General features: G+C 39.2%; 2 protein-coding genes across 4 annotated transcripts; both read left to right on the forward strand.

Moving 5' to 3' along the window:
- Positions 1-6,624: 6,624 nt before the first annotated feature.
- On the forward strand, positions 6,625-39,718 carry ACSL3 (acyl-CoA synthetase long chain family member 3). 2 transcript variants are annotated; one of them, XR_008973156.1, is made up of 15 exons: positions 6,625-6,726; positions 11,319-11,740; positions 18,242-18,419; positions 22,583-22,692; positions 23,950-24,088; positions 26,363-26,513; positions 27,108-27,231; positions 27,513-27,584; positions 28,093-28,232; positions 28,941-29,113; positions 29,955-30,029; positions 30,994-31,185; positions 32,411-32,525; positions 36,699-36,892; positions 37,089-37,226. XR_008973156.1 is itself a non-coding variant. In XM_057417148.1 (15 exons), the coding sequence occupies exons 2-15, from the start codon at positions 11,390-11,392 to the stop codon at positions 39,533-39,535; spliced, it is 2,142 nt and encodes a 713-aa protein (XP_057273131.1). In that variant the 5' UTR covers positions 6,625-6,726; positions 11,319-11,389; the 3' UTR covers positions 39,536-39,718. The 2 variants fall into 2 exon arrangements, 1 of the variants encoding a protein (XP_057273131.1); XM_057417148.1 differs by lacking the exon at positions 36,699-36,892 and adding an exon at positions 39,372-39,718 and having other exon boundaries at positions 37,089-37,246.
- Positions 39,719-67,984: 28,266 nt separating this feature from the next.
- On the forward strand, positions 67,985-69,746 carry KCNE4 (potassium voltage-gated channel subfamily E regulatory subunit 4). 2 transcript variants are annotated; one of them, XM_057417088.1, is made up of 2 exons: positions 67,985-68,241; positions 68,613-69,746. In XM_057417088.1, exon 2 carries the CDS (start codon positions 68,690-68,692, stop codon positions 69,179-69,181), a length of 492 nt encoding a protein of 163 aa, XP_057273071.1. In that variant the 5' UTR covers positions 67,985-68,241; positions 68,613-68,689; the 3' UTR covers positions 69,182-69,746. The 2 variants fall into 2 exon arrangements, with proteins under 2 accessions (XP_057273071.1, XP_057273070.1); XM_057417087.1 differs by having other exon boundaries at positions 67,999-68,241; positions 68,676-69,746.
- The last annotated feature ends 1,875 nt before the right edge of the window (positions 69,747-71,621 follow it).

Here is a 71,621-nt window from a genome sequence, read left to right on the forward strand (position 1 = left end):
CACAACAACCCCCCCCCCCCCCCCCCCCCCCCCCCAAAAAAAAAAAAAAAACCCACAAAATAAACCATAAAAACACACTAAATCCAAGCAGTTAGAACCGGAATATGCATTTTTCTGTCAAAAGAGAAAGTGTATTGAAAAGGTCAACAGCTCAGCCTTTCAAATTAAGTTGCGAGACATCCCTCTTTATCACTTTGATCATGCTGGGGATGTCCTTATTCCTTTGAAATGTATTGTGAAATTTCTCTGGAAGGTGTGGTTCATCTGGATGATGTTTTTCTTTTGAGGAGCTTCTCTAAAGACTTGGAATAAATCCTTTTTCTTCTGAAGTCTGTGTCATCATGTTGTTCTCTCAGATTTGCTGTGTTGCCTGAGTTTATTCGTCTGCTGCTTTTTCTTAAAGAGGTTCTGGGTTAAGGTTATTCCTAATTAAAGCCCATCATAAAAAGAAATGTTGCAGAAAGAAGGCAGAGGCAATACAAATATATGGGTTTACCAGATTTTGAAGCTTGCCACCTGGTATTTAAAAAAAAAGTACATGATAATGGGTAATTTTTATGTCACACTACATGAACCCTAATTCATCTAAAAGTGAGTACATTTTTATATCTAGCTTCTGCTAGAGGAAAAAAAAAAACAACAGAAAAACTTCACTGATAAAAATCTCTGATGGCTGTTAATGTTACTTTGGTCTGGTCTGACAATTAGATGACTAGAATGCAGCACACAACCAGTTGAAATACATGACAACAGAGCATCTATTTCTGGTTTGTTTACTAAGAAACAAACAAACCAGACCTGTTCACTCCTTAGCATTTTGGATTTCCCAGAAGTTAGAGAACTGTATTACTAAAGCTGTATTTTGTAGCAGAAAATGGTACATAAAACTGTTCTGGTCATTCTCTTCCATTCAAATGCAAAGCAGAGTCTGCCCCAGTGGAAGTAGTTGTGAGTGTTGTCCTGTACAATTGGAAAATTATTGTAGGACTTTGGAGAGTAATAAACTGGCAGCCATAACTGGACTGTTACACAATTCTCCAGTAGCCAGAGATTGAGGGTAGTGATGAAGCATGTGGTTTATTTTTATGCAGGCTTTTTTTCATACTGTGTGTGCAGTGGTATTGGTGTTGTGCTTCAAGTGCTCTCTCGTGTTTAATTTGTATATATGGTTTAAATACCTAGCAGTTTTCTTGGGAAATTGGTGGTTTTGTGTCCCTTTGACAGTTAATTAACAGATATCAAAATTAATCTGAGGCCTTCTCCAGTAGTAAGGTACTTTATCCATTAATTTATTTGTTTCTCTGATACAAATATGAAAGCACTTAATTTAGTTTGGCATTAAATACATCTCCTAAATGCTCTAACAACTGCTTATGAAAAGGAATGGAACAATGTATTGACAATATCTAATAAATCAAAATGGCTGAAGCTAAGACACTTGTTTGCCTTGAAACGCTATTATGTAGTGGGAAAAAAAAAAGAGACAAAAGATGTAGCAGCACTGGATTGTGTTCCTGGCATAGCCATTGCTTTAAATTACTTCAGATATTTTTATCACAATGTTTTCTTCTCTGTATTAGTAATAACGGTGATGTAAACTTCTTGGAAAGTGCTTTGAGGTTTGCTGACAACAATTGTTACCTTAGAGCTGTGTTTTATTACTCTTATTAATAGAAGATGTATTAATCCGTCTTGTGTAAGTTAAAAAAGACCAAGTTATTTTCTTCACATAGGTTTTAAGGTATTTTGAGAATAGGAAACTTTCTAGGGTTCAGAATTGCAATGGGGTCTGAGTTTTCAGCTGGTTTTATTATCTTGGAAGGACATTTGTGTTGTATGTAAGGTAGCTTTAGGAATGCCTGTTGAAGTATTGCTCCTGCATTAGTGCAGAACCCATTTTGATTTAGTTTTACTTTTTATCTGCAGCAAAAGTTTAAATTTCAGTTTGTAGCCCATGCAGTCAGACTGTGGATTGAAAGTCCCATAGTTCTGAGTTTGGTTTTTTTTTTCTTGTTTGTTTGTTTGTTTGTTATAAAGAAAGCCGCCTACTTTTGTGACTGTCACTTTAGTTTTCAGGTCATCATAAATATTGCTCTGTGTGTTTCCCTAGAAAGTAGAGAATAGATTTACAAATGAAAGCCTCCTACTTTCCTGCAACATGCAGTGATATTTCATACAGGTGGGGCATGGAACAATGTAGAAGAGGTTGATGGCAAATCATTTAACCATTACCTTTTTAACTGGAGGTACCAAGGATCCATTTAAGAGAAAGCACAGATATTTACCCTCAAATGTCAACTGCTTCTCTGTATTTCAGTTCTGAGCTACCACATTTGTCTCCCTGTTCTCTGCCGCCACTAGGTGTGACTTTTTTTCCCCTCTCTTGGTGTAAATGGGCCTACTAAGAAGAAAAGAAAATGTTGATGTTTTGCTGACTTTTCTAGGTAATAAAGGTATTTCCTTTGTCTCAAGATTTAATTAATATAGTAGAAAGTCCTTAAGGTAAAGGACTACTTTGGTTCATGCAGTTCCTACTGTTATCGTATCTTGGTGTCTAACAAGTACATAATAATATTTGTCCTAATAGCAGGGCCTTCTGGCTGCCTCCTAAGCAAATGGGAATATCATTTTACAAACATAGTGTTGAAATGTAAAGGACATAAATTAAACCACTTTGTATTTATAGGAATATTTAATAGCCTGCATCCAAAGTTCAAAAGTATTTAGGCAGTAGCACTTGAAACCACAAAAAAAAAAAAGTAGTGAGCAGACCACAACTCTTCTGATCCCACAGTGTACTGGTGATGACCAAGTCACAAGGTGTTTTGTATATTGGTCTGTGCTGATCTTGGTTGTCTGGCAGCCAAGTGGAGGTTTGATTTACAGCATGACTGCCAGGCTCCTAGCCTTTACTCCTCCAACTGTGTATTTCTTCTTGTCCATGGCATTAACTCCTGTCTATTCATGGTTATCCAAGTTTGAGATAGCAGAAAAATAACTTATTTTGTAATGCTAATTTTCTGTTGATTTAGCTGTCTGCAGTGACTCCCCTGGGCTCAAGCAAATGCCAAAGTTGATACAAAGGAAAACCCACCCTTCTGTCCTGAGGAGAGGGTTTAAACTGGATCAGCAAGCTAATCTGACTCATTCCTAGCCACACAGGCACTTGTGTTGGTACAATGGAGGGAAAGAGCTGGATTACGTTTTGGAAATGAACAGTCTGTTTTTATTAGCAGCCAAGTGTTAAATCTGCTTGAGCCGTACTGAAACCATACCCCCCGGCTGTGCACTTCATTCAATGGCTGCCCCAGTGGTCTGTTCAACACTTGCCTTGGAAATTGGTTTGGTCCAGGTGATGGTGTCTTTCCTGGTGGTCTATGCATGCCCTCATGTATTTTCTGAGAAACACAGTTGTGCACAGAAAGTGCCTGATTTGCCATCGGGATGGAAGTTCTGTTTGGATTTGCTTATGCTGAAGCCTTGTGGGGGACAAATCCTGTGAGCAGGAGTGGATTGCTGAGGTGGCTCCAGCAGTCTGCCTGCATGTGTTTGTGACCTCCGTCAGAGTAACTGGAAGTGATATCAAAAGCTTAATAAAATTAAATGCATAGTAGCTTCTCTAAGAACAGATGTTTATTAATAGTTCAGATAATAAGCATTTTTATATGCTCTGATAAGCGCTCTGTCAAGCACCAGTGAACTCTTTAACAGAGGAGCTCCAAGAAGGAAGTACTGCCACAGGATGGATAAGCTGACCTACAGCAAAACTAAGCACTGATGGGCGGGACATGGTGAGCACCAACTCATTGACTGCCAACTCAAGAAACCCTCTGACCCAAAGAGAAGTAGAGATTGAGTATGCAGACTAAATAACATAAGTGAGAGAGTTGCTTAACAAACTGGAAACTGACTACCAAATAACTCAGTTTATGTGACTTGTAATCAATGAAGGCTGATGATGGTTTTGCTTTCTAAAATGTATAAATAGCATAAATTTTGACAGCTGGAGAGCTAGGCATTTGTAGGCTACCACCAAGCTTCCTACTTTGTGCAAACTAGAATAAAAGAGTAGGAATACCTTGACTTGGTGTATGAATTGGCAGTGCCCATTGGGTGCCTGCATTTGGGGTGACAGAAGTGTTTAAACAGCCTGAGTATTCACTCAGGGTTCTGCCAGGGGTGGTCACAGTGGGAGGCTATTAGTGTAATCTGAAAAAGGTATCTCAAAAGTACCCTAGATGTGCTTGGAAAGAGTAGTTATTCTCCCCACATCCAGAAAATCTGTGTCTTCTTGAGAGAATAACTCTAATCAGTAGTATTTTTGGTCTCCTGCTATACCTCTTCCTGTGCAAGCTAATAGCAGTTCACAGTATGTAGTGGTGAGGAGAGCAATGTCCAGGGAGAGACACATTATCTTGTGTTCAGGACTTGGAGTGAGAAATCTAAGACTGTGGGTGACATGGGAATTACTTTCATTCTGTGTCTGCTTGCTTGAAGAAGTTTTGTGACTACCTCTGGGTTCGTGTAGGTCAGACTGTGACAGCCATGCAGTCCTGTTCTAGATCTTTCTTTAGCAGAGGCTATTTAATAACTGTAACATGCCCTGCGTAGTCACATGGAGCTGTTGAGGAAGCTACTGCTGCTAGGTTTGTTTCCAGTGGGTAGTGGTAACCAAAGAATTGATGGACCAAGCATATTTTTTTCCTCCCTGTTGCAAGCAGATGTCCTTTTGGACAGAGCTGCAGGTCAGTTCCTAACTTACCACAGTAGATGCAGTTCATTTTGGAGCAGGTTTTTAGGTCTGTCTGGTTTTGTGGACACTTGATGAGAGGCGTGTGGAAGTTCTCCCCGTCTCCCTTGCTCTAGAAGTGATTCTGAGACCCAGGCAGCAGGGTAAGGAGGCTGGAAAACAAGCAAGCATTTGCACTTGCATGGAAACCACTGGGCCTGGGAGAGAGAGAACCACCAGGATGGCTTGGAGAGAGCTGGACCCTGGGGAGTGGCATGTGAGCAGTTGGTCTCATGGCAGCAGCTCTCTGGGGATACAGAAGGTGGTGAAGAAAAGAGGCTGGGCGCAGAAAGCAGCGGGTGATGTGTGTGAGCCAGGAACCTGAGGTGGGTGCTTGTGCTCACTCTGCTGTCACTTCAAATTTGGTAAAATATGCTGGGCACTAACTCTTCCCTAGGGATCCAAGGCATCCATTTCCACCATTCCCTAGGGCTTGTTGGGATTTCTGTCCTCTGTTTCAGGAAATGTGTGAAAGCAATTCTGTTGTAGCTATGAGGAGCATCTGTTTTCAAAAGTAACCATGTCTTAAACCCATATTGCAAAGCAAATCTTCCACTTAGGTGGGTATACATTTAGGACTCTGGCCTCAGTCAGGCTCCACTTCATAGGTAAGGGACCTTCCTTGTGAAACATAGGCTGTTGCACCTGTGCACATTTGATTTTTCTTTTCTATTTTTATATAGATGAGTACATGAGTATTTATAAAGGAATAATAGTAATTTGTTTAATATCTCTTGTTAATGAAAAGCTTGCTTGCTGAATGTTTTCACTGAAAGCTCTAATAGTGAATTCCAGGTGTAATAAAAAAACTGTTTCCTTTGTGTTGTTAATGTTTTTGGTAGTGGTCATTTAATGTTTACATCTGGACTTAAAAAGTAAACTAGTAGAGGCTAATTTCAGATACAGTTAACTTTGTATATTATGGGCTTTGTTATATTGGCTTGAGTTAGGTTTTATAATGAAAGTATGAGGCAATACATGAGGATACTTTTGTCCAGTAAAGCCCAACCTTATAAATAACCTTTTTATCCTTTCTATGAATGTTAACAAATCAGTTTCTTTTTGCAAGATTTGCTGATAAGAAAAATCTAATGTATGTTCCTGTAACTATAAATTGTGTGGTTTATTCCCTCCCCCCCTCTTTGAGTTAGGTTTTGTTTAAATAGTACGTGTGAAATGGAAATGGAGAAATGGGGCTTACCTCAAGCAGCAGATAGTCCACTGAGTCTTTTCTGGAAAAGTTTGTCTGTGTAAGAGCTAAGTAATTTTGTAAATAATAATGTTTGCAGACAAGCAACAGGTACAAAATATTTTAAATATGAATTGCTAGCACAGGTTTTTAAGACTTCTTTCTGGAATGAACTGTAAAGAAAACCTCAGTATATAGTAGAGCAAAGTCGATCAATGTAATGATTACTATTTCATATAGTCTTTTTATAAAGTTTCCAGGAGTATTTATTAGGCTGAAATGCATTCTTTGAGTAGCTTGGTACACAAAGATAGGTATGTGTTTTCCACCCCAGATGGCAGAACCAGAGTTACACTTAAAGACAGTGGGGAGTTAGTCAAGGAGGCGAGAAGCATGAGCTTCTGAATTTAACTATTGCTCTTCCAACTACCTTGATTATCCTGGACTTGAATATGAGCCACGACTGTGTTGTGTGTTACAGTTGGTCTTATTTTAACTTGAATGTAGTGGGCCTAGACGCTGAAATGATAGAGTGAAGTATTAGATGAGTAAAAGGTTTTATTTATTTACTGTAAAAGACAAGAGAAAGAATGGAGGATGTGTTTTATAATTGCAACGTTTAATGGGGATTTTCCATCTTTCAAATTTCATGCAGTTGCCTGGGACAGCTCCTGTTGAGGAAACTGAGCCAGGAACAGCTGGTATCAACTGTTGCACCTGTACCTGCCACAATGAGAAGTTGCATAAGGTTTCTTTTTCTTGTTAATTCATGCTTTTGTTGTAGTGATAATTATAAGAAGGTCAGTTAGTAAACACATTCCTTTAAGGATTTTTTTTTTTTTCCTCATTTAACAAAAGTTTTCTTCTAAAACTAAAGGTAGTAACAGTATTAGTATAAGTATTGTATCCGGCCAAATCCCTGATTATGTGTTAAGTGGAATGGGTCCTGAAAACTGCCGGTTTACTTCTCCAGACTTTATGAATGAGCGTGCTGGTTGCTGCTTCTCTTTGATGTTGTAAAAAGTGAATAATTTTACCTTGTGGTCTTAGTCTGTCGCATTTGACTGCTTCATGAAAGAGAATTACATGTAAACTGAACAGCTGCTGTATGTGTGCAGAAACATTTGCTTGCACAGTTTTTCTGTAAGTTGTATTGCGTAAGTTAGCAGCTCTTGCCTCCAGGATTTAACCTGCCAACCTTTTATGCATTGCTGGTTGGGATTTGAACACCAATTCTGCAAACCCCAGAGGGATTATGTGAAACCAGAATGGATGCATGTTCTGTAGGAACCTCAGTATTTGCAGTGACTTTGTTGCAGTGTCATAGTCTAATAGTTACAAAAATGGGTTGGGATCTGTTGTCCTCTGCTTGCCATTTCCTGCCCCAGAATAAGGGGCTTACTTTCTTTTTATGGTTGAAAGCAGTCATGGACTTCCAGAATTAGTGAGGTGACCACAAATTGTATTTCCTTGAAATTTTAATTCCCACAATAGTATTTCACCAAGTCTTTCAGAGTTTTGTGGGTTTTCTTTTTTGTTTTTTTGCTTGATACTTTTTAAAAGGCAGAATTTTAAACAGCAAATAGTGCACCCCTTTCAAACTTGCTACAGTCTTGAAAATTTCCCTAAAACCTTCAATTTTCTGATTAGTTCTGCAAATTTATTAATATTTATTTTCATTTTGAGCTTTTAAAGTACCATACACTAAAAGTTCAAAATAACATTTGTAGAGAAAAATGCGTGTAGAAACACTCTATCTTAATAAAAAAAAATTTGTTTTACGATGTCCTTAAAACTGGGATTTTCTTGAAGCTTAATTGACCCTTTACTTAAAACAAACAAACAGCCCTAAAAAACAACAACCAAAACCTTCAAAACTGGCTGTCATATTCAGCTGTGTTGGTTTTGCTTGCAGGAAAGGATAATTGTCTTACTGCCAGCATTCCAGTGTCAAGTTAGGGGGAAGTTTTGCTTCTATATTGCCACCAAGGAACTTCCTTTGTGCTGTGGTTCAGCTCTCCTTAGAGCCATCAACCTACAAAGACACTGGAGTGCATCCTTCTAATGAAAATACTAGGATACACTTTTCATGCTTGTTCAAAAAGGATTGTACTTTTCCCGATTACAGTAGTAATTACAGTGTTAATTACAGTGAGTTACAAGCATAGATGGTCTGTAAATATCAGTTTGAAATCAATTGCCAAATTGTTAGGCACTGGCACAGGCATACTCTTGCCAAAGTTTGGTACCTCCTAGTTACAAGATTTTAAAGCAAGAAAAATGGAGGCTTAATTGGCCTTTAAGGCAAGAAACTGTATTTGCAAATGACACTTTATCATAAAAAGAAAAATCAGTTTAAGTGGAAAAATATTTTTGTGTTACTTTTTAAAAGGAACTGTGTGAAATAGATGACTTTCAGTAGCCTCACTTTACTGAAGCAGAAAGTGAAATAATTAGCAATTTATTCAGTAACAGATATATATCAGAGTAGAGTTCTAGAGCTTGATGCATACTTTTCTAAGCCAGAGTGACATTCCAAAATATTTCCCCTTACTCTGTGTTGGAGTGTTCCTTAGACCCTTTCTAGTGATACAGCCTTTATGAAACAGTGGACATAGCATAATTATGATCAGCAATTTGGAGCAAGCGCTTCCACCCTGGTGTTCTGTGGGAGGCTTCAGGTAAGCCAGAATAGAGGGCTTGACATGAGACCTTGGTGTGGTTGTGTTAGAAATGGTGGGGAAGCTTGCCCTTTCCTTCTGAGGTAGGAACAACTTCTGTTGGGATAGCTGCAAAATCAAATGAGAAGCTGCTATTCTAGAAGGGCTCAGTGCCTCTCAAAAGTTATGAAACCCAGAGGGAGTACTTTTGAACAGGCTCCACTGTTCGTCAGATAGGGAATTTCTTTGGAGAAAGTTTTCCAAAATGTATTAAATCAGTTGCCTTAATTTTTGCTTGTAACAGTGTTTGGTTAAATTATGTTTTTACTTGGCAGGCACAGAGAAGTTTTTCAGCTTTATAAAGAGAAAAAAGTGCCCCCACCCCTGAATCTGGCCAGACAAAATTATAGTACAGCTTTCTGAAAAATGGGTAAAATTTTGTTGCTTGAACTCTGGATTCAGCTTTAAAATATTATGTTCTATGCTATCAACAACAGCATAATTTTTCTGACTGCGGTAACTTACTGCCTCGCACAGGATTATTTCCATTAAGCATCTTTCAGTGACAGCTGAAGAACACAAGTCTCTTCAAATGATTACTGAATTTGCCCTTTAGCCTATTTAAGTGTTTTTTTGTTGTTGTTTTTTTGTTTGTTTTAAATTTGTCATAGCTTTTTGTCTTTGTGAAAATTAAATTATAAACACTTCCCTTCTTTGTTAAAGTTTTAAATCCGTTTTACCCTCCTGCTGTTTGATCCAGTAAGCCTTCACTGTGAAGAGCTCTTACGCTTTATTTGAATACATGTCCCTGGGTGCTTTACAGAGTAGACTCTGATGTCACTTGGTTCCTTCAAACTGCCTCTAACAATGTAAGGTTATTGATGAGGTTACAGCAGTTTGTTAGAGAAGAAGTTGGTGGTAAAATCATTTTGGAGTTTAAAAAAATTCTGTACTTTAGGGAGAGATAGAATTAATTCCATTCTACAAATGAAGGATATTGGATTGATCAGTTCCCAAAAGGATTTACAAATCCAAGATCCATAAAGCAAGGTTTCTTTTCATTGCTATTGAAGGATCTTTTAAATAATTTAAACATTACTTTTTCAACTAAAATTTCTTTTCATTAGGGTTTTCAAAGAGTCATTGGATGTAAGGCATCAGTAAAGAAGAATATGGTATTGCCATTGTATCTTACAAATAAAAATTTACTTAATTTAGAAAGAATTATCAAAGTTAACGCATCTCTCGTCATTATTAGTTGCTTGGTTTATGGTATTGCTTTTCATACAATTGCATCATAGTGATATGATAATAATAGGACATGGGGTAATGGCTCTAAACTGAAGAGGGTAGATATTAGATAAGATATTAGGAAGAAAGTCTTTTGAGGGTGGTTGGTGGGGCAGTGAAACAGGTTTTCCAGAGAAGTTGTGGATGCTCCCATCCCTGGCAGTGTTCAAGGCCAGGTTGGAGAGGGCATCTTGGTCTAGTGGAAGCTGTCCCTGCCCATAGTAGGGGGATTGGACCAGGTGATCTTTCAGTTCCTTTCCAACCTGTTCTATGAGTGTACAGTTCTATGACAGGAGGAACAACTCATCCATTCCCATTTAGAAGGCTGCAATACCTACTCATACTGGCATTTCTTTGGACACTGCACAACATAAATACAGAACCACAAACATAGAAATGACGTGATTGGCATACATTTATCTGAAAATGTTGTCTGATTATACAATTTAAAAGATTCTTTCCATCCACATCAGAATACCTATGTGCATATCTTCACTAGCAGTCTTTTTGACATTTGACTGTAAATCATCAACCTTCATACAGCTGTAAGAACACAAGTAATGCTACCACTCTGTACATGAGAACCCAAACCAGTGTGTTGAAATACATTTCCAAAGATCATACAGACTGGGGCACCTACATGAGAGAAGGAAACACTAACCTTCCTCCATGAAGGCCTGTATGTGACAGAACTTTGCTGTTTTTTTTGTCCCTAGGGACTTCTGATCTGTCCTACACTTCTAGCCCAAGTAGCAATATGCAGTGGGCATGCTTATTATGTAAATACATGACAAAAAGTTAACTAGTACTTAGTAAATACTGGAAAATAGCTTGGAAATATTCCCAAAATCCTAGCAACAGCACTATGAAGAGAACAGTAACTTTTTCCAAGATCCCTATGATGCCAGGATATTCAATTCAACTTTTTTTTGGTAAGCATTTATCCTGTCAAACACTGCAGTGATGTAACTTTCTAATGTATTCTGCTGTGGAGTCAAGAAATTATGCTATCTATCTAAAAGATTTTTTTTAAAAATCAAAATAATCAAAATTTTTATGGAAAACAAGGACACTTGTTATAGTGGCTGACTATGAATTTCTGCAGTGGTGAGCCAGCAGTTATAAATATTAGTGTTCTGCTCATAAAAGCAGAATGAACTGTAAATGCAATTTACACTTCACTCAGGTAACTTCTCAAGTGTGTTACCGTAGACTCAGAAAAGTTTGGGTTGGAAGAGACCTTAAAGATCTTCTGTCAGTGCCTTGTTTCATTATGTTAAGACTGCCAGCCTAATTTCTGCATGAAAAGACCTCTTCAGATACTGGTTGTAAGAATACATTTGAAAATAAGCCACCTGCCAACAGCTGACATTCTCTCTTCTCTTTTCAGATCTTTTCAGATACCTGTCTAATTGGTCCATGTTTCTGAATTCTTCCTTGTAACCTTCGCAAGCAGACAAAATGAAGTTGAAGCATAACATCAACCCTATTCTTCTACAGTTTATAAACTTTGTAATTTTGGTGTACACCTTTGTAACATACATTCCGTGGTACATATTTTCAGGGTCAAGGCAGGCTATAGCAAAAGCCAAGCAGGTTAAAGCTAAACCTGTGAATAACAAGCCTGGGGCTGCGTACAGATCTGTTAACAGTCTACATTGCTTAGCTTCAGTTTTATATCCTGGGTGTGATACACTTGACAAAGTTTTTAAATATGCCAAAACTAAATTTAAGGACAGAAAGCTCTTGGGAACACGTGAGATCCTAAAAGAGGAAGATGAAATCCAGCCATCAGGAAAAGTTTTTAAAAAGGTAAGTGTTTTTGCAGACTGCCTTCAAGAATTATTTTCAAAGTGTGTTTACTTTCTCTTGCAATGCTTCTAGTCCAGTAAAGTGCATCTGGGCTAAAACCCAAGTTTCTCTACTTAAGCGTATGTAGTGATAAAAAGAGTTAAATTGCCTAATTCCCAACCTTTCATTACTTGACATTTAAACCAGATCTAAACCTTTTTGCACACTTGAGTAGATATCCTTTTTTGTATGATTTCAGACAAATTAAAAATGCAAATGTGTTTTAGGTATTCAGCTGATGACACAACTGGCTTTAAAGTTTTCCTTCTCGGTGAATGAAAAAACAAGTCTCCCTTTGTGTTATTCTGAACTATAATGAGAGAAACAAAGTTACTAGATACCTGTACTCAGATGTGCCTTTCCAGTAAATTTAATTGTAATTTAATGATTTACTGTTCTACCCTGTGAATTCGGGGCTTAAGTGAGATTTTTGTTTGGAAAAGGGTTGCACAGACTTTAATTGAGAGTTTTTTTTCTTTTTCCCTTACAATCTCCTTTAAGGTGAACTAGTACTGTACTACCATGGTATGTGCGGGAGATTTAATTTCAGTGTAAAACTCCGTTGTTTCAAGGGACTGATTTTGTTGTGGGGTTGGTCTTTTTTTTTTTCAATCTTAAATTCAGTCCTGTATTGCCAGTTGCAGTTTTGCGACTTTAAAATCTTTTAAATTTGGTCAGAGGCATTTGAAAATGCCTGAAGAAGCAAGTCAGGATACCATTAACAGGATACATGTAAATGTGCAGATATGTGCTAAATGTCTACATTTCTGTATTGGAAGTTAACTATACGCTGTAAATCCAATTTTTAGTTAAGATTAGTTTTTCTGCAGCAGAAAAACTTACCTCTTCATATAATAAAAAAATTCATTCAATGCTGGTAGTTTTAATTCTAATATGGGAATAGAATTTGGCAATACCACAGTATATTGTGAGGCTATTTCCTTTAAAGTCTTTATAGAAGATTTAATTGTTAGTGAAACTTCCTCCCAACTATGGAGTTAAATTTTCAGTATGAACGAAATGCCGTGAGAAATAGGTACATGTAATCTTTCTTGATGGATGTTTTGCTGTTTCATTGCCCCATACAGAAACAAAGTTCATGTTGTATAAAGTGTGCTTCTGAGCACAAATCAGCATTTTGGCTGCTTATGATCTGTGCTGTGTTTTTTAAACATAATTAGTAATGTAAGTCTTAAGAACTTAGGAGTTTTAGCCTTTGCCGTTATGCAAGCAGAGTGTTCTGAGTATTGGAAAGCTGAAGAATGTTGCTGTGACCTACTTAAATTACTTTGTTTCTAAGTATTTAGATTTAGAAATTACCTAAGTTAGATAATTTTGTCTAAGCTTGTCACAACACTGTTATGGTTGATTGCTGTACTTGCCCTCATATTTTGTTCCAAGTTGTGGCATTATCATGCCATACTTTTAATTATTTTTTTTCCTGTTAAGGAATACAGTGTTTCTTAATAACTCATAACATGTTCTAGCGAGTCAGGAATATTGGAAAGTTTCCCGAGATACCTTATTGATTCTAAATGTCAAGGTTCTTTCCCTGTGATTTTTGTCATTCGTGCCATGCATCTTTATATTGCTTGTTTTCTTTTACTAACGCCAACTTATTGGGGTATAATTGGTACAGCTTTTCAAAAAGGTGCGTAACAATTTTAGTTCTTAGATCTAATACATAGAATTTCAATGCCTTGCAGGAGTTGCAAAATTTGTTCAATATTTTTTCCCTTTCAAAAATTGAACACAGTGGTGGGGAGTGATTGATGCATTTTTCTGAGGTCATCTGTGAGTCAGGGGGAGATCTGAATGTAGACCTATATACTGACTTACATTACCTATTAGAAGATGTGTCTCTGCACATTGCTGTGGGATAAATTAGCCTAATTAATGATTCATTAATAGAATATATATCTCAAGTAAATTATGAAGCTTCTATTCTTAGGAAAGCTAAATGTGCTCATGCTTTAGCTAAAATTATTTAAAGCGAGATACTGAACATCGTTTAGAACAGATACTACATGAATTTATTCTGAGAACAGTAATACCCCATTATTTTGTAATATCTTGAAATTTTATGATACTGTAGTGTTCAAAAGATTTATTGCTTTGTGATTGCCAAAGTAGCAGAACTTCATGAATGTTAAAATCACATACTTGCTTCTGCTCACTTTGTATTTTATAATATTTCATATGTAGTTAGCTTTTCTTGTTTGCTTCTGTAGTCTACCTAATATATTAGATTAGAGGGCATATGTAATACTAATATAAAATATGCACTTAAGTCAGATAAAATAATGTTAAATACTTCAGAGATTAAGGTATAATTAATTGAAAAAATAATTTAAGCAGATCTTTATGATGTCCAAAAGAGAAACTTTTTTCTGATGGTTAATTATTTAATCTTATCTTAAAAGCAAGGACATGACAATATAAACTGTAATTGTATGTTGGTATGTGGATTTTTGTGTGTGGGGTTATTTGGGTGGTATAGCTGTTTTGGGGATTGGTTGGTTGTTCTGTTTTAAAAACAGAACAAATTCTGTTCTTGTAGCCAAGAGCAGAATTAATGTGAACATAATAATAAGACGTAGGGAAAACTAAGAATGGTTTTGGTAAGGGAAATAAATTTATCTAAAGCTTGTGAGACTTTCATGAAACAGTAAGTACATGGGCAAGCACTTGGGCATTCAGAACATTACTGATTATAGCTGATACTGAAACTTACATGAGGTTGCAGGGAAGTACTTGCCATGACAAGTGATTGAGTGATAGAAGAATAGCTTTCCTGTTAGGGTGCTGAGGCACTGGAATAGGTTGCCCAGGGAGGTTGTGAATGCTCCATCCCTGGCAGTGCTCAAGACCAGGTTGGACAAAGCCTTGGGTGATACGGTTTAGTGTGAGGTGTCCCTGCCCGTGGCAGGGGGGTTGGAAGTAGATGATGTTAAGGTCCTTTCCAACCCTAACTATTCTATGATTCTCTGATTCTCTGATGTTGAAAAATACATGATGCTGTGTAAATAATATTTTTGAAGTGTTCAGCTGCAATCCATGTTTTTATGTGAAAAAGGCAAAGAATTGGGTATTTTCAAATAACTTCCATTGTATTATTTTTAATATACTTTCTACAAGGAAATATATTTAATTCATAATCACCGATTTCCAAATTGTGTAGTCAAGGTTTTTCAGGCCTTTTAAACTACTTCTGGGAAGACCTTGAAAAGTAATTGGGGTCAGCTAGTTCAGTGACTCTACACATGCCCTCAGCTTTTTGAGACTATTTTATGGCACCTTCATGCTAAAAATTTGAATGTGGTTGCCCTGAACTCAAGACTAAATAAACGTTTATTGTGTAGGAAATGTTTAGTCTCTATACTTTGCTGGATTTCCAAATGCTAATACAGTGCTGGTGTTCAGTAATATTTTCCAAGGTGTTAAATAGGCAACTCAAATATTTTTAGTAACTTGCTGTTGAAGTATGTTTAAAAGCGGGTGCACTAGAGGGCAGTGTTTTCCTATTTAATGTAGCCTTTTGACAGGTCTCCTGATTCAGTGTTTGGGTTTACGTGTCTGTTTAATCAGTTCTCAATAATCTTTGAGTTTTTCAGCCATCCCAAGAGCTCTTGGAGTTGCTTTCTTTACATGCGTAAGTAGTTATCTAGCAGAAATAAGTTCTGAGAGTCACAAAATTAAGCGTGTGTGAATGTTTAAAAGATTATGGCACTTGACATCAGTCTTAACAGCTGTTTGCAGTAGAAACCATGCATTGGAAAATATTAGCAAAAGCTACTGAGGGGAGGGCTAAGGAGATGGATTTGGGGGCATACTGAAACATAAGGAAGGATGAGAGAAACCATAACCAGCTCTGTGTCCTACTAAAGAAGCATATAGAGAAATGCAAAAGAAATGGTCATACGGACATAAGCAGTATATTAATATGTCACAGGAGGGGACTAGAGAGGAAATGTTGGGTATGGGGAGGGAGGGAACATAGAAATTTAAATGTATCGAAGGCAGTAGGAAGAATGAATATCAAAAGAGCTGCACTGAAAAAGGTCGTCTTGTGTATTTTCACATATCAGTGTTCTTCATAAATATATTTCTATATATATAAAAATAACTAGAACAGTGCTATACTTCCTGTGGATTTTCTAACCTTTGCAGAAAGGAAAACACCAGTAAAGCCTTTTTTCGTTACTTTATATCAAACGTGCTTAAGCTTATCAGGATAAATTATTTAATACAATAAAAAAGGAAAAAAAAAAGGCAGAATCACAAATATTATTCAGAAAGATCAGTTCTTGACCCTTCAGTGATTTATTATTCCAACCTTGGTGAGTTACATTGTGAATGGTGAAAATGCCAAAACCTTCTTATTTACCAATTGGTAAACTTGTCAGAAACGCTAACAGGAATCTACTTGTATTTCTTGGCTGAATTATTTGAGAGCAGTGTTCCTGAGGCTATACTGTAGGTAGAGTATAATGATGGAAAGGGTGTTACCCATTCACTGCTATAAATTGTTTTCAACTGCTAAGCTTGTCGGGAATTGCAAGGTCTGCCAAAAATACTTTACTTAGACCCAAACTGGAATTCTAATTTGAAATCAGTAAAATTTGGATGGACAGGAAGAGGTACAGTGTTTTCTTTGGAAGCAGTAAAAGTTTTCCACACCAGAAAAAAGTGTAATGAAACTGAAAGGAACTCCCTGGCCCTTCTCTTTGTGGGGGCTGTAGCAGTGAGCCCCAGTCATGGTGTGAGCCCTCTGCCCTGCGGTGCTGCAGATGTGATCAGCCAGCAGTTCTGCTGTGATTCTGTCACTGGTTACAGCAGAGAAATTCAGTGTGATCTTTCTTCTCCAGTAAGGTTTTTTGCTCTGGAACAGCCTATTTACCAATGAAGGTGAGCTGCTGTGAATGAAATGGGAAAACCTGAGCAGATATTTTTGTGAGAAATGTTTTGGTTTCTGATGGAATCACTGAGCATTGCTATTGTTGACAAGTATATTTCATTTTTGTAAAACTGTTATTTTCCCATTAAAACGTTTATGAATTTTCCAAGCAGCTGCACATATACCTGTCCTCAGTTAAGAAAGGTTTGTCCTGCTTAAACATGTGGGTTAATGAGAAATATGCAGCAAGGCTGTAGTAAGTACATCTCAGTTGCCCAATGCAAACTTCAGCAGTTTGAAAATGCTTTAGTGAAAGGAATCTTTTAGATGTTATTTTTCTACTGGAAGTCGAGAGATTTTCAAATCCATTGTATTAAGGAAGTGGATTTGGAAGTACAGAGTCATTAGAAATGCAGTTACATGCCAAAAAGCTGTTAGATTTTACAGCCTACAATTTTGAAATTTAGTTAAAGTTGATAAATGCTGACAACAGAATGGGAGAGGAGGAAGTTTGCTTTTCTAGCTTTTTTTTTTCCCCTAGTGTTTGCTTGCATTTAGTATTAATGCTGCGTAGTCAAATGTCAGAAATACTTGACTAATAAAAAACTGTTTTTCAAAATTGTCAAGGTGCTTGTATAACTAGATGAGTAAGGTGGAATATAGTCTGGATTTTCAGTGTAAAACGTCTTCATACTACATCTGTCTATGAAAACATCTATGATATCCTCAAATAAATACTGTCTGTAAGTGAGAATGTAGTACTGCAAGGTGCAAGTGCACACATAAAAAAAATTTGATGGATAGTGACCTGTAAATTCAAATTCAATTTTGTAGTGCACCAGCTTTCCCATATAGAAGAAAACTGAAATTGCTTAATATTTTCCGCATGATTTCTCAGTACTGAGATTTGGCAGTAGTTTTCAGTCTAGTCTTCTGACCCACTTTTGTTTTAACGATAAAAACAGGGCAAGAAGATTATTCTTCTCCCCCCTGACATTCATTTTCAAACAAAGGGGAAGGGATTTCGCAATTTCTGACTGAAGACCCATTGATATACTGCTTCCTGTATTCCAGTTTCCCTTTCTTCTTGTTTTATGCACGATTTTATTTCTTTTTAAATAAGAATGAACACCTAAATATCATACTTGCGTAGAATTGTAGTCCAAGTATCCAAAAAAGCAAATATAAAGAATGTATTGTACTAGCTAGTGCTTGTTACTCTTTGCTTAAAATAAAATAAACCTTTGTAAAAGCTAAAGGCATGTGGGTTTGATAACTGTGGCCTTTCAAAAGGTTCTGAAAGTACTAAATACAGTGGGAATCACGTGCTTTCCTAATGTGAAAATAGCAACTGAGGTGATAACTGAGGAGATATTGCAGTATTTGTGTTGGAACTTCCACAGTCCCTGTAGTTTTTGGCAAGAATATTATTCATTATCTTGAGTAAACTGCTGTTACAGTTCAGGAAAGTACTGCTTCAAACATCTGTGGTTTCCTCATGTGGATGGACTTGGACACGTGTTAAGGATTTTCATTTTCTAAACTGAATTTATTATTCTCATTAGGTCATCCTTGGCAAGTACACCTGGCTTTCATATGAAGATGTATACATTAAAGCTGTTAATTTTGGAAATGGCTTAGCAGTATTGGGTCAGCAACCAAAGACTAACATTGCTATCTTTTGTGAGACTAGAGCTGAGTGGATGATTGCAGCACAAGCCTGTTTCATGTGCAGCTACCAGCGTAAGTATGCGTCTTTCCTAAAATTCTCTTGATCTTGCAACGCAATCTGAAAATAAACCTTCTATTTCATATACTAAGAAAACTTTATATAGATTTTTTATGTAGAACATTTAAATATACAAATTAAAAAATGCTGCATAGGGTGGAGATTGCACTTTGTAGTGTTTTGTTTTATTGAACAGAGAAACCTGTATCTGTGTGCAGATGGAGTATGGTTTCAGTAAGTATAACTTGCTTAATGAATTTGTGAGAGGCTTATTTTCCTTTACTCTCAAATCAGTACAGATTCCCGAGTTTCTAAAAACAAACAAAAATCGCACATGAATTAATTGACTCAGTTTCAGGAGTTGACCTCAAACCTTCATCTGTAAGTTTTGTTTTAACTGCTTATTTTGTCAGTTCTTCAGTTTTGATTTTAATTGGGCCTGTTTTTCTTTCAGAGAAATCGATTGAATGCTGATCTCAACCTGAAACATAAATTGTATTCAGGTGTCTGTTTCATCATCACTTCTTAATAGGTCATTCACCTAACTGTAAGCCCAGCCTGTGGCTGTGTTCTGTGGTGCTCCCAGACACATTTCTCACTTGCCCAAAGGCACTCTAAAAGCTGCTGTTCCTTACTGGCTTTGGCCTCCTCTCTCCCATGCCGCACTTATTCTCCTGCAGTAAGAGATGGGCTGTAAAAGGCAGATGTGGAGAAATTACTGATTTACTACCTGCCTACACTAAAGGTGTATATCAGTTAGACGTCATTTAGATTTTGGAAGCAAGCCGAAGAATCTTAAATGGCCCCTCTTTGCTATGAGTCTGTTTCAGTTTGAGAATCCATGTGTTCATGAGTATATAGCAGTTTTCATTTAAGTAAGACTACCTAATAGAAGCATATTGGTAAGATGAAGCCAGATTCTATTCAAGGTGTTGAGAAGACTGGAGGCAACACACAGAAGTTGAAACACAGGAAAACTAGGTAGTAGGGCAAACTTCTGAGTGGTTATGAAATCCCCATCCTTGGAGATACAATCATAGAATACTTACGGTTGGAAAGGACCTTAAGACCATCTAGTTCCAACCCCCCTGCCCATACCTCACACTAGGCCATGGCCGTGAGCACTCTGCTGTAATGAACTGTTTTATGGATGTGATCTTCCCAGGTGCCTTCTAGCCTAAATTCAGCGATATTTTTTTTTTGTTCTTTCTTCACTGAGTGATGGCTTCTGAGTTGTCTACCAGGGCAGAGATCTGCACAGGCTGTTCTTGGATGAGATGATGTATTGCTTTTAAACTATGTGTCTCTTAATACAATGTGTCAGTTCCCTCTTTTGGGATCTGTTAGATGCCTCGTGACTGTCCTGGGAATAAAGTGCGAAGGCTTGTATCAATTATTTTTTCTTTGGAAGTGCAGTATACTTAGAAATCCGAGGAAGATTTTGTAATTTGAGGGGAAAAAAATGTATCTGAGATAGTGGATGGATGTCGTGCTGAATGGTATGCATATGGTTTTGAGTTTGTTGGATTAATGTTTTAAATTCCCTTACTGAGATGTGCGCCAGCACACTGTCTCATCTAAGCTGTATGTCATCTTGTGTGAACTTGGCTGACTTGAGTACTGGCAGATGATGATATTATCATGCGGTATTCACAGTCAATTTGCTGAATGAAGTATAAAATTCAGATGACATTGAAGAAGTAGTGTGGCAAGACACTGCTAAATGACTTATATTAGCATTTTTCAGTTTACAAGTTTTGCAAGAGCTTGCTGCTGCGGTAGGGTTGTGACATGCATTCAGAATGTGAAATGTATTAAATTCGATGGTATGTGCCCAGAACTAATGTCAAGAGGACAGGTTCATCTGCTTCATATGTAGTACTGGAGAGAATTAAATGGGGAAAATAATTTTTATCTTATGGATTACTTGCATAAAGAATTGGCTTTATGATTAGAAATACTTGCTTGATTGTAAATTTGACACTGAAGCTGTCTAAGTCTTGTATTTCAGGAGGTAAGAGTGGAATTGCTGGCTCAAAATGGGGAAAAAAAAAAAGACGAGTAGTAGCATGAAAACACGTTTTCTTCCATAGTATCTGTTCATCTGTGTGAAGAGCTCTTCACCAGTATGGGCAGATAAAACATCTGAGTGTGTAACCAAATAATGAGATAAATAGGAAAGGTTATGTTTAATTTTTCAGTCATGCATTCGAGAGGCTTGAGCAAAAATGGTTTTGTAAGTAATGATTTACCTGAAGGTATATTTTGCTTTATATTTGTGATGTGTGATGAATGCTGTAATACTCAGTGTAACATTTTGCTTGCAGTGAAATAAATGGCAAAAGTTCTGTTTGTTTCCTTAGGGCAAGGCTTTGTTCTCGTATATTAGCTGACGAATTTAGTGGTGCTGAGATTTTCTTTGTTGATTGATTGTTGGAGCAGTATTACTAGCAGAAGTTCAGGTATCAAACGCTCATGCTATTGTGTGTGTAAAGATGAACTCAAAAGATAATCTGTTCTCAGTCAGTTTTCAAGAGAACAAGGGGAGAAAAAAATTACCCAAACTTTCAGATTTGCCTGAAAAAGTTTTACATGCCAGTGTGGAGAAGGGGAAATTTCACAGGTCAGTCATTCCTCAGGTTTTTTCTCTCCATGACATCAGTACACCATTATATAAATGGGAGAGCTCTCTTTGGCTCTGTCATATAGCTCTAAGTTGCCCTTGATGTAGATGAGTAATTAGGTACATAAATGGCTATTTCAGAGATTATGCTTTTCTCTCCAGGCAGCATGTTGTCTTGGTTGCGCTTGTTGGCTTGGGGAAGCTGAATTTCTGCTAGATGTTTATATAACAGGGGTCACTGCAGTAAGTAGAGAGAGCTCGTGGGAACTAGTAGAGGCACTCTTTAGGACTTTGCTCCCACCAAATTAAAGAAAACACAGTGCATGTGCATTTGCCCTGCAACAGTTCTGAACTATGATGGACTGTTTTAACAAGGAAAAAATAAGTGGAGGTCAACTATTTACTCATCTGTGTAAGAAAACTGCTTTTGAGTTCTTCCTTAGTATGCAGCACTGGGTTTGTAACTCCCTGGATTTCACATCCTAGAAAACAGCAGAGTTTGATTTGATTTTACTGTTAATTTTTGTTGCAGTGAACATAATATAGTTCTAGCCCTAATATACAGTAGGTGTCTTGTTTTAATCATTGTTTAAATATTCATTTAGGTCCAGACTAAAATACAAAAGAAACTCGAATACTTAATGTGACAAACCCGCCAACACTGATGCTGTAGTTACTAGTGATTGTAATTATTTACCTTGCAGCTTTTTTGAGATGCCCCTGTTTAACAGTCTGCTTGGAAAATAGGGAATTTTTATTGTTTTTAAGAGCAATACCTCTCTTCCTCTTTGAGCTGCCTTTTTCTTCCCAGTCTCTTCTGGTTTTTCTCATGCATTTCCCATAAAAATGGCAAGGTATTAAATACAATTTTTAAATTGTTAATATAAAGTAATTGTTGTTTAACACTACATCTAATGAGCAGTCCTTAAATACAGGAAATGGTGTTTCTAATAGTCAATTTCCTAAATATTTTGTTTCCTTGGTATTCTGTATTCTCAGTTCAATGTCTAATGATTGTGATGGTTAAACCTTTATTATGTTGTTGCAAATAGATGGGAGGAGGCTTATTACTGAGTATGAGAATTAGCCTGCTGATGACAAGTATTGCTGTATTCTAAATGTTTTATTAGCAGTCAGTTGTTAAAGGTTAGGAACAAAGCATGTGAATTCTGAAAAGAGAACTCATATAAATGAAATCTGTAAGAGGACTCTCAAACTGAGAACAGATGCCTGCTTTTAAAATGGTAAAAGCCATGAAAGTACAAGAATAGATCTAGAAGAGAATTACATAGGGTAATGTGGTTTTGGTGCCTCTAGTTAGACCTCGAAAAATAGCAAACACTTGCATAGACAATGGTTGTTCTTTATTCCTTCTGAGAGTAACTGAAAGTTATGCTGTATTTAAATTCATACTCTAAGGCGGTGGGTTTTTTTTTAACAAATGTTTAATGTATTGCCTAATTTAAAATAGGTTAATCTCAGCCCTTTATGGTAAACTGTACTTGGAAGTGTAACATAGAAATTCAGCATTTTTATTCCCATTTTCTGTTCCAGTTGTTACTCTATATGCTACTCTGGGAGGCCCAGCAATAGTACATGGACTGAATGAAACAGAGGTGACCACCATCATTACTAGTAAAGAATTGATGCAAACAAAGCTGAAGGTCAGAAAACTGTTGTCTCTCTCTCTCCAATGTATCTGTTCATTATTGTTAAAAGGCCTGGTTCCATTGTACAAAACAATGATTTATTGCCTTTCTGTAGGGGAGACTCTCATTTTAGAGTATGTATCTGTCTTCAGGTACAGAAAAATGATAGCCTTCATTTTAGGGGTTTAGGCTCCTCAGTAACTCTTGAGCAGCTGCAGTGTTGCCTGGAATAACACCTTTACAAAAAACTGCTATGGTTCCTGCATGGATTTAGTCCCTATAAATTTAACAGCTGAAGCAAATGGGAAGAACAGAAAAATGTGCAAACTGTATATGAGTAGCTAAATGTGATCATCTGCCTGATTTATTGTAGGATGTTTTCCCAGCAGAGACTGGCTCTTAAATCTAAAGATGTGTACTTGAAGAGTTAAGAGCTGTTTTCCAGTGTGGGGAAGAGCTTATTAAACATTTTAACAGTCGAAAAACTTTTTTGACTTGCCCAGATTGAATACACAAGTGGATCAATTTATCTGCATGGGTTTCATCATCATCATGTGTTTTGGGGGAACTAGACCTCTCACATAAGGGAGTTTTTCTAATGAAAAACCATGCTCTATTGCTGAACTTCAAATAAGACTTTCCCAAACCTTTTTAAGTTACTAGAATGAGAATATATATAATGCACTTTTATTTCAGCTCACATTAAGAGACTAAATTTCTTCAGCTTGAGAAGATAATAATCTCCTCTTCCTCTAGGACACTGATAAATGTTTTAGAACTCTTATTTTGCTTGAAATGCTTAACTAGTGCCTAACTAATAATTTTCTGTACTTTTGCTGGCTGTTGCTAATTTTAAATATCATAGTAATCAAGGAGCAACATAAGAATTATTGTGAGCTCAGTGTCGCCATTTTCTCTGTGTTCTATGAGAGTGGAAAGTCAATTATCTCTACAAATCATTGCAGTTTCACTTGTGGGCTTTTCTTGAAATAAGACCGAGATCAGTAAACAGTTGGAAAAGTTTTTGGAGTTGTAAGTGGAAAGTTCAGTCAGTTCTGCAAATGTAAATGTGGAAAGTTTTAAGCTTTGTAGCCATTTGAGCTAGAAAAAAAGCTTAGACAAAGCTTAGTCCAAATCCTCAGCTAATTTATATCAGTGTTTTTTTAACATATACACTAGTGTGGTGGGGTTTTTTTGTGGCTGGTTTTGGGTATTTTTCCTCTTGTTGGCATAAGTCTCATGTATGATTTCTGCGCACGTTTATTTCCACAGGAAATTGTTTCTCAAGTTCCACTGCTGCGACATATTATTACAGTGGATGGCAAACCAACAACATGGTCAGAGTTTCCCAAGGGTGTCATTGTTCATACTATGGCTTCTGTGCAAGCTATGGGGGCCAAGGCAGATACTAGTAGGTTATCTTTTCTTTCTATTTGGAACATCTCATTTGTTGTCCTACTTTGACCCTGTTGAGTAAATGTGGGTAAACTGCAGATCTCAAAAAAACAGTGCAGTGATGAACTTTTTATCATCTGCTTTTTCTTTAAATGAAATCTGTGGGTTTTTTTTGTTTGGTTGAGATTTGATTTTGGGGTGTATGGGGGGAGTTTGTTTTGTTTTTTTTGTTTTGAGAGATTAACATGGTTTCAAAAAGAACTGGTTTTTTTCCACAATGGAGAATAATTTCTAGGACAGGCATTTATGCCAGGATAGCAACTTGGGAAGCATTCTTATGATCAGACATACTAAAACCAAGTTGTTCAGAGCACATGGAGAATACAATTGTACATTTTAAAGCAAAATACATCAGTAATTTTCTACCATTAAGTTTTGTTAAATGCACAAATAAGGAAATGTAAAATAGCCAGTTAAATCTGATAGAACTTGGTCACTTTTATTGCATTTCTGGAAGTATCAATCTACTATGTACGTTTCTGGAAATCTATTTCCAATCTATGTAACACTTAAAATTCAGAATTTCAGGAGGTTTTGGTTTGGTTTTGTTCTTGTTTTAACTTTTATAACAAACTGATATTCTTGGCTCTGAAACCTGATAAACCTAGTATTGTAAGATTTCATTATATTCAGTAGTTACTTTCTTCTGTTCTTACTCTTCATGTTTTCAGAATCTTTCAACCACATGGATGTTAGATTGAATTTTGTTTTGGGAGTAGTGTGGGTGGGTAGTCCTGCTTTTGATATTTGGGGGAATGGAAATTTTTACTTCCAACATCATGACATCTCAATTTCTTTAAAAGATGTTTTTTCCTTTTTTACCAGTTTTGTGTACTCTCAAAACTAATTCAGAAAACACCAGTATAAAAAAATTGCAGCTATAGTTCATTAGTACCTTGAGGTGGCCTAATCCCTCATTCTTTGGTCTTCTAAATATCACATACTATGTACTATAAAAATGTTATCTTGGTCAAGTTTACCATTCATAAATTGTGGAATGCTACAGTGATATTTTTTTATGGTCAAGCATGTTCAATTAATAATATATTAAATATGAGCTGCTGCTTATGTCTCTATTTTCCTCTGTGATGTTAATCTTGCAGGATAGGCAGGGCTCAGGGAGTGGAAAATTAAATGTTTTCATTCTTCTCATTCAGTATGTGTGGTGTGTTACACATATTGCTCATTGCGGTTCAAGAAAACAATATTCACCTGGCGTGATATTATAGAAGATAACGTGCCTGCTTGTTGCTTACTCACCACGTAAACTTTCTGCTCTTTTAGACTTCCTAATCTGCTAGTGAGTCAGCATGGTAGGGGAGGTTAACTTTACTTCTCAACTGTGTTCCAGCATTATCTGCAGCATCTTGCTGGTCTTCCTACAAAATTCTGAGAAAGAAAACAAAGTAATTTGCTTACTGCAAAGAGCCATCACGCAAATCTTGCTTTGAAAATTCTGTCATTGTTATTTCATCTTTATTCTTACTCTTTTCTTAATTCATGCTATCAAAATAGCAGGTTGGATGGGGCTTTAAGCAACCTGGTCTAGTGGAAGGGGAATGGCAAGGGGGACTGGAACTAGGTGATCTTAATGTCCCTTACAAGCTAAACCATTCTGTGATTAAGCAGTTTTTCCTCTGAATAAACACATTTGTTTTTTTATTTTCTTGCTCTCAGAGCAAGCAGTTTAAAAAACTTCAATCCTATTAAAGTTTTTGAACCTACTTTAAATATTTATAGAAATTGGACCTTGTGTTGGCTCAGCAGTGTCTTGCTTCAGGTGTTGTAAATGAGGCAGCATGTTGTTCCCCTGCCAGGGAACACAGGAGAAACCAGCTTTTTAAATGGGGATTAATGTTGTGTCAATGTGGAACCAGTGCAGCCTATCTTCCTGAGGATGTTAAAGCTCAGTGGCATTTTGGAGATGCCAAAGCTTCTCTTTTTTTTGTCTTCTCTGCAGGAATATGGGAAGCATTATAGAAGAAGTGTTGTTGTGGTAGACTAGGACAATGACTCAAAGCATTGCTCAGCTAATGCAAAGAAGTTCCTGCTCTTTGCGAAGGCACTTAAGCTTGGCCACAATCTTTTTAACTGAAAGCAAAATGTAGTAACAGTAGTCATGTGGTAATGTATTTCAATGACTGCTAAAATCAGTTAGTATATCAGACCTCCCAGTCTAATAGGCTCTCCTCATATTATATGTGTTTCTCTCTTTTAATACAAATTATAGGAAACAAACAGCAGGCCAGGCCTGTGCCCTCAGATATTGCAGTGATCATGTACACAAGTGGATCCACAGGAGTTCCCAAAGGAGTTATGATCTCCCACTGCAACATAATTGCTGGGATAACAGGAATGGCTGAGAGGATTCCAAATCTGGGGTATGTACCAATGGTTGCTTACCAGCAAATAAACTAATCATAGTTGCATATTCTTTTAGATTAAGTACTGTTTAAAAGATCAACTATCTTATATTGCTTTGTCTGGGGCACATCTTACTCTGCACTGATGTCTGGGCATCTTCCAGTACTGCATTAAATGACATGAATACTTCATGTGCTGTTTGTTCTCTTATATTCTCTATGTGGGCAAGACTGGGGCACACAAGTCTGTGAGGCTGCCTTGCACTAGAGTGTTTGAAAGCTTCCCTAAGCAGTACTTCCTTTGGTTAGTGTTAATTTCTGTGGTTTCTTTCTGTTTGGTACAGTTTTTAACCTTGTCCACAGAGTTGCCTTTGCAACCATAGCAACGGTTAGTTGTCTTGGGATGAGTAAACCCCACACTTTGTTCATGACATAGGCCTACAGTATATAGTAAGCAACTTTTTAAACAAAACCCATATTTGAAATGTAGTCTCAAGGCAATTTTCCATTTTCTTTTGTTCTTCAGTAAGTTCTGTGTAAATTTGGCTTAATGATTTACCTGATGACTCCTATGGTACAGAATAAACCTATTCTTTAAAAATCTTTTTACAGAGAAAAAGATATCTATATTGGCTATTTGCCTCTTGCCCATGTTCTGGAGCTGAGTGCTGAACTTGTGTGTCTGTCTCATGGATGCCGCATTGGTTACTCTTCACCTCAGACACTAGCTGACCAGGTATGTTACAGATGTTAAGCACTTGCAGTAAAAAAAACCCAAACCAAAACATAAATAATTACTGAAGTCAGATCTTTGTAATATTTCTTGAAAAATATTAAAGTCTTTTCTGCAGTTCATGAAACAGGGTATGCGTGGTTATGACTTGGACTCTGGACTAGTTTTAATTGTTAAAATATAATTTAAATGAAAATGATTGTTTGAAAGATGTGCTGTGTCATTTTGTTTGTCTTGTTAAAAATCTTGAATGTGTCTTCTAGTAAACATGTTCTTTGCTTTAGTCATCTAAAATAAAGAAAGGAAGCAAAGGTGATGTTACTACACTTAAGCCAACCCTAATGGCAGCTGTCCCGGTAAGTAACTGAAGGATAAATATTTATAAATATATTTTTAATGTATTTAAAAAAAATAATCCAGATTTTTAACAACAAAATCAAAACATTTAAATAAAAATGTTAGAACTTCTGATGTTAAGCTAATTTATAATAATATTTTTTGTATTTATGTTGGAGATAAACATTCATCATACAAATGTCAATATTTTTCAAATTTTAAATAGCTGTGGGTATTAGATCGTAATTTTAAGTAGTCATCTGTTGTTCATTATGCAAATGAAGTTTGTTCAAATGAGTGGAATAAAGACAGTTGGCTGAAGGGAATTTGGGATTAACTAGTGCTCCTGCTCAGATGTTTGATTTCTGGGTTTCTCTGAACATCTTTATCTCATCAGTGGAAGAGGAAACAACCTGAGAGTGGGTTATCATCTGAAATGTACTGGAATTTCTAGATCATGTTTCCTTTTTGTACTGAATTTAGGATTTATGTTTCTGTGAGTTAAAGGTAGTCTTTTTATGTAACTAGGAAATTATGGATCGTATCTATAAAAATGTCATGAATAAAGTGAATGAAATGACTACTTTCCAGCGGAATCTATTTATATTGGCCTACAACTACAAAATGGAACAGATTTCCAAAGGTTACACAACCCCGCTCTGCGATAGGTAAGTTTAGTTTTATTTTTCAGTGGCACCAAAAAAATGCTTATCAAAGTCCTTCCACATGAGCATTACCTGATTTTTCTAATTTCTTTTACTGTTGACACTTTGAACATAAACAAGCCTGTAATAAAGTGTAAATTCAGTAGTTTGTGTGATGCTTTAAAACATTTATTGATACAATTTAGATGAGCATTATTTAACTTGAAACTGATTGGAGGTTTATATTGATTGCTTTGTCTTCATCAGAAGTTTAATAATAGATTTATACAATTCTGGGTAAGATGGGAAGTCTGTTGGTATATACAGCTGTAGATTTCACACTTTGACAGAAGTGAATAGTAAAGTATTTGGAGTTGGAAGGAACCCATAAGGATCATGGAGTGCAACTCCCAGCTTCAGTGAGACTAAAGCATAATGTAATTGCAAAATTTATACAGCTTTTTAAAATTATTTTTGAGGAGAAAAAAAATCAGAATTTTACTGTCTTAAGAAATCTGCAGTCTCTAAACATTTAAACCATCTTCAAATTAGAATGTGGAAACAAGATTACAAATCCTGTGTTCTTGAAAACTTAAATGTGCTCCTTCAGAGTTTTTCTTGAATAACATAAAAGTGTATCTGAAGATGGTGCAAACTTTCAGTTCAGATACAGAAGTAAGTACTCTCTTGTTTTAAAGCAACAAATACATACTCTTAATCTTTGCATTTTAGCCTTATTTTCCGGAAAGTACGAATGCTGCTAGGTGGAAAGATTCGCATCCTGCTTTGTGGAGGAGCTCCACTCTCTGCAGCAACTCAGCGGTTTATGAATATTTGTTTCTGTTGCCCTGTAGGACAGGGGTATGGGCTAACTGAATCATCTGGAGCTGGAACAATCATGGAAGGTTGGTGTCAGCACATCCCACTGAGTGCTGTGGTCCATGCTGGGTGTATCATCTGGCAGTCTATTCATTTGGAGTATGCCACCAAATTGTAATTGGGGAATCCTAGGAATTGCATATAATAATCATAAATATATAAAGTAGTAGGAGTACTAATTTTGATACATTGTGATAAAGCTGGTGACTTACATATAAAAAAATATTCTCATTTGTAATAGCGATACCCATAATAATGTGAATGGGATCTGGTCATTATTGCACTTAGCAGTTGAACTGAATAAATAATTTTGAGACTTTAGGAAAATAAAAAATTGAATGCAAAAGCCTGCACCAGACTTTTAATTTCATATCATAGAACTTAATGGTGTCTGTAACACGGAACTGTAATATAAATGAAGTAGTCTGCAGTGATGCTTTTTCAGCAACGAGCCTAGATGTAGAAGTGTTTGGAAATGAGATTCAGGAAGGTGAATCGAAATAGAGTATCCCTTAATTGTTATGGAATATTGCTACTTATCTTAGTCCAGCAAACGCTGTTTAAAGTTGTTGTGCCACTTCTAAAGTGTGATCCGCATGGATAGCTTACTGTGAAAGCTGTGTTGATATGACTGGAGGTATCTGTAAATACAGCAATCTGTTCTCTTTGTGAGATAAGTATTTTAGCTGCGTGACCTTGATAGATCCATTGGTTTTCTTGGAAGTTCTGTTCTATGAATTAAAGTTTAGAAATAAATAACAGTTAATTTTCACTAAATAAGATGCATGACAACAAAGACTTCTTTGTTTTTTCCCACTCTTTGACTTCTTTTTTTTCCTGAAAAATGCTTTTTTTAATATATTTTAGTTTGGGACTACACTACAGGGAGAGTGGGAGCACCTTTGGTCTGTTGTGAAATCAAGTTAATGAACTGGGAAGAAGGTGAGAATTTCTGTATGTGATTTAATTATCTTATGTTTATAAGAACTTTGTATGGCTATTTTTCTGTTGGGCTTTGCAGAGTAGTAGTAATTTGAAATCTATTTCTTGGCTTTTTATTTTTTAAAGGCTACTTTTACCTATAAAAATTTGAACTTGGGAGAGAAAAAAGGTAAATTCCTCAGTGGTTTTAAAACTTAAAGTATCTAGACAGAGCAATCAATGTGAATGGTTTTTTGCCTCGGCTGTATTATGACTCTTCAGCTATACTATATCTTGTATTCACTGTGCTTGTATATGCATATTGTGGAAGTGTATACAGCATTGTACCTCTTTCTGATCTAGATTAGTGTTCTTGCAGCACAGGGTGCAGGTTGTCTATGTTGTGTCTTAGAGGTGCTGGATACAGGAGGCTTGAGCCGAAGTGCATGCATGATACCTTCTGTTGCCATTAAGTTATTTTAAAATAGTCTTCATAATATTATTGTTAATAAATTAATTTAAAATTGGCATATGGAATGGAAGCGTAAAGGATGCTATACAAAATATATTTAATGAAGTTTGAAATGCATTTACATGATTTCTCTGTAAACTTTTATGTATTGTAGAGTAGAAATACTTAATGCTTAAAGGTGTTTGGGGCTAATGTGAAACTTTATACTTTTTTTTAGTTTCCTAAAATATGAGGCGAAATCTCTTTTGTAGGTTTTTGTTGTAGCTTTTTTATGTTTTTGTTTGTTTGTTCATTTTGTTTTTTTTAATCTTACTCAAGCTTGTATAAAACAGCATGGCAGAAAGTTTCATAGAATTGAAACTGAACTAGAGGCAAGTGAACTATTGATGCAGGTGGTAACTTTGTCTAAGGACATAGTAGATTGTTTAGTTCCATATTTAAATTATAAAAATAATAGGAATCTTTTGCTTTGGAATGTATTTCAGTTCTTGTTAATTTAACCTGCTCTTTTAGGTGGATATTACAACACTGATAAACCATATCCTAGAGGTGAGATTCTTATTGGAGGGCCAAATGTGACTGTGGGCTACTACAAAAACGAAGTACGGACCAAAAAAGATTTCTCCGTTGATGAAAATGGGCAGAGGTGGCTCCATACTGGTGACATTGGAGAATTTCATCAAGATGGATGTCTAAAAATTATTGGTGAGTTAATAAATTCGGGTGAACATAATTTCTGATTCTGCTAAATACTGTAATTAACCCCCCAAAATCTCTGTATCTCTGTATACAGTCTAAAGCCCTAGCATGTATCCCAGGGAATTTCTGATATGTTAACATAAACTTTATTGTGTGCTTTAAAAGCTGATTTTTGGAACAGTTGCTTTCTTTTAAAACAGTCTTAACATTGACTCCTCTCTGTTGGGGCTAGGTATTAATTAGAGACTTAAATATAGGCTAATGGAGCTAGATGAGCTGCCTTAGATTTTTATGATTTTGTAACTGGAATTTGGTTCATTGAAAGGACTCTTTTGATGATACGTGCTCAGTAATTGAGCCTTTTTCTAATCTTGTCATTCTTCATAATATCTAGGAGAAAAATATAACGAGGTGAAGGTGTTACACATAAAGCTGTGATAGACCCATAATCCTTTGATACCTATAGGCACAAGAATGATGCCATATAAACTACCAGATGTGTCTCTTGGAGGTAGCAGATGATTCAGGATTCTCTTTAATCCTGAAAACTAAGCATATTTGGTTTATTGTATCAGAAAAATCTTAGGTCCCATTGCAGCGGTCTTGCACTGATCAGACTATTCAGCTGCAAAACTACCTTGCCTGGTTGCACAAAGCACCATCAAAACACGTAGTAAAGGAGAGGTACTCCTGCTTGCCCTCACAGCTAGGTCGGTAAAGCCCCCTTACACGCCTTATCCTAGTGACCTTTGCCACCTTTGGGCTACATACAATAAGATCAAGTAATTTGGGCTTAAGTTTCAGTTCCTATTGTGTTTCATGTTACAGGTGACAGCTGGTCTTTAAATATGGATTTAGCCTGGTAATGAGTAACAAAATGTCACCAAATAGAGCATCTCCTGCCTTAAGCATCTGGACGAGACAGCACTAAGTGTGTTTTCAGACAAAAACTGGCTTTTGAATAATCCTAGTAGTCTTCCATTCACATCACAGTGCTGTCATGCAGAAAATGCTTTTCTAAAGGCAAAAAATGCATTAAATTGAAGAGTGTCTCATTTTTATGATAGGGAAAGATTGATAAAATGCAAAGCTTGGAAACCTAGTATTAAATGTTTGATATGCTCACCAAATGTGAGTTGCCTTTTGGCTTTTATACCTGCATTTCAAGAAAGTATAAAATCAGTGTCTAAAATCTTCTGTAATTAATGTTATTCCTGTTTTTCTTCAATAGATCGTAAAAAAGATCTTGTAAAACTCCAGGCAGGAGAATATGTTTCTCTTGGCAAAGTAGAAGCAGCTCTAAAGAGTCTTCCACTGGTAGATAATATTTGTGCATATGCAAGCAGGTAAGAGGCAGCTGCTACTTTATCATTGCTGTATTCTTTGTCCTACTGAAGCCATAAGCAAATTTTTTCACTCAGTGTGTGGAATTTTTTAAACCAGTTTAAAAATTATCTTACTTATATAGTAGAATAACTTTATCAAAACTAAACCATCTGGTAATGTATGTCTTTATTTTTTCTTTCCCATTTTTTTCATCATTCATTGGAAAATGCCTAGAATTAGTGTCTCTTTCCTTTTCCCCAGTCTGAAAAGCAGCTAAGCTCTGACTGCATTCATAATAGATATCACTCAAGCATTTTGGAGATGATTACCTACAGAAGACCTAGGACACCTTGTTCATTGGTATATTTAGCTGTGATGGAAGGGAGGGAGGGAAACAGTTCAGAGGAAGGGAGGGGGAAAACACTAACAGCTCAGAAGCTGGCTTGTGCATTGAAAGTGCTTTCCTTTAACACCAGCAGAAGTTTTGCAGCTTGAGAGAAAACAGTCTGTAAATACATTGCAAACACACATTTAATAAATGATATCAAATGTCCTTTCTACTTACTTTGTACTAATGAATTAGGCATATATGGGCTCAGAGGTGTCAGAGTTTCTGTTTCTAGAATTCCCTACCTGTGCATCATATAAACTTAAACATATAAATATACTTCAGGTGGTCTTTGTTTCCTGTTGTCATTTAAATGTTTGGAAAGTAATTTTGGAGTTTATGAACAATCCAGAACTATTCTGATTTCCAGTACGGCAAAAAAAAAGCTCCACTTGATAACTTTGAAAGAGGCCAGGACAAATATACCAGAGAATTGCTCACTAGTAATAAATAGAAAATTAACTTTTGGTTTGTTCACCTGATTCTGTGATATTTTTTGTGTTAACTAATGGTAGTCATCCTGGAACTTTATCCTGTAACTTCAGTTTTGATAGTCGTGGTTCAATAGCCTAACATGTATTGGGCACACCACTGCTGAGGAAAGCTCTGTTATATTAAGCTTTCTTTGTGGTTTTGACCCACTAGGTGACTATCATGTTTGCTTGCTTAGACTGCCTGAGGTTATGTGCCTCTTCTGAACAACCTCTGTAGTCTGTGGAAAAGGAAGTTCCAACAGGTGGTGATTTCTGCTGGTCTAGGATTGAAATTCACTATTGAAATTTTATTATCAGATTTTGTGTTAATTTTGTCAGGCCAGCCTAACATTGGAGGCTAAAATGTACTTGTCAGACAGGCACTTGTCTCTGACAGTCTGTGTTTTGTCTATTACCTAGAAATAGGAAAACTTATGAGCAGCCTTTAAAGGTAATCTAGTAAGGGCAGATACATTCCAGATTGTTTTTTCTAATGCTGCTGTATTTCTTCTTAATGCTTTCATGTGTATTATTTGGCATAAGTAGCCATGTGCTATAGATTCTCTGAATGATTGTCCATATGCACATTTCATTGTGGGTATTATACTCACCTCAGCAAGTGTGAGCTTGAAGGCTTTTTATTAGCAGTGCCTGTGACCTCTCTTATATCCTGTCTCTCCTTATACTTTTGCCTGAGTGGCAGTCTGATATGCAGGAGGAGGCCATTTATAGCTATTCTATCTCCCACATGGAAAAGGACAAGGAGGACAGACTTCTGGGAATGGGTTATATCTGGGATTTGACCTTAGATCTTGGGGTGTAAAACTCCTGAAAACGGTAGTAGGGAATCAGAAGTGTTTGCATAATATGGCTTCTTCAAAAGCTGTATTAATTGACCACTTCAGCCAAAATACTCAGTGAGATAAGGACTAAATTGCTTCCTGAAAGGAATCACGATTAGAGCACCTTCAGAGGAGACTCCTGCTGTTTTATCAGCACTTTACCTATCAAAGACATGTTCAGTAGGTCTCAAGTGTAGTGTCAAGAAAATGAGCAGTTACCAGAGGAATGAGCAAACATGGCAAAAAACCCAAGGGAGTTCTCAACATGAAACTCAAGGGCAGCTGATAAAGAACAGACTTTACAGAACGGAGATAGTGATACCACATGTAGCGTCATTGAGTATGTCTCTTACCATAGGCCTGAGGGCTGTACTCTAGTAGGATCTCAAGCACGGGAGGGGAATGAGGATGCCTGGTGTAGGAGACATGTTTTGACAAAATCTCTTAGCATGGAGGAGTTGATTGAGGAGGTCTCGAGGACCAAATTCTGAGAACTTCCTTTGTGCTGTTATGATCTCTAAGACTGAAGATGCAGGCAAATTCAAAAGATCTGCAGAAGGAACAGTAATGGAGAGGGAAGTAGCTGCTTCAGAAAGGTGATGTGGTTTTCAGGATACTTCTCAAGACAAACAGTGCTTTAGCATTTGAACTGCAACAAGTGAGGATTTAACTTAGAAGTACAGAATGAAAAGCTACACGTTCCAGGAGCTGTGAGTGTCAAGGTGCTCTTTCCTGGAAAAAGCATAGTTAGATAAAACAGTTTGTCCAGAGGAAGTATGCTTTTACTCAGGAGGCTGAATTTTGGATGAACCAAGAGTTTTGAGGCTACCCCTCAAACAGATTACTTTTATATACTGTTTATCCCTGGAGACACTGGTGATATTGCTGGACATGACCTTAAGCATGTCAAAAGACTATGGGTACCAGTGATCGAAGTGCCAATCCTTTGTGTTCTGGATGCCTTCATGCATAATGCATGCATTACAGACCCTAGACAAAGTTACAAGGTTCAGTAGAGTATAGCATGAGTGGAGGGGAGGTGTGTATGGGCAGAATCAGAGAGGCAGAGACAAGGTGAGATGCATGCTGTGATACTGAGGCTAGTCTGAAGTCTTTCTGTAAGTATATTCTTAGTGAAAAATGGGAATGGTTCTGAGTCAGCCACCAGGCAAAGCCTGTTGACAGATGATGCTAGGGAAGCCTGTATTTGTAATGGACTTCATGAAATCTTCACAGCTGCTGTCAGATCATCATTACAACTCATACCAGTAACAAAGGAGAAAATTGCAATGTGCAGTAACCAAAAGGGTATTTAATGCTTAGAGTTAGTATTTTAAAATTGTCAAAGAGACCTTAAAGGATAAGCTGAAGTACTCATCATACTGGGTTTAAAGTTCTGTATTTTGCATTAATGATCTGTCTGGTGAAAGAAAGCTAAAATGTTTTAATAAACCTGTAGATGGTTAAGGTGGGACAGTACCCAAGGTAGAGTGGAGGACAGCATTAGAATACAGAGCAAGCTTGACCAGAGAGAAATTTGTTTGAAAACAGCAAAAGCAATCAGTTTAAAGAGAGGAGATGTAAATTGTACTTAGACTTAAATAAAATGCAGAAATACAGGATGAGGACCACCAGCTGCTAGGAGTTCTGCGGGAGCTGACATGAGTCAACAAGTGCCATGCCATTATAAGAAGGTAAATAATATGGCAGAATCAGATTTATAGCCTACAAGATGCAAAATGATCTTCTTGCCAAGCATTAAAGGGTCTGGGTTTTGCATGCAACACTTCAGAAAAGATGAACCTCTTGAAAAGAGTCCAGGAAAAAATGGGAACATCTGGACAGAGATCTGTGATACATGAGAAGGTCATTGCTTAAATTCCTAAATTTAAAGGAAGGGAAGACTAGAAAGGTGAGAAGGAAAAAAAGTAACAGTGAATGAATAAATGGCTCCTGTGTAAAGGAGAGGACTATCTGACTATTGGCTGTATGAAAAATACAACTGATGTGAGCTGCAGAGAGGAAGAGTCAGGAATAGCCATCATCTTAGCTAGGAATAAGGAAGTGTTGCTGTGAGAAGTTTGCCTGATGTTTAAGAATGCATTAGACAAACATACGTTGTTGACTTTGTGTAAAGACAGGCAAATGAATTTAGATGATCTGAGATTGCTTTTAGCTCTCTGACTCTACCGTGTGAGGTTCCCGTTTTTCTTGAACTTTATGCCATCTGACAGATCTTGAATACCTGTTTCAAGACAAATTGTGCTTTGGTGTTCTTTGAAGACTTTTTGAGATCACAGCTTCATATGTGCTGGGCATATCAGGAGCAGACAAGGATTGCCAACAGTAGAGTGAGTGTATGGACAATCACTTGAAAGAGAAGTCACCGCCTTTACAGAAACAGGCTTTCTTTGAGATGTGTTGTGCATATGCTCATTCCACAACCTGCTCCCCAACTCCTCTTCACTGCAGTCCTCTACTCCTCTACAGTAACTGGATTCTGCAGTTGAGAGGGATCTGAGGTAGGGAAGCCGCACACCAGTCTTCATACCGGGATGCAAAACATGAGGAGAGGCAGGGTGCATTGACGTCGTATGGGTACTGCATCCCCAAAACTTTGAGCATGAGACACAGTGGAATATGCATATGGACAGCACACCTTGAAGCAATCCAGTTGCTGTAAGGTAAGTAGCTTCTCTTTTTATTTTTAAGCAGGAAAAGGTGATTGGTGTCCTACTTGAGAAAGATTATCAGGTGAACAAAAGCCAACTGTTAAGAGCAATATCTCCGTGTTAACTGGAAACCCCCCAAATTGAAATACTATTTTTGAAGACTTGTTAACTTTACAAAATTCATACTAAAGGACATTATATTTCTCAGTTTCCATTCTTATGTCATTGGATTTGTTGTGCCAAATCAAAAGGAACTTGCAGAACTAGCTCGAAAGAAAGGATTTAAAGGAACCTGGGAAGAGATCTGTAACAGTCCTGAGATGGAAAAAGAGGTGCTGAAGGTGCTAGCTGAGGCTGCCATGGCAGGTGAGTAGCTGGGCAGATAGTATTAATCTCATGGACTGTAATGTCTGTGAAACAGATAAGCAGAGGCCTAAAAATATTTCCTTGAGAGTGTATATTTCATAAAACATGTATGAAGCTCCTGAGAAATTGGTGTGTGTGTGTCTAGTGCTCTTCATGATGTCCTGTAGTAGCTTTTTGGCCCTAGCTGCTTGCCCAAAAAAATGTGGGTCATCTGTAGATCCATGTATGTTAGGGATCATACAGTCTGACATGCTATGTGCCAGTGCATAGCTGAAATAAGCCCGTGGTGACAGGGCTCTCCTAGCTTCCAGTGGCTTGCATCTGAGGGGTTTCCTGCAAGCAGTGTCCTTAGTTAATAATTTTCAGTACTTTTCCTCCATTAACTCTTCTAGTCACCTTTTAAAGTTATGTAAGTATTCTGTATCAGTGGCAGAGTTGCACAGCTCAGCTATGTTCATGCGAAGAAATGCCTCGGTTGTTTTAACTCTGCCATCTGCTAGTTCAGTTTCCATCTGCTGAGCTCTTGTATGGGAAGAGCAGTGAAGAGTCACAATGGTAGTTGTGATTTTTTTTTTTCCTTTTCCCCCATTGTCTGTTATACTTCCCCTCTCAGCTGTATCTTTTTTCATGCTAATTGGTCATAGTCTATTCAGCTATGCTGGTGCAGAATTAAACAGTGGCACAGTGACATTTTGTCCGTTCTTTCATAATAATTTCTGCCTTGTTTTTTGCTTTTGACTATTACAAAGTTCTGAGCTTTTTCAGTGAAGCTGTTGGTTATGACCACAAAATGTTGGGTTTTTCTAAATGGCTGTTGTTAAATGTGTTTTTCTTATGCATTCTTCTTTACACTTTTATGCAATGAATGTTTTCTACTGTGTGTTTTACACTCACTTTGTATTGTGATGTCCTCCTGCACCTCTTTGCAGTTTGTCCGCATCTTTTTTACCCTGGATAACTTCATGCTTCCAGCTATCTTTATCTTGTTAATCTTTGTCTCTCCTCTGTATTACTTGTATTAAACTCTATAAGTGTATTTGCAGACTTCTTTTATAGGAGCATACTCTTACGAGGCATGTAAACTCAGTACTGCAGCAGACTTCTTTTTTGTCTTGCCCTGTGTCTCCAGTCCTTTTTTAATTCACTGCATGGAGCATATGGGCAAAGTCATTCTAAGACGCTGTTGAGATGGAGAGCATGTACAAGGTCGCTTTCCTCTTTTTTTGTGTAGCAGTAGCTATTTAAAAGAGAATTAAATATGTTAAAATTCATGAAGTGGAATATTTGATTTAATCCTGAGGCACTTCTGCACATTTTGTTACTTCATATTTGAAGTTCATTCATTAATTTCAGTCTGGTATCATAGACTTTTAAAGTAATTTAATGAGTTTTAATGCTAGATTGCAAAAAAAAAACAAACAAAACCCCAAGCCCAATGATCTAATGTCAAGGGGAGTAAAGGCACAGGGAAATCTAAAACTGACAGGTAGCACAGAATAATTTCATATTTGTGTTTTTTTTCTGACCAGAAAATAATTTTAATATTGCCCATCTCATGTCTTTTTTTTGTTGTTGTTTTTCATCTATTATGTCTGAAAGCATAATAGAAACTCTTGCAAAGGGTACTGGTTTATGCTAAAGGTGTACCATGGAGACCACTATTGTTTCAGTGAGGGGAACAGCTGCCAAATGAACTTACCTTTCTTGAACAGTTGAGAGCTATCAGGGGGAAAAAAAACCAATCCAACCAACCAACCAAACCCCTGTTTTTTCAAGCTTAAGGAATATGGATTTTAAGGCTATTTCCAGAAGATGGGATCATAACACTGATATAACAGTGTATATTTTGAGGCTGTCAGTTCCACACAGTGGGGATTTTCTGAAGTTGAGGAGCAGCACAGGTACCCAAACAGCTGTGGTTTATGTCTGTTTTTATGGAAACTGGAGAGCAGTTTCTGATGGACCCTGTCACTCTACCTGTGACCCACACAGGCTTTCAAAGCTAATGGTGGGTTTGAGGAACACTTCATTTATGTCACATGCTTTTCTGTGTGAGAATACAGTTCTTCCTTTTGTGCACTTAATTATAGAAGCATGCTTACATTTATGTTTTGTATTTTTACAGCTAATCTGGAGAAGTTTGAAATACCAGTAAAAATTCGTTTGAGCCCTGATCCTTGGACCCCTGAGACTGGTCTGGTGACAGATGCGTTCAAGCTAAAACGCAAAGAGCTCACAGCGTACTATCAGATGGACATTGATCGATTGTATGGAAAAAATGTAAAATAATTCCTTTTTTCTGCACCACTTTTCTACAGTGAGCTTGGATCAAATAGGAAATACTTGAATTGCCTGTCTCAGCACTTGAGATCAACACAGGAAAGTACCATTCCTCATTTTCAGCTCAAACCGTTATTTCTGATAGCATCACCATGATGACTGGCAACTTCAGTAAAATGTTATGGCAGCAAACCTGTGTCTGTCTCCTTTTTTCCAGTCTTCTCTGCTACTTTGTCAGTCTGTGGATTTTACCCGAGTCTTTTTGGGAAACCATGTTTCTGAAGCCTCAAGTTTTTAAACACTTATAAATCCTGTATAATGTTTTATTTGTATCTTTAAAATTTGGATGTATATAAAGAGAACTTGGCTATATAAGAAATGGTTATACTGGAGGCCTTTTTTACCTAATTATTTAAAGATAAGAAGGTATTGACGTTGTGACATTATATGCATTGAAAACGCTTGTAACAAGGTCATTGTTGAACAGAGAACCATGTTACTTGCTGCTGTGCTAGTTTTCTGTGTGAATTTGAGGGAGAAAGTGTTTGACATTCCAGCTTCTGTAATAGACTTCTAATATGTGCCTAATGGTTACTTTTATTTTTATCTGAAAATGAAAAGGTGGTCATGGCACAGCTCTGCATAAAGGCAGGTACTCTTGCAGGTATTAGTTGATGCTTGTTTAATGCAAAAGACGCTATTAACACAGCGGAAGTTCAACCTAAGAATAATCTGTCAAATACAGAAACTCCTTTTTGACATAGCTCATGACCATTTCATCCAGTAGTTGAATTGTGTAAAGCTAATATGAAATCTCAACATTAATTTCACTTTTAACACTTTGTAAGTTTGACAGTGTCCCCTCCTTTTAGCAGAGGGACTGTAACAGCTTTTGTTGTTTCTCCTTAGGTTTGGACATTACACTTGGTTTGCTCTTCCATTGTTTGGCAAAACCCCTGTTCTGCCTAGCTGCAACCCAAATCTAACTGGGGGGATTTTTAAAGTCATAATGACAGTTATGTTCTCGGCTCACACAGTGCCTAGCTGCCCTTTGTGCCATTAAAAATCTCCCTTTAATTCTGTGTTATTTATAATTTTTTTCTTTAAAAACACATATTTGAAGTATTTGTCAGCTGGAGTTACTTATGTTGCTTGGTTTGTTACACCCAGTTCTTACCTTGGGAAGGAGTTTCAATTCCTGTTTTACTATAGATATGTGAATATTGTTTGACAAACTAAGGGGGATCTTTTCCTCTTCAGAGAATGTTTAGATTTGTTTCAGATGTGAATTTTATTTTCAAAATATTTCTAGAAAGACTGTGTTAAGCAGGGTTACATGAGAATGTGAATAGGCATACGTCAGTCAACTTCTTGATGGGGCAAATATTAAAATGACTTTAATTTGGAGATTATTCTTTCATGTGTATCATTTACTTGTACTAAAAATCAGGGTCTTGATGCTTGCTTAAGTACCCAGCTATGGTAGCATGTAGCAATTCTGAATGGCAGAAGCTTTGTTTGGGGAGGGAGTTCCTGCTGTTAGCATTTGTGATATGGGAGCTATGGGAGATGTTTGCTATACATATTTTCATTTTAAAATCCTCTGAAATAGTATTTAACTGTTTCATAAGAGTTGAAAGTTATCAAGCAGGTTCTTTGTATTTTAATTTTGATGACATTACACAGTTTGTATTGTATTTTGTTACATTACCATCTCTCCCACTGCTCATGGATTTCCCCTGCTGCTGTCTATGAAAAACTGTTAACCATTTGGTGAATTCAGGTGTAACTTGTCAAATGGAAATAGAAGCAATAAAAAGAAATTGGAACCACATTCCTGAGATTAATGCCTTGCTAGATCTAGATCATAAATTAAAAACTGGGAAATACAGTTAAAACTAATGTTTAAGTGAAGAATCCAGATTCCAGATGCGGAACTTGCTAAGTCTGTAGGGAAGTGTCACACCATGTGTTAGGCATTACTAATATTTCAGTATGTATCTGTGCTGCATCAACAGGTTCTTGAATAGTTCACACTCGGCATAGGATGTACATTGTTCAGATATTTTTTGGTGATTATTTTAGTGAAAACAAATAAATTGCAGAAGTACCATATTTATCACTTGGTACATTGTGCAGCAGATTTAAGAAAATAAATCTGTCCTTGGTTAATTCAGCAATCTGAAGTTAGTATTTTATTCTGCGAAGGGTTTAGATCCACTTTTGGATAAATTGCATAAATGATTTTTTAAATGGTTTGCAAATAATAGTTTTAATTTTTCTTCTAATCCAGTCACAAGATAGGGTTGTTGACTATCTGTGCTTTTGTTTTTACATGTCAAGGGTTTTGTATTTAAAATGGGTATCAATATATATAGTTCCTCTTTCTTTAGATATCAGATTCATTATGGACCTTTATCTCTTCTACAGGATGTGAAAATAAAGCAGTTCATTAACTTTAGTCTGAATGCTGGAAATAAGTTTTAAAACACTTGTATGGGCTTCAAATATTTGAGTGTTTTTTCCTTTGATTTATAAAAAAAGACTGACACTAATAGTGCAAAATTCTGAGCACTTCCATGTTGCATTAAAGCCACCTGTCCTGTGGATTGCCATGCTTCTCACTAATTGACCAGGGCTATAATGGCATGGTAAATCACAGCTGCTATTGCTGTTCAGGTGCTGAGCTTCCTTGCTCTTGATAGTCCTAGTGCTGCAGCCTGCTCTTCCTGTCAGACACTTTGGCCCCCACTGTGTTGTCGCTCAGTGCTCATGTTGCTGAGCAGCAAGGTGACTTAAGGAGAGTTTGTTGCAACCCTGCATGGATGCAGTACATGTCAACCAGGAACTTACCTGGTCTATTTTTTTTTTTTACCTTTTTTCTCTATATCTTCCCATGCCCAGTGTAACAAGAGCAGAAGTACCTGCTGGAATGTGTAGCATGTGTCCCAAAGGCTGTGGAGTAAATTAGGAATTTAGAGCACGCCTGGGAGTCATGATCTCCATCACATAGGGGATTTTGTAGTGGAAAGAGCTGCAATTTTTAAGTCTTTCTAGAGTTCAAACTAGGAGCATATACCTCACCTGAGTGGCCCCAAAAAGGGGGGATTTTTAATAAAGCTTTTATATTTATAAACTTCCCAGGACTCTGAGTCATTGAAATTTGTAACTACGTACTCTGTTGTGAAAATTTACATATTTCATTATAAAAAATGACCGAGAAATTCCAAGGGTGCTGTGAATCTTCTTCAAATTCCTACCATTATTTAAGAATATCTTGGGACTTTAGGCTAAATTCAATGTGGATGTCATAAGCATTCTTTGCAATGACTAGTATTTCTGGAGTAGGTTAGGAAGTTAAAAAATTACATGCCAAAAGTCCTTGCAAACTTATTGATACTGCTGCTGCAGTTTATACACGAGCAGGACTATATCTCAGTGAGAAGCTGCGTATCGGTAGTAAAACGTTTTGCTGAAACGAGCAAAAACCCATGTGCAGCTAAAACTAAGACTATGATGTATGCCTTCATCCTACTGGTTTTATAGATAGGATGCAGAAACAGATATGGAATTGAAACTATACATAAAAAAACATCCTGTAAAGCTTGTAAGTTGGAGCAGAAATCGCTATAGGACCCAAGACTCCTTTGCAATGACCTTTATCCTGCTAAAATTCACAAGCTTTTATTCTGTACTAAAACTACATCTCAGTGATGCAATGCAGCATTTTAATTTTTATTAATGTGATATATTAACTACTTTGGACTCGGTGTAAAACTGTGTACATCTGTTTCTTCACTGGTAAAAGGAAAAATCTCCAACTTGCATACGCCTTGGACCAGGCTGAAAAGTTAATTGAATGACCAGTTGTATGTTATTGAATTGGTTATTTAATGAAAACTTATTTTTAGTGGGATCTTGGTTGTTATGATGAACTGCCCGAACATTGTATAGCCCTAATTGAGTTATGTTGTATTAATTATTTATTTGTAATTGGGTACCATGTTACAAAAATAAAATTAATTTCACAAATCGGGTCCCATGTGTCTGTTTTTTTAAGTGGCATTTTGTGTTTATCTGTCTGAGCCTACATGTTATGTAAGTTACCGAGTTTAAATCATATTAGCTGAATACATGGCTGTTTTAAGAAGGGTTGTGGGTTAGGACAGTTCAAAAAGGATCCTGTCTGATGGCGGGCGTGTCCTCTTGGTTTGCTCTCTGCCTCACACTGCTGGTAACCCTTTGCAAAAGGCTCCATTCCTGCATTGCTCGTCTTTGGTACCTTGGCACTTTGCTATGTAAACAGCCACGAGCTTGTGTGTTTCAGAGAGCGAATGCTCTGGTTGATTACTTGGCCATTTGTGCTATACAGGTATTGCTGATGTGTTGTTCTGTAAATACTGTTGTTAGTGAGTTCTTGTATCTGGACTGGGTGCTGGACCCTTATGTGCTGGGCTTGCTAATTCAGCAGTATACAGCCTTTTGAATCTCATTTCAAGTCTTGTCCAATATTCAAAATAAATGGGACTGTTTCTGGATGAATGCAGGAACACCAGTTATCAGGTTAACCTGGGTCACCACTACAGTAAAGTTACCATTCTGTTTTGTCTGTTTTATTTGCATATGGTCGATTTACCCTTTTATTTTTAAGAGCCCCAACTACAGTAATACTTTATGTCAAGCTGTAACTTTGATATATTTTTTAACTAAGTGCACTAGGGCTTACATTTGGTGTGTAATTTTCTGTTTAAGTTTGTGGCTGAAGGGGTCTTGATCATTTAAGGTTTTGCTTACAAGCACACAGTCGCTGGTAACGATCCAACCTGGAGGCATCACGGTTTACAGATGCCTCTTTTTCTCCTTGTTTTTGAGGGGGTGTGTGTGTCTTTATAGGTTCCCCAGATGCATAAGGTCTGCATAGTGCTGGCCAAACATCAAGCCTTCCCTGCGGCATAGCTGATCCTTATTTGTATCCCTTTCATCAGCTATGAGAAGGCTTCAGCTTCCTTTTAATTTTCAATTACATTCAAAGTTTATTTTCTTAAAAAATACTGAGTTTTTATAGACTAAAAACTTCTCTCCTCCCCCCCCCCCCGATTAATTTAGGGCAATATGACACATTTTAATTGATTTCCCCTTCCCCTGCCCTTAGACATCCATAGCTACTAAAATGCCTTTAGGGGGCTCCTTAATAAAATAAAAAGTAAACAAGTTCTGAACTATTATAGTAGGTAATTTGTGACAGCAACTAATTTCAGGAAGGATAAGCATGTAACCATTTTTGGTTTATTTACTTTTAGCCTTATTTTTCAGAAAATATTATGTTAAGGAAGCAATTAGAGAGGCACAGGATCCAAAATAATAGACACAAATTACAAATGAAAACACTGGAGTCCTGGATTGTTGTCTACAGCAGAAAAGTCTAGGGGGGCAGATGAGAGATTTAATATCTTTTAATGTTCCTGTGTATATGCAATTTCTATCTTGTCAAGAAAAGTTAAACTACCTGCTCTTAAGTGCCACCACATGGTAATAGCTGAGAAATGACTGCAGCCAGTGGGCTGCAGCTGGGTGACCAGGCCCTGCCTTTGTAAAAGGGGAGAGCACGTGAAAGGTGAAGGGTGTGGAAAATTACCACTGTCTTTCCTTAGAAATCGTATGCGTGAAGTGGATTTGTCATCCCTTGGCAAGCTGAGGGAGCAGGTGATGGGTCAGCATTTACTTTGTGCTGGGAAGACAGTGGTAGAAATACTTAGCTTTTGGGAATGAAAGGGTTGTGTAGTTCTCACCTGCTTTCTGAGATGACAGTGAAAATTGGGAAATTAACGCGTGTTGCCAGGAGGGGTAGCTTTGGTACATGGATAACTGAAGCCAAACTCTGGTCCAGAACTGATGTTGGTGGGCACATCTGGATGGGATCCAGCTACTGTGGCTGCAGGGACAGCAAACGCAGGTAGCTCAAACCTGTTAACACCAGTAACTTTCAGCAAATAGTCTGTAAGACTTGAATCCCAAATTTCATTCTATACTGATTTAAACTGAGCATTTAATTCCTGCTTTACAAGGGAACCACTGCTCAGCTTTACCTGTCTGTCTACCTAACATCAGGATGTTGCAGCCTTTTAACCACAGGGCTGGGTGTTGGACCACCTGTGTTTCCACGTGGTCCTGAATGGGCATCCCCTAACTGCTGCTTGGTCCCCAGTGTGAGACGGCTCATAGAAAAGCAAACACTGTGTCCCTGGTGGGGCAGATGGGTTTTGTTTGCTCTGAACACAGGTGCCTGAAGGAGTGGTGTGGCTGTCCATAGTAACATATTCTTTGCATGTAGCACCAAAACGATGCTTTGTTTCAGGCTGCAGGGTTATGCAGCACCGCCAAGTGCAACAGCAGGAAAAAAGGCATGTGCCATGTTTTAAACCCTCTTCTGATGCACCCTTTCCACTTGATTGCAAGCATGTGTTTAGTTTACTTTTTTCTCTAACTTTCTATTAGTGGCAGGGTAGTTTTGGGGGTTGGGATTTTTTGTATTCCCCCCCCTCCAGATGATTGAGAGACAGCTTCATGAATGTAAATGGCTTTAACAGAAAAGTTCATATGGCTTGATTGGTACGTAATCACAGTAACTGTGTTTGGCAACAGGCCTGGTGGGTGGTGTCCTTAATCCCTCTGAAATGGCAAGGTACTGGCACAGATCCTTACATTTCCATAGAGTTTCTCCTGCTTCAGGCTCCTATAAAAGGTGTGTGTGTGTGGGGGAAGTAGAATGATTTTGAAACATGAAGATATTATTAGCAAAAGAAAAGTGTATCAAATTCCCATAACAGTAACTGTATACCAGCCCCGTAAAAGTCTTTAGCTGATTAATAAACTGATTTAGATATTTACCTTAATGATGCTGGTCAGATGCTGTTCATTCTTTTTCTAAAGATTTGCATCAGGAGTCTTGCTGCAAACTGGCTATTTTTGATACCTTTCCTAGTACCCTGTGTATCCATAGTTGTTATTAAAGCTTCAGTGCATGAATGATAGGATTTAAGAATGTCCTGGAAAGCATCGTTTCCATAGTTTGGTGTAGCTGGAAGGCAGGTTGTGGATGTTTAACAAGCTGTAAGGAAACTAATTGCTAAAACTCATTAAGAATTTCATGTCTCATCAGTTCCCTGGATCTCACCCATCCTTACTGGGTATTGCTGCCAGGCTTCTTGGAAATGAAACAATTTCGCTTAATTTTGTTGCAATTCAGAACTGGGTCTGTTCCAGCCAAAGTAGTGTAACAAAAGCAGCAGGAAGACCAAGAATGCCAGTGAGCAATCTGGCCTATTCAGCACCGCGTCCTGTTTCTGCCCCTTCTTGCCAAAGTCACATAATAGCCATATAAAAATGGCGGGGGGGGGGGGGGGGATGGATAGATTTTAAAGAATAATTTCTGTATCAAAATGGTCCAATAAAATTGTGATTTAGTGCAACTCCACTGGGGTATCTGCATGTGCACTTACACTCCCTGACACACACATGCAAATGTTGTGTAAGTGACCTGCAAAAGGGCAGAGGATTCAGGGCCAGAAAGGTTTGGATTGTCCTTACCTGGTGCGGATCAGCATGGAGGTTCTGGAGGGTAGTTTCTGCTTACCTGCTTTGTCTCACCAAGGATGTTATGAGTAAAATGTGATAATATTTCTTTGAGACCTATTTTTATTTGAAGTCTTGATAACCTTGATAATATTTCTTTGTAAACATCTCCTATGTAGTTATTCTTCCAAGTATTTACTAGTGGATTATCTGATGCTTACCAGGAATGGCAGGTGATGGGTCTTGTTATAGGCAATGTTGCCGATGGTGAGCAATCCTCCATGTCTGGCTTCCTTCCAGTGCTAAATCAAAGGAGCTGCTTTTGGTGCTGGATAGCCTAACTTTACTTTGCTCAAATGTAGTTGTCCTTCCAGCTGCAACTATGGTGTTTCCTCTGAGCATGCAGAAAAGTTTATGTGCCCTCACATGCTCTCCAGTACCCCAGTCTGCTTGTTTTGTCTTTGCTTCTGGTTATATTCATAGATGTGCCTTTGATAACGTACTTTGCAGTAATTTTCCTCATGCTTTCATAAATAGATGAGATTTGGGACTTTTTTCAGAGTTTTTCCCAGTAGTACCAAGGGATACTTGCTTTTAAATAACTTTTCTGTTTATTTCTGTCAGCTTTATTTTCTGCCAGTAACTTTTCATTACACCAGATCTTTCTGGTGTGGTCTTTTCCGTAAGTGATGTTTTGTCTTTGTGAATTGATTCACAACATTTGGACTATAGTAGATGAAGATGCAATGGATTGCTTGCAGAGAAGGCAGGATGCTCTCTGTAAATCTTGACTGGCAGAGAATTCTAGATGCAGTTTTTCCTGTCTTGGAACATTGAGCGTGTAATTGTTGCTTGGAGCAGCCAGTGTGCAGGTGTATATCCCACCCCGCCTTTGCTGGTCCTTCTGGAAAGGTGGGCCCACTGCTAATTTGGGTTTGAGTATTGCCTGCATTGGAAGCAAAGTCTTGCTGTCCTCAGGATCTGTGAATAGTCAGTGCAGCAGCCCCTGGTTCAGTGGGAAGTGGAAAACAACAGCAGCAAAAAATAACCAAATTTTACATTATCCTGGCACCTTCTTTTCTGCATTAGTCTTAATGTTACATAGTTAAACAAGGCAATGAATTGCATTGTGATGTCTTACGGTTGCAAGATGTGCTCCTGGTGAAAGGATGCTGCCCCTGCTCTGTTACTCTCTGTGCTGAGGGGATGCACAGCTGCCTCCCTCTTCTGCTGACAGCAGCAGCCATGATGGGTTTGATAAACCATTGCACTTGCCTGTCGCCCTTCCCTAGAACAGTAATTACTTGGTTAATCACCTCGTGAACCCCTCATGAGCTGTTTTTCTCCCTGGGTGCACAGGAGGGAAGATGCTGCACCGTGCTCCTGGGGACTTGCTGACTTTCCTGGTTTATGGCTTTCTGCTACCCTGTGTATTTTTTCCTCAGAGACCTTCCCTGCTCCCAGCACTGCGCTACATCTCACAGAGTGCAGACTAACGTGCCTCCTTTTTTCCTGCCCTGAGCATGTCTCAGCTGGGGCTGTCCTGCTGTGCCTAGGGCCTCAGCGATGGTACCAGTCTGCTGCAATCCCGCTTCTACTTTTCCAGAGTTCTGCTGTACAGTAAGTATGTAAGGAGGGGCACAGCAAGCAGAGGGCAGTCTAGCTTTATCTCTGTCAGCTGAAGGGGGCTGTTCAGCAGAAACAGGCAACCCCAGGCACAGGAGGATGGCTGGGCTCCCCCACTCCTGGGCCAGTGTGCAGGGTGTGATGCCAGCCCAGCTCTCCTCCTCATGGAGCTCCCACAGGTGAGCTGGAGGGCTGCCAGTGAGGCTGCTGTGCCTTCAGATGCCATCAGGGGAAATTAATGCTCAGCAGGTACCCAAACCCCATGTTTATCAGCCTGTTTTGCAGTGTCTACGCAGGGCATGTGTGATGAGTGCTGCTGACACCAGTGTTTCACTCTCCTGGACTACGTTCTCATGAAAAGCCCTTTCAGCCATGCTCTTCCCCTGGCCTGTGGTACTTGTGGCATGGGCTAGTGCACTGGAAAGCTCAAACTGCTGGTGGCTGCAAAGGGAGCTGCCATGCAGCCTCCTCCATGAATCACACCCTGGGAGAAGGAGCTGCTGATATATCCCAGATATGAGCTGCTATTGTCATCTCTACCTAAAGTTCTCTTTTTCTTCCTCTATCCAAAAATGGTACATGGGGAGAAGTGCTGTGCTCTGAGTCTCTGGGCCTGCTGTCACAGAGTGCAGTTTATTTAAATCACTGCAACGTGACTGGCTTTTGGACAAATTGGAAAATGGCAGGTAGGCAAAAGATGCTAAATTGTTGTAGTAAGTAGCCATCATACGCTGGTAAACCAGACACTGCGCCCCAGGCCTTCTTTCAGAGCTTTCCTCTGCTTCCCACAATGGAAAATATGACTAAATAAACTTTGCACTATTTATAATTAGATCTGCCACAGATTTTGGGTGGAGAGTTATTGTTTGTTTGTTTTTAAGGAAGGTGGTGAGTTATCAGAAGATAGGAGTTATCCAGTTTTAAGCAGCTTGGAATTTATCCACCCTGATGGAGCTCTCTGAAAGAAAGGACTGGCCAAAGCACAAGAAATGTGTTTTATTTGCATCATCTCTCTTTTCCTTAGGGAAACAGAAGCTGAAATGCTTTGAAGAGCAGAGAAACCTGCCTGACCCCACCTGCGGGGCATGTGCTTTGGAACCCGTGGCGTGACCTTGCCCTAGACCATGTACTTGTGTGGGGCTCAGCTGGGGCCAGGGTTGCTCCAAACAAGTGTGGGGATACCTGCAGGAGCAGTGCTGAGCCCAGGCTGAGCTTCACCGGAGCTCACAGACGTCGTGCTCCTCATAGCTAGCAGAAAGGGGAGCTGCGGGGCTGGTGCACTGGAAAGCTCTTGGGGCACTGAGGGGAGGAAAACAGCTCTGCTCGTTTGGTGCTGCTCACAGCTGTTTGTGTATCATGAGACAAAAACCCCATCCCGGTACCAGCAAACACTGAGCCATCAGGAATATGTCACAATTCTCTCTGTGTTTCAGGGCTGCTCATCACCTGACAGTAGCTGTGATTTTTTGTGGGGCTGCCCATGGAACTGCTCATCTCTCAGGTGCCTTTTGGAAACCGGTGGCATTAGCCACAGCAATGGGTACTGTGTGGGTAACTGGTTTGGGGGAGTAATCTGCAGTGTGGGCTTTTCCCCTCACACATGGAATGCAGTTTCATGGTTTTCGAAAGCTTTCACTTTAAAAAATAGAAATTAAAAGCAGAGAGTTAACAGTAAGAGTTCCGTGTTTGATGCAGCTGAAGCAGAGGTAGGTAGATAACTTAGTGGCCGCGTTCCAGGGGCAACCAGCAGGCAGGGGAGGGGAGCACCTTTGGCCAGTGCACACGCAGCACGCATTGCCAGAGCTCCTGCAGTACCCGGTGCTGCAGCCTGACATCGGCTTTATCTCCCGCGCAGGGAGCAACACGCTGCTGCGTGTGCTCAGCCCCACTCAGAGGCAGGGGGTGCCGTGCTCCTGGGCTGTGTCACACGGACTCCTCCGGAGCCCCCTGCGTGCCGGGATGGGTGCCTGTGCACAAGCCCTGCCTGCACACTTGGTGGGTTTCGCTGCTGATAGCAGAGGCCCTGCTGGCGTTTGAGACCCCAGGAGCCTCACAACTGAGTGTGCCAGGAGTGGTTTCAGAGCTTTAGCTGTCTGGATGGGGTTTAGGGCTCAGGCCAGTCTGGGATAATTGAAAAATGCACTCCAGCAATGCTAAGCATGTGGATTCCAGTTATTTCCATCTGTGTGTTTGTTTTCGTTTTCAAGAAAGCTCCAAAAGTACTCAGAACAGTTTTATCGTGCTGGAAATTTCTAGCCCACTGTGATTTGCAGGTTCCTGTGCTGGTTCAGTGCAACAAAGCCTTAGGAAGTCTATTCAAGACTGAAGGCTGACACCATTTCATGCTTCCTTTCCCACCTTGGACTGAGACTACAGCATACACCTTGCTTCATTCAATTTATGTTTAATGTCACAGGGAATGCGGGTGCTGGATGGACTCCTGATCCTCTCTTTTCAAGGAGTTTACCCATGTGTTTGCCCTCTATTACTGCTGAGAGTGGCTGCAGGCAGCAGCAATACTGGCCTTCTGACAGGGAGAGCAGAGCTGTGGTGTGCTTCCCCATTCCAAGTGCTGTGGTCCATGTCACCACGTGCAGCCAGCTACTGAGTAAAGATTTGCTCCCCAGCAAGGCAAAGGGAGCTTTTCCTCCTGTATTTTTCTGATTTTGTTGTCAGGACTTTTCTCATAGTTTTTTTGAGACAAATAGCCTTAAAGATTCATACATCTCTAATGCTTGTAGCACCTCCACATCTGGTGTCGTACCCATAGTTTATAAATCAGTGACATTGGGATAATGTGAATTACAGAGGTTTTATTTCACAGGCTGATAAACTGAATCGTTGGTAGCTTCAAAGAAAAAAAAAATCTCTGTTGATTTTTGTCTGTTGCTCCATCTGATCTTAAATGGGAGCTGCATTGGGGCAGCTGCATCTTGGGGCACAGTTTGAGTGTGTTCGTACCCTGAAAATGCAGCATGAGAAAATACGTCTGTCAATAGGTATGAGAGATATTTATACTAGTTAAATAGTATTTAAGCTATGTTTAAAACATTACTCAGGAGTAGCATTCATGTTGTTTTCTTCACAGCTTTGTCTTGATTTTATCCTGGGCTGTGTGAGCAGTGGTGTGCATGCATAAGCATCAGGACGTATCGATGTCCCTGTGCCAGACCCTGGTTTCTGAGTACAAAGATTCCTACTTTCCTTGTTGACCTATTCAAACAATATTTGCTTTTCTTCTGGGTAAGATCTCAGTTTCTTTGCTAATATCACTTTGGGGTAGGATCTTTACAAGTTACCTATTTATTTATTAATATATTGACGCACACTATTTAGGATCTTAAGCAACTTTGTGCTGCATGGTTGAGTAAGGCTTATGCATACGTAAATAAGGCAAGGATGTCTTTGTATTTGGCTTCAGCTTTAAATGCCTGTAAGCTAAATACTTCAATAATTGCAAGCTGCCCATGAGACAGAGCCCTCAAGACAGGCAACAACTTATAGAAAAATTGGCTCTAAGAATTGCCATCAGAGCAAGCAGAATGAAGAAAGGCAGAAAGAAGATTTGCACCTATAGAACATGATTCTCTCTCCATGGCTGGCATTTCCAGGCTGTGGAGCTGTCCCCATGTTATGCCTGAGTCTCCCCTTTCTTATGACCAACAAGGATCACCTCATCCAGACCTCTTAGGTCCCACTTAGGTGGGTCTGCTTAGGAGAGCATCCCCTGCAGAAGAAGGATGCTTTATGCCACCACAGCCAAATCTGCAAAACCTAATCCTTAGTGGGTTTGGGGAGCAGAGGGAAGTAAAGCAAGCTCTGCCCGGCTGTGTGGATGAATGCAGGCAGCCCTGTTCTCTCCCTAGCCAAATCTGCATGCTGCATCACCAGTGTGAAGCTGCAACCAGCCAGTGTCTGCAGCCCTGCAGGCAAAGGGATCGTGGTCCTCGGCTCCTGCCTTTACGGAGTTGTATGCCTACTTCCTCAGGGTAAATAATAAAACCTCACCAGTGCCTGAGTCTCCTCCAATTCACTGGTGTTTGAAGAGTGGATTTTTGGGGTGGAGCTGACTTGGTTTTCTCCTTCTCAGATGCTTGAAGAAAAAAGTCAGCCCTTACAGGACTAATAAATTGTAGGAAATGTTTGCAATTTGTCAGTGCCTCAGTCACAGTCACACTTGTGTGCAACAGGTGATTCAGTGAGCAGCAGTGAAATGTGTTTTCCTGTGAATTTGAGAAGCTTGTACAAGAACAAAGACCCATGGTCCTGACCTGACTCCATCACATTCTGGATCTAGAAAAAAGCAATGCCTTCAAGTGTTGTAAAGAATTTTCTCCTCAGTCCTGCTTTCATTATTTTGCAAATATTTTGAGTATCTTCACAATAGCAAAACTAAATAAAAATTAAATCTTTCTCACTTTCTAGTCCATCCTGCAAAGCTTTCCTGCTGTATGGAGGAACTCCTGACCTCCCTGGAGGCTGTTTCCCTCTCGGGCAGTGACCCAGCTACTCTTTGCTTCTCAGTCCCGGAGGATTGAGACAGAAGAGACAGGAGGAAGGGCACAGATCAGAAATCTCCACTTCTCAAGCCCAGGTATCTTCACACCAACCTCAGAACAAAGTGCATTGGTTTGCAGTTCTTGTACCCTTTTTGTCTGCAATATTTTTTTTTGGTAGATATAAAGATTTTTTAAAAAAGCTGTTTTAAAGGCTCATATAAAGTTAAACTGAAGTAGAATCTAAAGCAAAACTTTACCTGAGGGTAAGGATAGCCTTGTTGCTACAGTAGAGGGTGGGCAGCAGGACATTCATTCTGTCATTGGCTTCCTGCTAGCCTTGGTGTTAATCTTTCTCTGCTGCCTCTACCTTCCTTGCCAAGGGGTAAACACATGTATTGAGCATCACACCAATGCAAAACCTAGAAAATACAGCCCCATAAACATGGTGATTACTAAATGTGTTTAGCTTTTGCTCTGTCTCTGAGGTCTGTGGGACTGATTTCGCCAGTGTGGATTTACTTTTGCAGAAGCAGCAGCATTTCAGAAGTGCTTTGATTGCATCCTTGAGGGAGAGTAGGGTCAAAGATAACAGCAGTTCTGTCTCAGTCAGAGCAAACTGATGGGGTGAGATCAGGCTGGAATTCAGTGTGTCTGCCCTCATCCATGCCAACCTCACCATCTGCATGCTACAGCAGCACCGGCTGGGCTCTGCAGCAGGGCTTCCCCCAGCCCTGGCACTGGGACCCGGCTCCACACAGCTTTGCCCAGGATGAACAATTTCTGTGCCCTTGCCTGAACCTCTGCTCAAATCGTCTGTGTTTGAACAACATGGGAAAGCAGCTGAGAAAAGTAAGGGCTGTGCTGTGGGCTTCCAGGGAAGCAGGAGGGACCCAGCTGTGATTGTAAGCAGAGAGCTTGCTTAACACTTGAGGGAGAGGAGGGTGGAAACAGGGGAACTTGTGGTCATGTCTGCTTTTTAAAGCTTCATTGCTCTTGCTAATTCCAAGCAAGTTGTGACTCAGAAATAACAAGACAGATCCCCAAATGATTAAAGTAGTGGATTTGGGGTTTCATTTTCTGGTTTCCTGGTTATCTGAGGCATGCAAAAGCCACAGGCTGAACTTCTTCCTTTGACTGCTACAGCAAGCAGCTTTTCTCCTTGCCTTGTCCTTTTCTTATAGCAGAAATGCCTTCTTATACCTTTCTTATTCTTAAATCCTTCTAGAGCCTTTGAAAACCAGCCAGCAGATTATTAGCTGATACTAATGAGGAATTGGAAGCATGAATGGTGTCTTGGCAACAATGGAAGAGCATGAGATAAGTATCTCTGTACTGCCAGGCACCTAGTTAAATGAGGGGAGCTGATGGATCCTGTTTAAGGGTGCATGTGGATCATGCAGGCTGAGTCCTGTACACCCCCAGTCATGGACAAACTTCCAGTATTAAAAATCCTGATACAGAGGAGTTTGCTTCTTGCTTGGTTTCTCTTGCACTATAATTGCCTCCTGGGAAGCCTTTATCTTTCTCATCTTTAGAAAGCAGTAATATGTAGTTAATACAAGCTTAGTAGTAGTTAAAGGATCCTTGTTTGGTTTTTACTTATGTTTAGTGCATAATAATTGTTCTCACTTTATTGTTATAACAATAGAAATTAATGTATTTTGTCTGTATTTTGTTTTGTTAACAAGATCTTGAATTTTTGCCATTTGTTATTTAAAGCTAGATTAAAACCTCTCCTAAATACTACTAAAGTTCTTCATTACCTGTAAGTGGATACACTGTATTCTCTTATTAATTAAACAGATGACATTCAGATCTGGAGTGTGTTACCTGCCCAGCGTAGCCTCCCCCTTGCCTTGGTGTCGTGGCAATTTCATCTCTGTGGCAGGGCTGGTGTCCGAGCATCACTCATAGCCATGGCAGCGTGGAGTAACAGGGAAGTCTGGGCTGACCCGCGGTGGGGATGTGGCAGCTCACTCCTGCTGTAGTTGTTATTTTTAAGGGTGTTATTGCAGGCTATAGCACTGTCTGGCATGTGGGGTTTCCATGTGATAATGAACCTACTTGTTTGAAACTTGACCTGTTTTGAAATGAAGGATTGAGGTAGATAAATGAAATAAAAGTGCTAATATAGATTAGAGGGAAAGCCTAGGCTGTCTTCTTAAACCTTTCATTCAGCAAATTGGCTGCTTTCCTGAGCTAAATTACAGAGAGGAGCTGGGCAATTTATTTGCAGTGTTTGAGCACCGGGTACCTGAATCAATGTCTGTATCTTTCTTTTTGAGATTCATCAGACCCTGAAACCAGTCATGATGAGGGAAGGAAAAAACAAACAGACAACCCAAAACAAATACAAAAACACCTAAAAAGGCAACTTAGTATCTTGGCGATGACCTTGGCTTCCCCCACTAAGCTTACCAGCGATGAGATAGGACCTTTTACACCTTTCCTCTGTGTAAAGTATTGAAGCCTGTTGTGGTTTGCTGGGTACCAAAGAGAGGTCCAATGAGTTGCATTCGAGAGGGAGGTAACGCAAGGGTTGTACCAGAGACTGGCAAACATTAAACCATGAGACCTGGAAGTGCTATAGCTGTGTCTACAAAGGGGACAAATTTGTAGTAACATGAATTTGGTGGTTTGGTGCGCTAGGGAGAGGTGACCAACTCACTGCTATTGACATTGATGGGATGTGAGGTTACGAGGCTGGCAACTTAGAGATGAGTTAGTGGAAATCTTATCAAGAAAAGTATTTAGGTATTAAGCCCAAATGGCAGAATATGATTTACCTTATAGAAAAACAAACCTAGAATTCCTACAGTCTGTGATTCAAAAGAAGCGCTGTGACATTCTCAGGGCTTCTGGTCTATGCCCTGTTCTGGGTGATGGTGCAGCTGCTTTTTACCCTTCTCATAACTAGAAGGGATTGATTTTGTTTCCTTTGCTCCCACATCATGCAGGAGACCAGAACAAGATGGTTCTTCCCTTGCTGCCCTGAACTTGTTGCCTGGCACAGCTCATCACCCAGTTCCCTGGGGTTTTTAGGCTACCTACTCCTTAGTTACCTTCCACAGTAGTCTTCAAAGAGCCCGATACTTAAAAGAAGACTTATAATAGACCAAATCACTGATGGGAATTTGTTTTGTTTTGACTTGTTAGCTCTTGGGTTTAGTTAAAAATAAAAGTGTGTTTAGATGTGTTGGTTGGTTCAGCAGTAAATCATAAAGCTTAACTGTCAAGATTCCTTAGTCCTAAGGAACTGTGTTTTTGTGGGGATTTTTTGTTTATTTGGGGATTTATTTATTTATTTATTTTTTTACTGGGGGGGTTGTCCTTTTCTTTTGTTGGCTGTTTTTTGTTTTGTTTTGTGCTTTTTTCTGCTATTTTATTATTTTTATTCTGCTATTATTATGTTGCAAGCTAATCCTGATGCTGAGATTATTACACCCACATCAATTAATTCTGTGTCCACTTTTTCATTTTGATCTTATTAAATCTTTGTTATTAACAAACAAAAATGAATTCAGACGAATATTTTCTAGATCTGGGCTCCAATCCATGTAAGATACACTAGGCAATGAGGACTTGGGAAGGGAACCTTCCAGAATAGATGCCCCCATCTCTGCTTGAGAATAGCAACTATTTAAAGAAAGGAGTTAAGTCCAACTGAACCATGGCTGAACATTCAGGAGAAGGAGGAGAGTCAGAAGCATGGGGTGTGTTGACTGGAAGCATTCCTGGAATGCATCTTACAGGGGGCAAGGGGCTGAGCTGCAGACCCAGGGAGATGTGGCAAAGAGAGTTTATCTTTTGGGAGAAGGAAGGAACGGGTTCTGGCAGCTCTTTCTTGCACAGAGGTATTGGGAAAACACTTGGAGCTTTGCAGAGCTGTCCCAGCTGAGCGCTCTTCACAAATGTATGGGGCGTGATTGCTATTTCAGGGTTCAGAAAAATGTGAGGAATCTCGCTACAGGCAGACACAGTCCTGCCCCAACACAAACACAGCAGTGTGGTTTGATGTGACACATGGTTTTAGCAAGAAATGTCAGAGAAAAGACAGAGGGGACATGGACAAGTAATATGGACATCTGTAAAAATACAAGAGTATTTTCATTGTCTTAGTGTTATTTATACTCTTAAAATCTCATTTCTATCTCTCATCCCTTCCTACCCCTATAGGCAAGCAGGTGGATTTTAGAAAGGGATTGGAGGTGATGCTTTCACAACCTGGTTTGTGAAGAACATTGATGGTGAAAATGAGCTAACATGGGAGAAATCAGAGGAGAGGAACAAGAGTCATGGATGGATAAGGTGGTGGGAGAAATGTAGGTAAGGATTCCAGGCATTCCAGTCTTCAAAACAATGGCTTCGAGCTTGCATTTTCAGTTCACAGTTGAAGGAGTTGATATATGAGAGTAGCCAGTGTCCTCTTGTTGCAATACCCAGAGTGTAAAGCTGAGCCTGTGGGGCAGAAGGAGCCAACAAATCTTGAGAAGTTAGCAAACCTCTTGTGGGTTTTGGCTGAGCTGGACCGAGTGGCTCGGAGGGGTAGAGATCAAGACCATGCAGAGGAAGGGTCAGAGGGATAGGGACATGGATGGGTCTTGTGGAAGAGAAGTTGTATGGTAGGGAAAGGGAGCAGGCAGTTAGAAAACACACTGAGTAAAAGGTCTGTATGTGTCCCCTACCACAATGGGTGCGGGCAGGGTGTGCTGAGGTCAAGTGAGCAAGAGACAAACAAGAAAACCAACACAAACTTTCCACACCCCGTACCACTTGAAAATGGGTAGCAGTGTGTTAAACAGTTGTTTTTCAGGATCCTTGCTGAGGAAAGCAGCAATGGATTCCTTGCCTGCAGTGCAACAGCAAAGGGAACACAGACACTGCTGTGTCGAGCCGTTTCATCTGCTGAGGCACTATTTCCCTTCTCTAAGTACATGATTTATGTGACCAACCACTGCACACCATGATCTGTATTTACAAATACTCCTGCAGTTGCGTTGCTTTCAGGAACTCTGACACTGCAGTGTACGAATTGGTTAGTACTTCACTGACGTTGAACACTCAAATGCTTATGAAAGAGTCTGGAAAATCTGTGAATACAGCTACATCAAAATTCTTCTGTTATGTGACTTAAAGTACTACTAATTCATTGAATGCGTCTAGGTGTATCTTTTTGTATTTTCCACCTGGAATAGCAATAATACTTCTCCCAAGCACGCTGTATGTCTACAGCTTATTAGGAAAGCACAGGATCTCCTGTATCTGCAGAATTCCCCACTTCCTGTCACTTCCTAGATTAGAGTGAAATACCAGCCTCATATGAAGAGCAAAAAGACCACACAAGACCACATGTTGTTTACTTTGGGCTGCTTATTCATGTGTTATGAGCAGCCAAGAGAGGAGAGTGTTTTCCCCTATGCTCTAAAAGCATAATTCCATCAAACCAGTGGTTGTCTTTGCTTTAACAAAAGAAGTTCAAGAAGGGACGCTGTCTCCCAACTGAGACGTAAATACTCACACTTGAAAAATATATCCCCTCCAGTTTCCTTTATCATTTGCAAATGAGCCACCCCTGCTCAGAGCAGAGTTTCTTTTCTTTGGTGTCACTTTTTAAAGTTAATTTGGGCAGTTAATTTTGATTCCTCTGATCGACTTTGTTGCAATGTTGATGCATGCTCTCTCCCTTCTTCCTGTTCAACACATGGCAGGGGGATAGTGTTGCATGGGATGGCATGGCCATGGACACCAGTGCTTCCCAGAGGGCTGCACACCTTCTCTCTGTTCAATTTCAACGGTACAATGGGCTGTTAAAAACTACACTGAGAGCATGGAAGGACACGGGGTTTTCTGGGTCTGGCTCGTTTTACGGCGGGTGGTGGCATATTCTCTCTGGGCCAGCCCTGTTGGCAGATCCTCTGGTGTTGACCAACCAGGTGGCCTTTGGTAAGTGTGTATCCCAATGCTTGAAAGTTCTGACTGGGCTGGCCCAGTTACTTCTGGGTGACTCCCAGTTACTTTTTGACTTCCCTCCAACCATCATCCCAACAGATATTGCTGCCCGGGTGCAGAGCCTGGTGGTTGGGAGCCAAAAAGTAACTGGGAGTTACCCAGAAGGGCTAGGGGACTGAGGAGTTGGAGGAGGTATCGGTTGGTGCTTGGTCGGACTGGAGGGGGGCGAGTTACTGGTCGGCTGGTGTTGAGATGTTGTATTCTCTTCCCTTGTTATTTCCTTTATCATTATTATCATTGGTGGTAGCAGTAGTGATTTGTGTTATACCTTAGTTACTAAACTGTTCTTGTCTCAACCCGTGGGAGTTGCATTCTTTTTGATTCTCCTTTCCATCCCTTCGGGAGTAGGGGGAGGGCAAGAAGGGGGGGAAGTGAGTGAACAAGCTGACTGACTGGTTTTAAACCACATGTGCACCCACAGGGTGCCCCTAATCTGCAGGGTGAGAACTCACTGTGATAATGATGGAAACGTCCGAGGGGATTCTCCTTGGCCTTTTCCAAGTCTCTTGGAACTGTCTGAAATTTCTTTCATGCAGGAAGTATGGGAGGGTGTTGGGGGCTGTTACACCGATCAGGATCCTTGTAATGGAAGATTAGATCATTTGGGCTCCATCAGTTGTTCACACAAGGCTGGATTATGAGTGCTTGTGTTAACTGAAAGAAATTAAGTCCTTCTATCAGTTGAGAACGAAGAAATCCCCTTCTGATAAAGCTGCCATTACCCTGTATTGCGTGCCGCAAATTCTCTGTGTTACGCTTTCAGGGACTTGTCCTCTGCATGCTCACAGCTGTGCCTCCACAATCTAATATGGAAATACAGAAATATAGGAACAGCTGATTTTCAGGAATCATCTTAACTTCTTGTATCCAGACAGTAAAGCGGAAATCCAGACTTTACAGGAACCAAAGGCAAACTGCAGATGGGTTCATCGTCTGAGACTGGGAGTTTGGTGTTGAGTTTCAGAAACCACAGCTTCGTGCTTTTCCTCCTTTGCCTTGCAGAATCCAAGAGGATGCATGTGCTATTCCTGCCTCTTCTGTACAATTTCTGTTCTCTTTGCTGTACACCTGAAGTTCATCCAGCTGATGCTATTTATGCCCCGATTGCTATTTTGTGCCTTGCGTTGTGTTTTCCAAAGCAGACTTTTGGAAAAAGAATGCAAATAGCTGTTCAGAGTATTTTATGCTCTAAAAGTGAGTACAGTCAGTGGCTGCCAAGATGTAACAAATCAGACTGAAGTACTCTCTTAATTGTTTCAGCTTGGAGGGGGACTGCTGTAGAAAAAGGCAGCAACAAAATCTAAACTGCATTTGAAATCCTGTGAAGGTTCAGATCAACAGGGTTGAGAGCAGAAATTAATGGAGTGTGATGTTTGCTGCAACAGTTACAGTAAATGAGGAGATTTCACAACAAAAACTGAAAGGGGGTGAGCAAACACACATGGTGCTGAGTGCTTGATATTGTATACAAGCCCAAAGGCCTTGAACATCAGAGGGAGAGATGGCTCAACATCTAGTATCTATGTGAAAGTAAAAAATCCCATATGTGCTGAAGGTCACAGTGACCTGGAATGCTGTGCTCTCATGGCTGTGAAACAGCATGGGCTACTTACTTTGTGAACAAGTATCCAGGACTGGAAGAAATAATAATGAAGAGAAATCTGGCTTGTTCCTCTAAGGCATTGCAAGTGCTTTCACTTCAGCTGCGCTGGATGTGTGCCACTGAGAGAGCACTGTCTTGTGCTTTTCTTCTCTCCTCTACACTTGTTTCTGGGAGAAGAGGGTGAATTTACCTTTGCATATGTTTTCTCTCCTCAGGAGGGTGGAAGATCACTGTGACACTTGTGTCTCATTCTTGACTGTGTGCTGTCATGAGTTCTTAAATGGGTAGAATTGCTTTTGTGGTAAAAGTCATGATGGTCTTCCTCCCTTTTTTCAATCTCTTTGAACACTCTGTGTTCAACTCTGTCCTCAAGAGCAGTGTTAGAGATTAATATGAAAAACCCCTTACATACTGGCCAGGTACTTTGATCTCAAGGCAGAAAGATAGACATAGTCCATGCAGGAAGCCAGAGTGGTACTGTGTTACTGGTTGTATTCTTCACACTCACCAAAGTCCTTCTGGTTTCAGCAGGAGTTCTGGGCACATATCTGAGTCAGGACTTGCTTATCTAAATGTTGGGGTCTTTACCATTTCTTCATGTATGAAAATTAAAATCACAAAGCTATGGTTTAGTAAGATTAAGCAACAGCTGCCTCCTTAAGTTTGGATTCTGTGGTTTCCCCAGTGGTTAATTTTTTGTTTGTTTTTCTTCTCAAGTTCTTTGGAGGGCAGTGGACTTTGAGAGCTGTTACACCTCTGTGCCAGTGCAAATGAAGTCACTGGGTGTGTGAGAACCTTGCCCTATTCATTTCATGAGAGAGCATCCCACTCCCCTGTTCTCCTTGGTTTCCAAATGCTTTCAAAATAGACCAAAGCAAAATAACCAGACTGTGCTGGGTCTCCATATAGCCAGCATAACTGAGAAGCAGGAAGAGATTAACTGGGGGGAGGCATGAACTTGCATGAGTGGCAATAGCTAGTGTGTAGCTGCTCCTTGTGAAGAAGAGTCCCAACTAAAGTGAATGCAACCAAACAAAATGTTTCCTGGCACAAGCGAATGAATGTATGCTTTTGTATGTGATTATATCAGTTATGTTTAACTGGATAGCTAGATGTTTATCAATGTCTCTGTAGGTTTTCTGCCTTATGTTGTACAAGCATCTCTTAAATTTCCCAAAGACCTTTCTCTAATTTCTGATCTGAAGCCAGGTGATGGTTGAAATTGAGGACTTGAATGTTTTCAGTGGTTTTTGTCACCTTTACTCCTTATGCTTCTCAGTTACTGTTGTGTACTGAATCTTTCAGATCATAAAGAATCTCAAAATGAACAAAGAAATAAAATAGAAAACTGAGGTCATGCTCTGTGCAGAGGAATTTTCCAAAAACCTTCAAAACATTCTTGTCCTTTCACCTACGATTTGTTTGTTAGAAGCCTTCTCTAATGTAAATACAAGTGTTAATTCTTAGCAGATTAGAGTCAGAAGCAGTTCAGAGAGAGGGTGAATGGTCCTACATAAGGCACATTTCCATAGTTGGAAAAGTAAGCACTGACTCTTCATTGAAGAAACAGAAACGCGTGTTTTGATTTGTCAGTGAATTTCTTCTAAATACTGCTAATCAAATTTAGAGGTTCTTGATTTAGTTTTCAATGGCATCCAAAATGTATTATGTTGGTAGCTGGTTTAAATCCCAAATAGAAGCAAGTGCGTCAAACGCAGCTGATCTCACACTCTGTAACTAAATCTAACACTTGACACTGAAAGCAAAGATAACTTTTAACTTATTTTGTTTTTAAAAGTAGTAGATCCAACAGATAGTTCTATTTGGGAAAAAAAAAAAAAAGGAAAAAAAATCATTTTCAAATCAAACACACCTACATTTTCCATGCCACGTCAAAGGAAATATGTAAGGCAATATGAAGTATTAATTTTATTGTATAGAAATATATATCGGTAAAATAACTTTGTAACCTGTCTTAGCCACAGGAAAGAGACCTGAGGACTCAGGCTCTCATATTAGCCGCTGAAAAATCTTTGCTCTTTAAATGCAATTTCTTATTATTAGTATGATGAGGGTTACCTGTTTCACTTGTTTCCAGTCACTCATAGCTTTCTGAAAATCAGTCTGGAGATTGAAAAGAAATGCCTATCCCAAAACTCCAAGACTCCCACAATACAAGCCTTACAGTAGATGCTAAATTTAGTGTGAACTGTCATTACAGATATCACTGAGGTTTTCTGTTGCTTGTCATCTTTCAAGATCAGAAACCAATTTGCCTTAGTGATCTTTGTTGTGTGCTTGGAGGGTAATTGCAATGATCCAGACATGACTTCTGGGAAAGTTCTTGCCATTGCTAAAGTTGAGCACACAAGGGCAGATGGCCACCTTCTGAGTGCCGTATTTACTACTATTGATAAAACCAGAAAACTCTTGCTGTTCTGGGTTCAGGGAACACCTGAGAATCTTGGCGCTTCATGATGTGGGGATCTGCTATGGAAATTAAATAGAATTTGATTTAAAGCAAGCTAAACCTTGAAGATGTATAAAAGGATGATGTAATGCAATCTTCTGGACTTATATTTGTATGTTTTCAACAGTGAAGACTGTAAGGTATCAAGGCAGAGTGTAGCATTTTACTAAGCTTATTGCAGTTAATAACTGGGCAGAGCATTACTTCAATTTGATATCCAGATGGTAACACAGTGTATTGTGGATAACACTGAGAAAATTGTTACCTTCCTCTAGAAATTGCTTGTGTGAAGTATATGAAAAAATGTCATCCATTTCTGCAGCATGAAAAATAAGGAAGAGTGATGGAAAGTGACACTGAACTTAGAGCTGTGTGAGAATTGCTCAGATACCAGCCCAGACACCTGGTAATGCTGTTGCACTTATGAACACAATAGTTATTACCTTTTCATGTAGTGATCTGTTACCATACTGTAGCCTCACAGCACATGTAATTTGTAGATTTTAGATTCATTCCACAAGTGGGTGAACTGAAGCACAGAACTGTTAAAAGTGTGTAGTAAAGCTCATAGATTTCATACTGTAAGTAGGCTTGTTAAGGAGGAGGCACATGGCTTGTGTTGGCTGCTACTCATTCTCTACTCCGAGAATGAGTGCATGACTTGCTTGCTGCTTTTGAACTTGCTCTTTTATTCCAACACACTCAGAGGCTTCACTGAAAATTGTCTCGGAGTTACAAGAACTTGAAAAGAGAAGGTGATGTTCTTGATCTGACATTTAGGTGAGGCACTGCCATTTAGGTGAGGCATCTGACTTTAGGTGAGGCACTGCCATTAACTTTTTAAGGGGCTTTGACTTCAAGGAGCTTTGGATCAGGTCCTCAGTGAGGTTTGTGTTTTGCAGCCGGCCCAAAAGTCAGTGTGTTCATCTCAGCATGGCAGGTCTTTAAACACAAGACCAAATCCAGGGCAGGAACATCCCTTTCACTGTGTCTACCGTTATGGTGTCAAACTCAGGTCTTGATCTCTAATTTTACTTTAATTGAAATCACATATGTGAGTGAAAAATACTGATCATCTTTGCTGTCCTTTCCTAACTGCAGTGTCTGGAAGATCTAAATCATAACTAAATCAATATCTGCATGGCAAAACTCTCCCTTCTTTTTCTCCCTACTGGTGAATTTCCAACCATTACTTCCATTAAATGTCTACATGCAGGAAGAAAAAAACCCAACCCCTCTGTCCTTCCCATTTCTATTTGCTTTCTCTTTTTTTCCCCTCTTTTTCTTATTTTCAGGTGATTACTCCAAAAATGCACTTGCTCAGATACTCTTTAGAGTGATACTGTTAGCACACACTTACTAAACAAGCTCAGCTTCCCACAGCAGCTAGCCCTTTAACAGTTGTTTCTTGTACCTTTAGTCTTATTAACTCAGTAACTGGAAAAAAGAGAAAGGTAAATGCAGCATCAGACTGTGGGTTATGCCTGCAGTGAAGGGTTAGGCATGTATTTTCTATGGCAGCCTGCAGAGAGTCATCCGAGTCTCTGAGGATGTTTTATGTTGTCTTCATAATGGATTCTGTCTTTGGTTAGTTTTCTGACTGTCCTCACATTCTTATTTGGAGAAAGGGTTTACATTATACTATCCCTTAAGCCATGCTGTGAAGAATTCCTGCACCATGGGATGCCTCAAGCCTCAAGTTCTGCGTCCTTTGGTGACGGAGGTTGCTGCCACAAAAGGCTCTCTACGAGACAGGGACCTTGAGAAAAAAAATCTGGCATCAGCAACTATGTTGTGAACTTCCCATCACTGGAGTGCTTGGCAGTTGCTCTGCTTTGTTAGTCTAAATGTCGTCCAAAGGGGGGATCTGGAAAGTGGGAGCAACAGCATGAGGATTATTCTTAAACATTATAGCCTAGGTTGGGATTGATGCAAAGAAAGTGAAGAGGAACGTGTGAAAGGCAACTGACGATAGCATAAAAGATCTGTAAGTGAAATTTCAGGGGAAATTCTGTGACGTTTAGGGGAAAAAATTGACCTGAATGGAAGAAAGAAACATCAATAAAGAAACAGCTGATAACCTTAATTTAAAAAAAGAAAAAGGTACTTCAAACTAAGCAAGTATTTTTGCTGTGAGCAATGATTTTACAGTATAATGTGAAGCAAAACTAGTTTTGAAACACAGACTCAAAAGGCTCAAATTTTCTATTTTCTTGGCCTTGTTATTAGACTAAAATAGTTTCCACAGGCAACAGCTTGAAAAATCTTACTTATAGCACCAGTAAGCAAGTGGCGTATGTTTTTCAGGTGGTTATTCCCCAGTGTCTTCTTATCCCTCCTCTTCATGTCTATAGAAGACTCAGGGAGTCCTTCCAGGCCTTTTTAAAATGAAATTGTTTTTCAGAATCATGGGCTAACAGATGGAGAGGAGCTGTTGTCTTCAGCTAACTAAAGTAAACATTGTTGAAAAGAGTTTAGGCAGTAACTCTGCATAATCATGCAATTCGGTCATCTTTCAGTTGAATTTCATGGGATTGCATAAACCTGTGGATGTACCTGACCAGTCTTCCTGTGCTCCTGCTGTGTGCTGCATTGCATCTTGGTAACCTTGCACAGACCTGCACCTACATGAAGAACATGAATGGAGCAAATAAGAGACCTTATTCTCACTCATGGGCACCTGAAGAAGAGGGTCTGGCCCTGCTCTGCTGGCTCACAGGCAGGAGCTGTTGTGTGTCAGTGCCTCCAGATGTCTGAAAGCACTCTTCCTGTTGAGGTGGGTGATGACCTGTGTGTAACACTGACCACAGGAGGCAGGGGGACAGGCTTTAGGTGGTGTTTTTCCCAGGATCAACCAGCTTCAAAGCTGGGATTTCTCCATGTATTGAGTCAGTCTTCAATGACACAACAATGTTGGGCATTTCCTCACCATTCTGCAACAGTCCTGCATAGATGGGTGTTGGTAAAACCTGACTTGTTGTCTTTAATTTTTCAAATTCCAAATCCCCAGGCATGAATGGGGGAGAAAAATATCATATGGAGCTGAGAAACATGTGAAATAAAATTTCTCCAAAGTCAGCTAGAAAATCCAGATACTTGCTCTGGGTTATGCTTTAGACTAACAGTTAACATGCTCTTGCTGCCTGCTTCGTAATTTGTCGGGAACGGGAAGAAGAATCCAGACTTGGCAAGCCGGTGCTGCAGACAGATTTTGTCACATGAAATCCCAGTAGACACTAGGCCAACATCAACAGCTCCTGAGCTATCACATGGGAATGCGCAGGAAGATAAAACCAACATCCGAAGGGGTGGAACCTCTATTTTAAGGGGCAAAGAAGGGAATCTGGCTAATGTAATTTCTTTTTACTTTTCTTTGTGGAGTTGTTCAGAGAAATGATGGAAAACGCTGGTTCAAAACACAGATACGGTTATGTCTTTTCTTGAATTCTTCAGTTACAGTTGCTTAACTCCTCTCCCTTGCCTTCTCCTTCATGTGAAGAGAGGTTAATCCTATCTGCCTTTACCTCAGAGGGATTGTAAGGGCAGAATTTGGAAAAGAATTTGCTGTCTATGTAAAGAATCCACAAGTGATTGCAAGGGAAAAAAAAAACCCAGACCTGCCGTTGGGAAACTCCAGCACCAGTCAACTACTTTCTGGAAGTGGAGTGTTCCGTTACATAAACATCCTTGAAGCTTTGCAGAAGGGGTGACATTCACATGTAGAGCCTGACTAATTGGGCTTTGTGTGTGAAGAATGGGGATGGAGAGAATAAGGAAGTGAAATCCCCAAGGTGCAAGCTGGGCCTCCTTCTTCCCATGGCCTGTGCTGCTGCTTACGTGTTGAAAAGGGGTCTTGCTGCCTCCTGTATCACTGAGCTGATGACCGGGAACTCTGTGGGCCCCCACAACCCAGCCTGCATCTTCACTCTGCCCTCCCCTGCAGTCTGGGACGCCTCCTGCTCAGCCCAGAAGCCAGCTGCAACAGCCTCCAGCAGTCACTCAGAGGGCATCCCTCTGCTCAGAAGTTGTTAATGCCCCTTCATACTAAAACCCGCATTAACTCAGCAGTCCTGGTCTATTTATGCATAAACAGCATGCAGACCACATAGCACTTGGCTGCTTCTACAGTGAGAATAGGGGGCTGGCAACTTCAGGAGCTCCAAATTGCTCTCTGGAGGAGTCTGCACCCTTCCACTGATTATGTGGAGAACCAAAATCCATAGTTACTGCTTTGACGGCAAAAGTTAGGTGGCCCCAGCACTCCTCCATTCAAAACTCACATGAGACCCAGGTGTAGCTCTCCCACAGTCCCAAAACTTGTGGCAAAGTGGAGCTGCATCATGAGTTGAAGGTCACCACTTTTGTTCTGCACACACTTTGTAAAGCTTTGTCACTAGTCCCAGGCAAAGAAAATAATCCTGTTTCCTCCACCATCTCTTAGGGAAAAATACATAGAGCAGCCATTTAAATAACTTGATAGTGGCTACTACAAAATTCACAGTATATTTTGCTATATTTTATGACAAATGCAGAGTGATGGTCTGCAGGTTTTCCATTCTGCTGTACCCAAGAGTACTCAAAGGATATTCAGTGTAACAGGTCAGATTCAGCAATTGGGGTGGTAGTAAAAAAGGACAGATTCACTGGCTCAAAGAGCTAGTGCTGAACTGGTAAGGAAAGAGTAAAATCTGAATTCCCAACTCTTTTTCTTTTCACAGCTGTTAAGGGTTCAGTGGGTTGAACTGCAATCCTTCAAGTTCATCTGTTGACTCCAACACAAAACTATTATAAACTGTGCCTCTAAAACACGTGATGAAACGTTTCTTTAGAGCTATTTATTCCAACTGCAGCAGAGGAAAGTTTTCAGAACACCCGGCATTTGGTAGAGGAAAGGTCTCTTGAGCTTTGCACAAGGACGAATTATTTGCATACCAACGTAAGTTGCTTTTTGATTATTTTTTTTCCCCTGAATCATTGAATAAAATAATGCTTCTAACTTTTCTCCCCTTTATGGAAGAATGGTCAAATAGAACAAAACTATGTTTAAATGCCTAGCAGAGTATTTCTATATAGGTTTTTTTTTTTCCTTTAATCATGTGGGGTGGGTGTTTTATAATTCAGCATAGAACTCTGATGTGATTTAATATGCATTTTCTTTCCTCTAATGTTTTCTGTGTCTGAAGAACAATTCATTCAATTACAGTAGTAAAGCAGAGTTATGATAGACTGCAAGCTCCAATCAGGTGTGTGTTTTGTAAGATTACATATTACAGGTAGAAAGGAATAATTTGGGGTATCTTTTTTCAGATGTTTCTTTTAAATCTTTGATCTGAAGTTTGACTTTACACATACATACACATTCTCCTCCAGGGTTTAGCTTCTCCATGCTGAAAATGGACCATGCAAACATGACCCAAGCCATGCTTGATGCTGAATCCCGCAACACAGACAAGAGCAGCAGTAATGAGTATTTTTACATTCTGATCGTCATGTCTTTCTATGGGATCTTCCTGATAGGGATAATGCTTGGCTACATGAAATCCAAAAGAAAAGAGAAGAAGTCCAATTTGCTTCTGCTCTACAAAGATGAGGAGAGAGAATGGGGGGAAGCTGTGAAGCCTCTACCAACCATATCGGGGCTGAAATCTGTCCAGATCCCCATGATGCTGAACATGCTGCAGGAGAGCATGGTGCCATCCCTGTCCTGTGCCATCTGCTCAATGGAAGGCAGCAGTGTGAGCTCTGAATCTTCCTCCCCAGATGTGCACTTCACCATCCAGGAGGAAGTGCTGGATGCTGAACTGGGGGAAGTGTCAGAAATGCTCCTCAATGAGAGCAGCGAGGGATCTGCGGAAAACATCCATAAGAACTCCTAGCACTTGCAGGGCTCCCTTGATCAGCTGCCAAAGCGTGAGTGGAGCTCCCACTAAGAACTTTTGGTTCTACTTTCCTGTTCTCCAATGAACTCTGAACCAGGCAGCTGTGCCTCTGGGCCCAAGGTGCTCCTGAGAGCTGGCAGGACAAGAAGCAGTGGTACCCAACTCCAAAGTGTAACTTGCACGTAATTGGGATGCTTAATTTCAAGTTTTCCATTATTATTTCTTACCATAAAAGCTAAGAACAAGGAGAATATATATATTTTGTAACAAGGTAACTATTACTGGCATGTTCCTTCATATTTTGGAATTCTGCAGATATCTGGGGAATGTTTAGGGAAGTTACAAGTGCCTGGTTGTTAAAGATGATGGATAATGCTTATTCACACAAAACTGTGATAGACTAGAAGTATTTTTACAGTATTTTTTTTTTCTATAACAAACCACAGCCAACAGGAGATTTGCTCAGAGGCCTCAAAAGTTGAAAATCTGTTGATGCTGTAGTTGAAGGAAGATTGTATCATGGCTGGAGACTGACCAGCACAGAAAGAATGAAAGAAAAAGAAGGGAAAAAAAAAAAAGAAAAGGAAAAGGGCATCAAATTCCTAGGAGATTTCTAAAGCTCAGTTTCAGATCTATGCCACTATATCTATCTTTGCTTTAGTTGTACCTGTCCTGGCTGGGTCAGGTTCACCAACTTCTGCTGCAATACAGCCTTTGACTGAGCTTCTGGTAGGAAAAGAGGTTTTGTTTTTTGCTTTTGTAATTTTAAAGATATGTACATTTGATCACTAAAGGCATATATCTGTAAGTTAAAGTAGACATTAAAAGATCTTTGTTACAAGGTGTAAGATGTAGAAAGGCTTGAACAAATGCTGCTCTGTTACGCCCCCTTGAAAAAATAGGTGGAATTCAGAATAGAATTTAACCTAATGTCCTGGGTTCAGCAGTAGCTACTGCTGAACCCAGGACACCTAGCAAGGGAGAAATTCTGGCCCCACTGAAGTCGTCAGCTGAGTCTTCCTGACTTCAGAGGACATGCACAAGATTTTGTGCTTCTCCATTGGAGTTAAATCCTCCATTTGTGGTCAGTACAACTGTACCCATTTACATTGTTAAAGAAGCTAGACTTTCTGCTCTATTTAAGCCAATGTAGATAAACATTGCATTACTATTACATTTTTTTAACAGCTCGCATTTGACAGATGCATTTCTATAAAGTCATTAGTAACTAGTTTTTAAAACCACCACAAACTCCCCCTTCTAACTTAATGGTACTGTGATTTTTTTTTAAATGTTCATGAAATTAGTTACTAAATTATTGCACTGTTAAAAGAAGTAAGAGTGAACATAAAAAAAATAATATTTCACTTGTACCTTATATTTTATGATAACTTATTGCAATGTTTGGATTAGTTCTGAAGCATGAGGGCTGAAGAGCCTGAATCTAAAGCTTTGCACAGCAAGATGTTTGCAAAATGTCTTCACGTATTTCCTGCGCTATAACGGCTCTGTGATTTACTCATTTGCAGTAAAGCTTGAGAGACAGCTTGAAAAATATGAGTGCTGAACAGCAGAAACATACTGAGGCAAGATCCTAATGTACTTCTGCTGTTTAGTAGGAAGAGCTCTGCTTTTGGCTCGAAGAGTTAATATGATGTAGCCTGCAGAGGTATCGCTGTCTGTCTCATCACAGCAGAACAAAGGCTCCATTGTGCTCAGAAAGGGCCTGATTCGGTTCAGACTGAAGGCAGTGGGATTTTTTCCATCGACTTCAGTGAACTTTGGATCAGACCATATAAAGCTTTTTGGTAGATTTATTCCAAATGGGACTGTTTTAAGTTTGAAAGAAGCCAAATTGAGTTTGGCGCTTTGCCTGGAATCACTTGAATCCTGAAACTTTCCAAATGAGACTGACATGCGCAAGTTGTCACATTTTCCATTGTTTTCTCATTCGTCCTTTTGGTATAAATGTATTTGTATCTGTAAAAAACCTGATGTACATAATTCCTAACGTTGAGTTGTATATAATTGTCTTATGTATTTAAAGTTTATTGTTTCTACTGGCACTAATTTTTATTTAAATAAAGAAACACGGTTCCTGGAAAAGTTGCCATGTTTGTTCACTATCTCAAGTGGATTTACAGTAGTGAAGCTGGGCAAAATTCCTACAGGATCCTTAGCCTCTTTTTGAAATGATTCCTTGTGTTTGACTGGGGCTGAACACAGGGCTGAGCCAGGTGCTCCAGATATGCCTTGGCTCTATGCTGGCTCTTCTATGCTGGGCAACTTCTTAGTACTCAGCTCCAGCCCATATGCAGGCAGGGCTGCAGCAATACCCTGAGTGCTCCTGCGAAGAGCTGGTGGTGCTGCAGAGCCGTTGAGGAGGCTGGCAAAACTGAGCTGTTATGAAACCTTTCTTGTCACTTACCCAGCTTCT

This window comes from Pezoporus wallicus, unplaced genomic scaffold (genome assembly GCF_028554395.1).
Source record: "Pezoporus wallicus isolate ANWC-B61680 ecotype Strahan unplaced genomic scaffold, APGP_CSIRO_Pwel_v1 contig_360, whole genome shotgun sequence".
NCBI classification, from domain to species: Eukaryota; Metazoa; Chordata; class Aves; order Psittaciformes; family Psittacidae; genus Pezoporus; species Pezoporus wallicus.

Bases quoted from the DNA above. Each gene is read 5' to 3' on its own strand.
- ACSL3 (XM_057417148.1), top strand. From the start codon at position 11,390: ATGAAGTTGAAGCATAACATCAACCCTATTCTTCTACAGTTTATAAAC. The intron at 24,089-26,362 runs GTAGGTTATCTT...TACAAATTATAG, and splicing joins GGGGGCCAAGGCAGATACTA to GAAACAAACAGCAGGCCAGG. The intron at 27,585-28,092 runs GTAAGTAACTGA...TTATGTAACTAG, and splicing joins CCCTAATGGCAGCTGTCCCG to GAAATTATGGATCGTATCTA.
- KCNE4 (XM_057417088.1), top strand. From the start codon at position 68,690: ATGCTGAAAATGGACCATGCAAACATGACCCAAGCCATGCTTGATGCT.